The sequence below is a fragment of the Panicum virgatum genome, chromosome 4N (genome assembly GCF_016808335.1).
Source record: "Panicum virgatum strain AP13 chromosome 4N, P.virgatum_v5, whole genome shotgun sequence".
Lineage (NCBI taxonomy): Eukaryota > Viridiplantae > Streptophyta > Magnoliopsida > Poales > Poaceae > Panicum > Panicum virgatum.
The window spans coordinates 10916027-10982854 of record NC_053148.1 but is presented as its reverse complement, the minus strand read 5'-3'; the positions used below and the strand labels follow the sequence as shown (position 1 = coordinate 10982854).

Sequence of the window (66828 nt, the reverse complement as noted above, 5' to 3'; positions counted from 1 at the left end):
GTCGCGGCCAAGCTGACCCGGGCCGCCTCCGCCCGAGCTGCGGCCGGGGATCGACCTCGCGGGGTCCCCTCTCCCTTTCCCCTCACTCCGGAGCCACCCCCGAGCCCCTGGCCGCCGGAATCGGCGCCGCCGACGCCCGATTCCCCCTCCCCTGTTCTATCCGGGAGGGAGGAGGAAGAAGGGGGCATAATAGCACAAACCCCCTCCCCTCTATTCTATTTAGTCAAGAACCCTTCCACCCTTTGGGGTTTTGCAAATAAAGCCCTGTCCTTTATTAGATTTACAAACAAATCCTCCGTTGTATAAACTTAATTATAAATAGGACCCTACCTTTTTCCCGAATAACCCAAACCTTTCCAGAAATTACAACCAAGCCCCTTCCATTCCAAAAACAATTCGAAAATGAGCCCTCGGACCCCTAATTAACCCGTTAACTTATCAGTTTATGTGCCAAAACAACTCCGATCGACCCGAAACTTTGCCACGCCTTTTCTAATATAGTTTTGGGCCGTACAATTAAGAAACCCCCCAAAAATATCACTCATATCTCCATATCTTAATTATTTCCGAATCGAGCTCAACGATAAAGCTTTTATTTCTTTTTCTTGATTGTGTGTTTGTTTGTATGCGTCGTAGGCTGTGGTGTGAACAAAGGAGAGCCCGTCGACAAGCAATTCTGGGAGCAAGCGAACGAGGACCAGTTCCGTGACCCCGAGCCCGAAGGACAGGACCTCCCCAAAGGCTTCGAAGACGGCAAGTTCAATCCCATCCTTTGATGCATGCTTTTGTCCTAGTTTTTATAAACACAACCCATTGGCCTGTTTTACAAAATTGCATATGATTTGCCTGCTAAAAACACGGTTGGATAGCCACCCCTTGATTTGTTATAACCATCCCTTGACCACCTAGATTAATGTCTGATTTTGCTTGGACATTAATCGCTGCTAGAACGCTGTGCTTAGGATCTTATACACAATACAACTTGTTTTAAAAAGAAAAGGTGTGCGTGTGTGGGAAGGGATAAAATTGGAAATTTTCGAAAGATGATTCTAGACGGGATGGATGGCATTTCTGTGTGATTTGCCGTTTGTTGTGCTCATGCCTGTGTGGCAAGGTAAGGAAGGGAGATATCCATCTTGTCACCACTAAGGACCGAGTTGATGTGTCATCTCACCTAACTCCACTATCGTGCAAACCACTCGACCGTTGTATGGGCAACGGCTTAGCATAAACCCCACTAGTTAGTCTGATAGCCATCAGGAGAGCTGAGAGCAACGGGTGATCAAGGAGAAGGGATTAGCTCTGTGTGACTTATGCCCCGATTACAACCTCTGTGATAGGTCAATGACCCCTTGGTGCATCCCGTGATGGCTAGTCAGGTCTAGCTAAGGTGGGTAATGGCTTTGTTGGGATCTGCACCGACACTAAGGTGATCGAGTTGCGGTACCCCGCTTGTGGGTAAAGTTGCACACCTCTGTAGAGTTAAGAATCTATTTGAATAGACGTGCCCACGGTACTGGGCGAGTTACGGTGTGGTCACATAGCTAGTGTTTACTTTGGGATGGGTTGGCGTGAGTTGTTTTGGAAATGAGTCCGGCAGTGTGCCGTGTGCTACGGCGGATAAGGAGTCCGGTAGCAGCTTAAAACTTGGATCCTGTGTGGATCAATCCCTCGTGTTACTCGGTACAAGAAAATTGGTTTTGGAAAATGTTTTCTTTCAAATGAACCCCTGCATAAAAATATCGCTTTCCGCAAATCAAACCCTAGCCTTATCCTTGATTTACCCTGTGCATTATATTCTGTTTATACCCGCTCCGTGGGTGTGGTTGGACTTGCTGAGTACGTTTGTACTCACCCCATTCTTTATTTTTACAGAGGAAGATCCAGACTTTGTACCCGACGACGTTGAGTAGGGGCACCGTCCTGCACCCAGCCTTGCCTGTGGATTTGGGTCACCCGCAGGAGTTACCGCATGGCGCAAGACTCTGATGACCTTCTTTTTATATTCAATATCATTGCATGTGTGTGGATTGTAATCCTTGCGATAGTGGCGCTTCTCTGCTCACTACCGCGTAGAGTTGTACGGTAATGAACCATCTGATGTAATAAATGTGTCATCAGCCTCCTGGGACTGATGTTTGTAACACATTTAAGTCTTCTCTTATGAGGGGACGCTTCAGTACATCACCGTACAAACCTCCGAGGAGGTGGACACTCGAGGCAGACGATAACAAGGAGTAAAAAGGCTACGGTAATACATCAGAGCACGACCCACATGTGATCCAGCTCGGGCTCAGAGTACTGTGCCAGTGAAAGCATCTCGAACAGGGCCAACACCACAGGCAGAGTTCGGTGCAGAACGTAACCCCTACTCAACGTCCTCGGGAACGAAGTCTGGATCTTCCTCTGTAAAAATTAAGTGAGGGGTGAGTACAAACGTACTCAGTAAGTCCAACCACACCCACGGAGGGGGTATAAACAGAATATAATGCACAGGGAAAATCAAGGATAAGGCTAGGGTTTAATTTGCGGAAAGCTAATTTTTATGCATGGATTTATTTGTAAGAATAGGATTTTCAAAGCAAATTTTCTTGTACCGAGTAACACGTAGTGTTGATCCACACAGGATCCAAGTTTTAAGTTGCTACCGGACTCCTCATCCGCCGTAGCACACGGCACAGCTGCCGGACACTTAGGCAAGATAGTGGAGTTAGGCAAGATGACACACCAACTCGGTATTTAATTGTAACAAGATGGACATCTCCCTTCCTTGCTCAACCACACAGGTACGAGCACACCATTTGGCAATTCACACAGAAGTGCCATCCATCCCGTCTAAACTTATCTTTCAAAAATTCCACATTTTTCCTTTCCACACACACTCACACATTTTCTTTTTATAAAATAAGTTGTATCGTGTTTAAGGTCCTAAGCGTTCTAGCAGCGATTAACATCCAAACAGATCACATTCAAACATTAATCTAGGTGGTCAAGGAATGGTTATAACAAATCAAGGGATGGCTATCCAACCATGTTTTCAGCAGTCAAAACATATGCAGTTTTGTAAAACAGGCCAATAGGTTGTGTTTATAAAACTAGGACCAAATATGCATCAAAGGGTGAGATTGAACTTGCCGTTCTCAAGACCTTCCGGGAAGTCCTGGTCGAGGTATTGTCCTTCGGGTTCGAGGTCGCGGAACTGGTCCTCGTTCACTTGCTCGCAGTACTGCTCATCGACGGGTTCTCCCTCGTTCACACCGTGATCTACGACGCACACAAGCAAGCACACAATCAAGAAAAAAGAAATAAAGGTTTTATCATTGAGGTCGAATCGGAAACAATTAAGATATGGAGATAGGAGTAATATTTTTGGGCGGTTTCCTAATGGCATGGCCAAAACTATGTTAGGAATGGCGTGGTAAAGTTTCAGGTCGATCGGAGATTGTTTGGTGCATGAAATGATAGGTTACAGAGAGATTTAGGGGTTAAACCGGGGTTCAGGGGCCTATTTGCAAATAGTTTTAAGGGTGGAAGGACTTGATTGTAATTCTAGAAAATATCCGGACTATTCTGAAAAGATCAGGGGTTTATTTAGAATTATGTTCATATGGTGGAATGGCTTATTTTGGAATATAATAAAGGAGAGGGTTTATTTTACAAAATGGCTAGAGAGTGGGAGGGCTCTTAATGGAATAGAAAGAAAGGCAGGGGGTATGGGCAAAAGTTCCCTCCTTCCACCTTCCCCCGCCGAGAAACAGGGGAGAGGGGGCTGTGCGACGCCAGCGGCGCCTGGGCCGGCGGCTCGGGGCGAGATGGCGGCCATGGAGTGGGGGAAAGAGAGAGGGAGGCTCGTGGGGTCGATCCCCGGCCGCAGCTCGGGCGGAGGTGGTCCAAGGCGGCCTGGCCACGACGGGCGGCGGCGGCCCTGGGCCGACGTCCCGGAGGTGCGGCGGCGGTCAAGGAGAGAGGGAAAAGCACTAGGGGACCCAGGGGATTCGATTCACCCGCTCACCTTGGGCAATGGCGGCCTGTGGACGGCTCTCCACGGCGGCGGGCGCAGCTCGGTGGCAATGGTGGTGGTGGCGGCGCTGGGAGCTCGGGGAGGGGCTGTGCGGTGGTGGAGGCGGCTGTGGAGCTCGGAGGCGAGGTGTAGGGTCCCTTTATAGGCGCTGAAGGCCGTGGAGGGGGTGGCTGTGGAGCTCGGGCGGCGTTAATGGCGGTGGGGACCGACGCGGCGTCGTGGAGCGGCGGCGCGGGCGGCGAGGTTGGCACAGGTCGACAAGACGTCTCGGGCAGGCGCGAGTAGGGCTGGCGGCGCTGTGCTTGTCGTGGAGCTCGGCGTCGAGCAGCGCGGCTCGAGCGGCAAGGCGGGGCGCTGTGCGGCCGGTGGGATTCGCGGTGCGCGAGCAGTGCTGCTCGGGCGGCGAGGCGGCGGCGCTGTGCGGTCGACGGGCGGCACGGCGAGCGGTGCGGCCGCGTGGAATGTGTGTTGCGCACCGGCTCGCGCGCGTGCAGCGCGTGGGGGTGGCGGGCCAAGTCGGCAGCGGCGGGCGGCGCGGCGAGCGGCGCGGACACATGATGCGCGTGCGCACACGTTGGCGGGGCGCGCGTCGAGGCGGCGAGGGGGCTCGGCGTGCGCAGCGGCGACGGGCCAGGCAAGCAGAGGCGCTGGGCGTGCGCAGCGGCGACGGGAGCGGGGGAGCAGCCTGTGGCGGGCTGAATGGCGCTTGGGAGAGCGCGGCAGAGGAGAAGGAGGAGGAAAGGGGAGGGAGGGAAAAAGGAAAAAGAAAAAAGAAAAAGAAAAAATGGAGAAGAAGGGGAAGAGAGAGAGAGAAAGAGACGGCGGAAATCGCGGCGGCGACCGCGGTTGGACGCGCATGCGCGCCGGTCGGGCGTGACGCGCGGGACGAGGAGGAACAGGGAGACGGGACAGCGATTGGATGTCGGGACTGATTTTTCAGGAGATTGAGAGATCGGGCATAGAACGATTTTGAATGGACTGAGCTCAACGATGAAAAGAGATTTTGAAATTATTTTTAGCGCGTGATTTGAGTTGGTAAATTTTTGGGCTGTCACAATCTGCTATGACACTGTCTACAAAAAAAATGCAAAAAGTACTATTGTTGATGGTGAGAGAAAATATATACGGTACATTGTCGCATGTAGAGCCAGACCAAATTCATGAGGTCAAAGCTTGTGGTTTTTTCTGGTTGCAAAGATTAGCCTTATTCATAATGATATACTGTTTTTTTTTCTTGTTGCAAAAGCTATGAAATCCCTAAAAAAGTACCATGAGTATCTTACTTTGATAAAAGAATACGTTGATAGCTCCGAATTAGCAATGTGCTGAATCAATTAAGCAACGCGCATTTGGGTGGGTTATGCAACATAATTAAGTAGGGGTACGGGCATTTGCAACAAATTATTGTGGAGGCAACTAAAAAATGACATGGAGTTTTTTTTATTTTGCAAATTGTCCTTAATCCAGATCTGCTGAACTTCGGAATCCACCGGTGAAAAAAGCTTCAAGGCATGTTTGGGCTTGCAACTTTGCTATAGTTGTTTAACACGTGGCTAATAAAAATGATGCACAACTTAGTCATATCAAAGAAAATCATGCCATAACCTCACATTAAAAACAGCATTACTAGCGTCCGGACATCCGATCAAAATTTTTTCATCAGACGGTATGTCGCAACATTGATAAATAACAATTGCAACATTAGAAAAAATAGATACAAATAATTCTGACACCCAATTCAAAGATGGAAATTCCCACCACAATATTGACACCATGTTTCATGCAACTTCTACTACGAAATATAAAGAAACAATAATTGCAACATTGGTGCTTGTCTCGTGCAATATGTATCGAGCATCCTACCGATGAACAAAAACATCAGAGAAATGATATATAGCATTACCGTATAAAAAATAGAGGAATTTCAGGATAGACACATAAATGAAAGTTGGAAAGCTTTATTATTTGTAAGAAGTTAGGCCTCATGTTATAGTTCATCCGAAATTTATATGGATTCTACCCAATTTTGTAAATTATAGAGAACCCGACAAGTAATAGAAACTCGGAAGTCTAAGTGAACCGGGCCTTTTTTTTCTTGTAGCTAAAGAGGCTCGACTATTCAGTTTTGGCCCTGTGGGTTTGGGTCCACACTTTAGAAGACACATAAATAACATATAGGCATGACAGTGCCATGCCGCGAAGCTGATTCTACAGTCAACCGCGAGTTTCTAAACTCACGGTCGACTCCTCCTTCCCCGTCTCTTTTTTTTCCCCACCACTCGCTGCTCCTCCTCTTCCTTTTTTCTTCTCTTCACTTCTCCTCGCCGCGTGCCCGCCGCCTGGGCTCGGCTGTCCCCGCCGCACGCCGCCTGGGCCCGGCCGCCCCCGCCGCGCCCTCCCCAACCTCCGCGCGCCGCCCCTCCTGCCTCCCTCCGGCGGCACGGCGGCCGGCTCTGCAGCGGCGCCGGATCCGTGCCGGAGCGGTGCTCCCGGGCGGGGCCGCGGTGGCGGAGCGTGCGGAGCGGCGCGCGGCGGTTGAAGCAACAGCAGATCTGCGGCGGCGGCAGCTAGGGAGCGGCCGGCGACGCTGAATCTGCGGCGGTAGCGGGGGAGCGGCGTGCGGCGACTGGCGACGGCGGATCCGGCGGCGCGCGGCGGATCCGCCGTCGCCATCACTAGTTTTTTTCTTTTTTTTAATTTTTTCTGATACAAGTTTTTTACCTGAGTTTTTTAATTTTTTTCTTTTTTAAAATTTTTTCTGTTGAAATTTTTTCCATCTTAAATTTTTTCCTCAAATTTTTCTCTCTAAAATTTTTCTCGTCAATTTTTTTTCTCAATTTTTTTTTCTTGAAATCAGAAAACGACAAAAAACTTACTAAAATAGGAAAAAAACCAACAGTCGGGAAATCGACCGCACGGAGGATGCAGTTGACCATAAACTAGCGACACCCCACGCCAAGCGCTGTCTAGTAGATTTGCATTGCTACTGTTGGGCTGAACTTTCACGGGCTGTGCGACAGTCCCATACAGTTTCTACCACTCGAAAAACACCTCTAAAGATGATATGGTGGCCCAGCCCATTGCTAGGCCTGCGTGAGAACGAATTGGGCTGGGTTGGGCCAGGCTAATAGGCCATCAAGTATCCCCCCCCCCCGATTTTTTTTCATTTTTATATTTTAAAAAAAATTAAAATTTCAAAAATATATGGCGGTTTCGAAAAATTTCAAAACTATACCCCTGTCGCCCCCTGCCTGGACGACAGGGGCCTGTCGCCCCCTGGCTGGGCGACAGGACCTAAATGTAAAAAAAATTACATTTAGGTCCTGGTACCCGGGACGCATTAAACAGTGAACTTGTAAAATCGATATAAAATCGTAGAAAAATCGGAAAAATACAAACTCAACTGTTCTGGATTCTATGAAACAAGATCTACAACTTTTGTTATATAAAGTTTTTCATTTGATCAATTTATCTTGCTCTATTTTAAATACTAATTTAATGCAATTTTATTTAAATCTCAAGATCCATCCTTTAGATGCAGGTCACCTTTGGCTAGAGTGTTGCATATGGTGAGCATAGGCTTGCACAAAATTGGTAGATCCAGAAAACATTTCTAAAATAAGTTTTTAAATTAAATCTTGCAATATGTCTAGTTTAAATGAGTTATTTATCCATGCTGCTATACTGAGTTTTAGAAGCCATAACTTTTACAGTACCATTATTTTATTTCCTAAGAGCTATAAAAAAATTTGGTAAATTTTAGATAAGCACAACTAGACCAAATGAATTATGACTAAGGTAAATGCACTAAATCAAGAAAAATAGTTCTTGTACCTAGAAAAATTTGAAATAATTCATTTGGTCTAGTTGTGCTTATCTAAAATTTACCAAACTTTTTTTTAGCTCTTAGGAAATAAAATAATGGTACTGTAAAAATTATGACTTCTAAAACTCAGTATAGCAGCATGGATAAATAACTCATTTAAACTAGACATATTGCAAGATTTAATTTAAAAACTTATTCTAGAAATATTTTCTGGGCCTACTAATTTTGTACAAGCCTATGCTTACCATATGCAACACTCTGGCCAAAGATGACATGCATCCAAAGGATAGATCTTGAGATTTAAATAAAAGTGCATTAAACTAGTATTTAAAATAGAGCAAGATACATTGATCAAATGAAAAACTTTATATAACAAAAGTTGTAGATCTTGTTTCATAGAATCCAGAACAGTTGAGTTTGTATTTTTTCAATTTTTCTACGATTTTATATCTATTTTACAAGTTTGTTGTTTAATGCATCCCGGGCGCCAGGACCTTTATGTAATTTTTTTTTACATTTAGGTCCTGTCGCCCAGCAAGAGGACGACAGGCCCCCTGTCGCCCAGGCAAGGGGCGACAGGGGTATAGTTTTGAAATTTTTCGAAACCGCCATATATTTTTGAAATTTTAATTTTTTTTAAATACAAAAATGAAAAAATCCCCCCCCCGCAACAATCTAGAGAATCTGATCTGGATGAACAAAACCCAAAACTACAGTTCAAAGGGTAATTGTTAAATACGTAGTTAGGAGGCCGTTTATTTTTTTTTCTCGAAAACACGTAGTAGAGTTGTAATGTAATGTAATTAGCATCACCCGAATATATATATAACAAGAAGAAAAAATAAGTACACGACCTTACCCATTCGGTGATGCTAATTACATTTTACATAATGGCTTGCTATATGCTATTAAGGTCTGGCTGTCTGCCCTGCCATACACCACAATTTAGCCTCATTTCTAATCTCTTGCACAACAATTCTGAAATCAGACGAGTCACCCTCAAATACACAAACCATTTCTATGCTTCCTTGTCCACTATGCCACCAACACAACCAACAGTGCCCTGGTGGCTATCACTACTGTTTAGGTAATTAGGTGTTGCTGCAAAGCTTGACACCACCACAAGGTGAATCCAGCTGATTTCAGTTGATTTCGACTGATTCAGTAGTATTATGTGAGAGAGAATAAGCTGAAAGAGTAAGTGTTGGAACGATGGGCACTTCTCGTGAACGCCACGACGAATGATTGCAATGGAGAATGAGAACGAGACACTTGTTCGTGAACACGCGTGAAGTAAGTGTTGCACATTCTCTTCTGGTCACATGGTGGGCAGTGCTCAAGGTGGTTAAAAACCGTGACGATCCAACAACGAATAAGTGAGCAAGTGAGGCTAACCGTGTAAAAAAAACTGCAGCGAGATGGAGCTCATATCCTCCAAATATTTCGTCTCGCTTGACACTCCCCAGAGATCGAATCGCACAAGAAACACGGGCTGCAAATGGACGACGCGTTGTCCCACACGGCCGGACCCATTCTACGCTCATCTCGATCTCACCAACCCTCCAAACTCAAGCATCAACAAAAAGAAGTGCCAGATCACATGATTTTTTTTATCCCGATTGGATTGGATTCTATAATCCATGTGTCTATGTACCATGTAACAAGTAGTAAATTACAAAAGTATATCTACTGATCTACACAAGAATTAACCCCCATGACAAACAAATTTCTACTCTACCATCCAAATCAGACGAAGGTAAAAAGTAAAAAGAGCAGAGTAGAACGGTCAACGCCGACCGAAAATCTGCCCGCTCACTACAACGCTACCGCGAGCCCGGCGGCCACGGCTACGACGGCCACCAGCGCGCTCCACGGCCGGGAGCGCACGCCGGCGGCGCTGTCCATCTCCCGGCTGCTCGTGGCCGGCGGCGCGACGCCCTTGAAGTTGGGGTTGCCCCCGTACAGGCTCTGGATGCCCACGACGTCGTCCGAGGCGAGGTCCACCTTCCTGGTGCGCGACGTGATGGTCGGGAACATGATGGCGCCGGGCTCCGACGAGTGGCCCAGCCCGAGGAGGTGCCCGATCTCGTGCACGGCCACGGACTCGAGGTCCACGGCCACGGCCGACGACGCCCGCGACACGTCGCCGGTGGCCACCCACGACTCGGCGGCGTCCAGGTGGAACCGCCCGTCCGTCGGGGAGAAGGCGTGCGCCAGCGTGCCCAGCGGCCCGTCGAACGCCTCGCCGTCGCCGTGGTCCCCCGCGTAGAACCCAATGGTGATGTCGGCGTCCTCCGCCGACGCGGTCTCCGTGAAGTTGAGCGTCGTGGCCGCCGACCACCGCGCGAAGGCGCGCGCGAACACCCCGCTCAGCGTCGCCCGGTCGATGGGCGTCGCGGCGGTCTGCGCGATGGCGTACCGGAGGCTCCTCCTGGAGCGCGGCCACCTCGGGGCTCCTGGGAAGTAGGTGTAGAGGTTCCGGCCGTGGGCGTGCGACGACGAGGCGCCCATGGTGGAGGTGCCGTTGATGACGTCCGCGACGCCGCACCGCGGCGCCATCATCTGGGCCACCGTCGGCGCGTCCATCGCGCCGGTGATGTTGAGGCCGAAGTTGCGCTGGTACACCCTGACAGCCTCCTCCAGGTCGGCGTCGAACATGTCGTTGAACCCCGGCGACTCGGGGAGGTAGCCGAAGTGGGAGAGGTAGCCCTTGAGCTTGGCGAGGCCCTGCTGCTCCTCGCCGAAGTGGCAGCCGGTGAGGTTCTTGAAGGCCGACCACGGGTTGGGGAGCTTGGACGTGATGGCCGCGAAGCCGGATGGCAGGTCCGCCGCCGACGAGACTGGTGCCACGACGAGCGCGGCCACCACCATGGCGGCGAGCAGGACGAGAGGGGAGGTGGCGCTGGCCATTGTCGTCGTCGTCGTCGTCTTCCGGGGAGAAAGGAATTGGAAGCACGAGTGAGAATGGATGAGGCGGCACAGCTCGCCGACGTTTAATTTGAAGGGTAGCAGGACCAACGACGACTACTGGGTCAGCCGGCAAGGGACGGCTAGGACAAGAGAGCCCGTCCTAGTAGCTTTGATCAGAGTTTGGTTTGGTCAAGCTGGGGAACAAGTCCCGTGTTTGTTGTGTGTTGGTGACTTGTTCCTGAGAAGGTCGATGTGAAGAAGCTTCACACTTCTTGCTCCTCTTCGGTTAGAATAGTATAGCGTCGGCTTTGGCAAGTTGGTACTCGGTACAGGGCTACAGGCAGGCAGGCAGGCAAAGAGGGATGTTTGGGAGAGAGCAATAATAGTACCCATGTGCTGACGTGCCAATGCGCACGAGCTGCCGCAATTAGCGTTTGATAATGTTATCAGCAGGTGACAGAGATAAATTCTTTCGAGTGGGCCCTTGTCAAACTAGAAACAAACCAGAAAGGGTCATTGAAATATGGACAGGGGGACGTATAAATGATGGCATAGATCAAGTAGGAGCTGTAGCAGTTGATGACTACGATGCCGTGGCTATGCCCAACAATACCATTAGGGCTTGTTTAGATCATTTTGCATTTTGCATTTTTGCATTTTTAGAAGGGAATCTTCAACATTTAAAATATTAAATGTAGACTAATCACAAAACTAATTATAGATCTCGTCAATAAACTACGAGACGAATCTAATGAGCCTAATTAATCCATCATCAGAGCATGTTTACTGTAACATTACTGTAGCACTTTGTGTCTAATCACGTCCTATTAGGCTCATTAGATTCGTCTCGCGATTTACAATTCATTTGTGTAATGCGATTTATTTTTCGACTACATTTAGTACACCATGCAAGTGATTTACAAAAGTTTTGCATTTTGCGTTTTGGAATCTAAACAGGCCCTTAGTATACCACAACACGTATCCTAAATGTCTCATTTGTTAGCTACTTATTCAAGAATTACCCAATTCTGTTTCTTAGAGCAGAATTACAAACTGTCGACGAGAAACATGTCGTGAAAGGAATTGAGTTTGCTGCAATTGGCACCTCAATATATTGCGCTACTTGAAAATTTCCAGTTCTGACATTTTTATGAAAACCAATAAACTTTTCAGTCTTGTACGATTGATCTCAGTTGCTGAATCGTGTTAGAAGCTACTCTACCCCCTCCGTTTAAAATATATGACTATTAGGACACGCTAATTAGTCGTCCTAAACGGCAGAGGGAGAATATGATGCCAAGGTACCACAATTACACTGCCATGCTTCTAACAAAGATATCTTCAAGTTGATGACCTCTGAAATAGATCAGCTTTGTTTTTCAGATTTTAGCAATTGCTTGGTCTACAATCTGCACCAACAATAACACGCTTCTCATAATGGCATTTTGGAAGGAGTACCTGGATGCAACCAATGGAACGTTTCAACTTCAGCGATTAGAAAATTTCCAACACAAGATGCTTTTCTTGATGGGCACATGGGAAATACTCCTACCAGGAAGGCGCGGGTATTTTTTTGGCGTAGCTCGTTCTTTAAAGTATATAACAGCTGTCCGCTGACCATGAGGTCCCATTGATTCAACTGAAAAGAAACAGAGGCCATGTTACCAGGAATTCTATGCTTATTACAACCTGAAAGGCTCGATGCACAAAATATAGCAGCAAAATAATTATATTCATGATAATTAGAAAGGAATCGGGTCAACAATTGTTTGCTGAAATCGCAATAAGTATTAAAAATATGCAAAACAGAAATTCATAGAAAGTTTACTAAGGGAGGGCCACCATTTAGTAAGACAAGGAACAAGCTCTCACTTCTTCAGTTCAGGTTAAGACAGATAAATTTTTATATGCAGAGTACAAAATAATTAGTGCAATGCCTTCTATAAGCATCAAAGCAGGAGAGGAATATTGTACCATTACACAATTCGAGCATGGAAGCACCCAATTTCTGTACAGCACTTTTAGCATTTTTTATTTCTTCCTGTCAAGAAAAATGTGAAATTAGATTAAACAAAAGCATGCAACTGGAGCAAGTCAGCTATACATACTCATAGAAACTATGTTCTTATGTTCCATGGAACATACACTGGTATCAGACAGCAAGTAAACTAGGCAAATCCAAGACTTACATGGGGATCATGCCCTTTTGCAGCTATGAACAAACCACCAACACGAACCAATGGAAGGCAGTATTCCGCTGCAAAAGGGAAATCTAGATAAATTTTCCATAACAGGTCTTGTAACAGGAATTCAAATATCACATACCCAGAACTTTCAGTTCTGCGACGGCTCTTGCAGCTGCTATATCATATGCTTCTCTGTAATCAAGACTTTGGCCAACATTCTGTCCTATAAAGCCATGCAAGTAAAATGGTCATAAATAGCATGGATAGAAATTTCTATACACTTGGTAATGTAGATCCTAGAAAGCAACTCAAGCTTACAATGGCTAGTTTCAGTATTTATCAGAAATCAAATCTGTTAAAAGATTCTCTCTCTTCACTCAGAAATATGCAGAAATGCGTCTCCTCTCAAGGTGACCTTGGTAAATCAGCGTCACAGAGTTAGAAAACTAACTAGAGTAGAGAAACAAAAGGCAACTATTTCCTTGAAACGATAACAATTCTGCCTATACAGCAATCCCTGGAGCTTAAAGCCAACCTACCTCCGCCCGGTCACACACCACATCCACATTTGACAACCCCATGGCCTCAATGGCGTGCTCCAGAAACGTGCACCGCTTCTTCATCGACTCCAGTAGTGTAAATCGCCAGCCTGAAACCAACAGAACAGGTCCACATTGCAGCAGCCAGAGAAACACAGGGCACACGGTTTTCTCAGCGCCACCACTTATTATCCGCTAAGAGAGCGAGGCGCTTACTTGGCCTTGCAACGGCGAGGATAAGGCCCGGCAGCCCGGCCCCGGAACCGACGTCGACAAGGCTGACGCCGTCGGTGTCGCGGCCGCCGGAGGTGGAGCGGGCGCGGTACGCACGCTCCAGCGGGGGCAGCACGGCGAGGGAGTCCTCCACGTGGCGCGTCATGACCTCGGCCTCGTCAGTGACGGCGGTGAGGTTCATCCTCTGGACAGATTCGAGAGCGTGAGAGACGGCACAAGGCACGGGGCCGCGCCTCGTTTCGTGCCTAGGGATTCGGCCAGTAGCAGCGGAGCTCGGGGGGCTCGGGACCGACCTGGTTCCAGTCGAGGAGAGCTTCCACGTAGACGGTGACCTGGCGCTGCTGCCGTGCCGAGAGGGAGGAGATGCTGGTGGCGGCGGCGGCGGCAGGGGCGGGGGCGACGGTTGCGGTGGTGCGGAGGTTGAGGAGGGGGTGTCGGCGCCGGCTCAGGAGGATACTAGGGAGGAAGAAGCCTCGCCCGGCGGCGGTGCTGCAGCAGCAGAGCGACATCTCTCGCGCGCTTGCGCGGCGGCGGCGGCGCGGCGGCGGCGACTAGAGCGCCTCAGGTGCGGTGCGGGGCTTTGGATGGGGTTCGAGCCGTGGTTTACGTGTTTTTGCTGGGAAAACGTATTCCTGAGAGACGTATCCCGTCGCTCGGTAGCACGACCCAGCTGACAGCCGGGCCCACTTGGAAGCGACCCACGCAAGTCGTCGACCGAGCCGGCCGGGCCTCCGGTCGCAAACCGCGACGCCGACCAACCACCCAACCCAACTGATCCAAAAGACAGGTACTCGCCGCCAACCGGGCCAGCGCCCCTTCGCCTCCCCGCCCTCAGATCCGCCGCCCCGCAGGCGCTGCAGCACACTGCACACCCCGCCCGCGCCGGCAACGACCACGACCACCGGCGCGGCGCGCGGCGAGCCCACACCCACCCCCGCCCGCCCGATGCCGGGCCTCATCGCCTACTCGGGCGCCGGGCTGGGCTTCCTGGCCCTGGCCGCGCTCGAGTCCCTGCCCCTCCGCGCCCCGCCGCCGCTCCGGCTCCTCCCGCGCCGCCTCGCCACGCCGCTGCACCTCCGGCACCTCGTCGCCGCTGCGCTCTCCGCGCTCTGCCTCCTCTCGGCGCTCGTCTCCGAGCACCACCTCTCCCTCCCCACGCTCGCCGCCTCCGCGCTGTTCCTCCTCTACTCCCTCGCGCCATTCGCGCCGCTCGCCGCCCCGCTGCCCCTCCCGCTCCTCGACCTCCTCCTCGCCGCTGCCTTCGCGCAGGAGCTGCTGCTCTTCGCGCACCGCCGCCCGTCCACCGCCGGCGGGATCGAGAACCGGTACTTCGACCTGCTCCTCGTCCCCATCGCGCTCTGCCTCGCCGCCACGCTGCTCGCCGCGCACCGCCCCGGGGAGGCCGCGCCGCGGCTCGCCTGCGCGGCGGGGCTGGCGCTGCAGGGCACGTGGATGCTGCAGATGGGGTTCTCCTTCTTCACCAGCGCCATCGCGCAGGGCTGCGCGCTCCACGCGGCCAGCCGCGCTGACTACACCATCAAGTGCCGCACCCACGAGGACTACCACCGCGCGCGGTCCGTTGCCACGCTGCAGTTCAACGGACACCTTGCGCTCCTCGTGATCGCTGGCGCGGCCACTTACGCGGCCGTCCTATCCAGGGCGAACCGGCCGCCGAGTGGGTACAGGATTCTGGGCAAGGAGGTGCAGATGGAGGGTATGCCGATCATGTCGCAGTTCACACTAGATTCGGATGAGGAGAAGGAAGATGAAGGGATTACCACCACAGCGGCACCAGTGGCGAATGGGGTGGAGTCCCATGACGAGATCCCGCTGCATGCTCCTGGTTCCAAGTGATGGTGCTGGAATTGGGGTGCTTTTGCTGTAGATTGTTGCAGTGGAGGAGGACATCGACAGAGCTGCAGAACGATGTGCCATAATGTTTGTGTGTTTCTGTACCTCATTTCAATAGAGTCTTCACTTTTTGATGCTTGGTTAATGGTTGTTCACTGTCTATGTGGAAGGATATCTTGCTTAGTTTGATCTTCATACAATAGAGTTAACATCTGTACAATATTGTAATTTGTTGGGTTCAGATAGATCTTTGAGAAATAAAGTTAACCCATGTTCCACTTTGAGAGCAATGTGCTTTCTCAACCTACTAGTCTAAATCGTTGGCACTTATCCTTTTGTTTGTTTAGTGCGTTTTTTTTTATTTTGTTAAGTTCTGCAGCATAATGATATATGTTCTGAGTTGCATCAATCTAATGAACATACCAATGCATTCCTTTTATTAAGCCATATGAGATGCACTGAGAATTTTGAAGCAAGTTGGCTGGTATAATAAGCATTGGAATTGGCCGGATCCTTTCCACTCCTTTTTCAGCCTCTTCTTCCACTATTGCACATCTCACTTAGAAAGCTCAAATTCCAACACATGGCTTTTCTTCACAAGAAATGGAGATCCTTAGTCTAAGAATCTGATATTGCAATTTGCTGAAACCCCTCAGAGACGTAACTGCCACTGCCCAAACTTGGCACAAACATTTGCTCAAATCTGGTGCGCAGGCAGCAGCTGCCTGTGAATACTGGTGATCTGGTATGAGTGTTGGGATCATGACCATGATGGCACCTGTTGGTATTCTCGGCACATGCAATATACACAATGTGTCAGGTGACATTGCTGACCTTAACATAGGCTTAAGGAAAACTCTGACAAGGTGGAACATATCCCTGTGGATGAAGGGGACATTGGGCTGTTAAACATTTGTGTACAGGACATTGTTATGCCTAGCATTTAGGGTGATGCGAACTGCATTTGCATTCTTGTCTGAATTCTGGCCTTGTGGGTTGTGCCTTCCAAAAAAAAAATCTATTGATATTCAGATTCAGAGGGGTTCATCATGTCAATTTGTCTGGCTTCTGAAGCTGGATGAGAGATTGCAAAAGTATTTTAAGTTATATTTGCTGCCAATGTTTGGCAAAGTTATCCTTTCTTGTTGGGTGATTTCTGTTTTTCGTGTAGGACCGCTTCATAGTTCAGCTACGAATGCATGTTGAGGATTGCCTGCAGAACTGCCTGGAATGCATGATCCATGTTTTGAATTACATGATATTCTCTCTATCATTGATATATGACGCCATCAGGATAAGGTAGTTAAAACATGTTGCAACTCATCTTTGAGTCTAATATATCTGCTTTTTTTAAGTTAAGCTACTATGGAGATTTTGACCAAGAACAAGGCTGCAGCTCGGGCAGCACAGGACGCAGGTCCGCCACTGGATGCCATGCTTGTTAAATACGTACATGAATTCTCTCCATCGTTGATTTGACATCCATAACTTTGTTCGTTGCACTACTAGTTTGAATAATGTATTATATGCTTCTTTTTCATTTGTCTGGTAAACAAACTGCATGAGCATGGGATTATGGGAGCATGATGCTTATGGTTCCATTGTTTTGCTTAGACGTCTACAGGATTTTATGGCTCCTATGTCCCACCGTATTTGAGGTACAAAGATATATCTCATCATCATTGCTGAATCATACAAGAAAGGATTCAAGTATAACAATTTCAGAGAAGACCAAAGTTTCAGATATAGATCCATTAACAGACAATGGAACCATGTACGTTAAGCCAATTATAATACTCGTCTTAATAACTAGATACATCTTTGTTTAGTAAGTGTCCTTCAACCTTCTAAAATTGATGAAGTTTAAGAAAGTTTCACAGGAATGAAACGTGAAAATTAGTCTCGAACTGAGTTACTTTAGTTCTGTGAACAGAATGGTAGACTATGATGGCAATAGTGGAAAAGTGTCCGAGTACTGAGCAGTCAAAATAAAATCAGGTTCTGTCAGGAAAGCTCTCTTATGCAGAAATATCTATACACATATGCAGGTGTGTACAGTATCCTGATATGGATTTTCTTTTAATTTTGGGAGACGAGGACTTGCCACTGTATCATGCACCAAGAAAGAAGAATCATTTGATTGGCCACATCAATTTGATAATTTACTTGCAGTCAGCCCAAACCGCAGTGAAACAAAGTGTTATTTCAATCCAGTAAGCAAAGATCATGGCTTACAGATAATTTTCTGTATGTGGATAGATTACTGCAGAAGAAAAACAAAGGGAATGATTTGAAGTAGGATCACAATTGATGAAAATATTGGATTCATCTGGATCACTATCGTTTAGTCTTTGATTTAACACAAGCAATTTACGAATTTCAACCGGCTACCAATAGGCTATGGCCATTGGCCAATTTGTACCACCAGTCATGTGGCTTATCTGCTGCAAGTTGTCTAGCATGGTTGTCCTACGACTACATAATGATTCATGGTCAGAGGGGAAAAAAAAGAGGGGAGGGGTAGGCAGAAAGGAGGCCCTTCTATAGCACTGTGTTGTCTGCGTCATTTCTGTTGCTTTCATGGGGAGAATTTACATGCTAAGAGCCAAGCTGGATCAACTGTGTCTTTTTTGAAAAACCAGAAGTCAACAAAGTTAGTGTCTCACATTTGGAAGGCAGTTCTGCTGAAAGATCAATTCTCAAGTCTCAAGTGTCAAGGTAGGTTATTCTTACATGGCTGATTGTTGGTTTCCATTGTTGGTCTTTGGCTTCAGTTGTTGTTTACTGTTATGTCATGTATATATATGCATTTCTGCCATTTGAACTTATAATACCTTTCTTAGTTTGGTAGACTTTGTGTCTCTAAGGATCAAATCTTATGTTAACTTTCATGATGTAAAAGTTAACATAGGAGCTGAGTTTATCATCCTGTGCATCAGTTATGTGCATGCACAAGTGTGTGAACAAGTTGACAACATTTTTAATCTTTTATTCACTGTTTATGGCTAAGCCCAAGATCTTGAAATCATCATGTAGTTCTGCTATCTTATAAATGAGCAACCGCTATTCTTCTGAGTTTGTCTATTTGTGCTGATCAGTAGATCTACACCTGCACCTTTCATATTTGGTAATGCTGATCATGCCGGCGGGTAAATTTAATTTCATACCTCTCTTCTCCTTTCATGAGCTCTGTTTTGTTTATGAAGTCAGAATTCATTATTTTAAGAGAGTGAGAATGCACAGCTTCTTTATCTTATAATACAGTACGCTTTTAACAGTGCCTATCTTCTCGATGTTGCTGTTGCATTATGTCTTTCGGTCCTTGATGATAAGTAATGGATAATGCAACATGTTTAGTGTCTGTCTGCTTCCTGTGTTGTGACATATCGATTGGCCATCTCAAGTGGGGTCCTCCCGAGCTAGTGTTTCTATTCTTTTCACAGACAGGATTTTTTTTAAAAAATCTTTGCTTCTTGAGAGAACAGTTTTTACTAGACTGAAGACCTTAAAGCATCTGAAATCTGTTTTTGAGGAATTTAAAGTATCTAATCTTGTTTATCAGATATGCACGTTTGGGAATTGTTTTGATTTGCAGGGCAGAACCACTGCAATTTAAAGTATTATCACTGCAGCAAAATCAAACTGTTGAATCTTTCTGAAACGAGCTGCTTATGGAGATCAGATCAAATTACACCCAAGTGATCATAGCAAGCTCACTTTTGGTGGAAGAATATGCATGCTGGAAAGGGGGAGGAAGAAGCCAAGAAAGAAAAGGAAGCTAATGTATTCCCAACACAGCAAGGCAAATCTGCATCATGTGTGTATCTGCATTTCTTGACAGATCTTAAAACAGTTTCTCTGCTAGAAACAATGAGGGCACGAGATCACCTTTACCTGTTAGAAGGTTGCCCTGAATTATCCAGTGAAAGCTAGTTGGTATAGGCGCATAATTCTCTCTTTGAATGCATCCATGTTGACGCAGACATTTTACCAAGAGTCTTGTCCCCAAAATCTAAAGCACTCTAGACTGTCTTTTCCCCTACTCAAGTGCCTGTCAGCTGGATCTTTCTGCACTGCGACCTCATCTTTCAGGTCACTTACTATAAAGATAACCCAATGTCTTACTAATGTTTATCACAACCTTCTTTCTATGCTTCCATATGCAGGTTCCAAGTTTGCAAGGGTTCCATGAGTTCTAGTAGGCAAAAAACCCAAGCCCATGATGTGTCCGAGACGGAACAAACCATTTCATTCTCATCGCAGTCGAGTCACCCTTCCTTGCAGCACTCCCCAAACCCAAACCTGAGCCCATGCCTCTACCAGTGCATTGCCACTCTCAAAGGTAACTCATCCTATGTCTCCAGCCTCGCCGTCGATGGCGACTCGCTCTACATAGCCTCGTCAGATGGGCACCTCAGGCTGTGGCCGCTGGACATGGCCATGGACGCGCAACGAGCCGAGCAGTCGAGCTCTACGGTTGCAGTCACCAACAGTGCCACAAAGTGTGTCATCGCCACCGGCAACGGCCTCGTCAGCTCGCACCAGGACGGCAAGATCAGGGTGTGGCATCCCGGCCGGAGGAACGGGAGCTGCGGCCGCCTCGCCCTGCGCGCCGTCCTGCCGACCGCCGCCGACCGCCTGCGCACGTTCCTGCTCCCCGGCAGCTACGTGGAGGTCCGGCGGCACCGGAAGCGCACCTGGGTGCACCACGTCGACGCGGTCACCGCGCTCGCGCTGTCCCCGGACGGCGCGGAGATGTACTCCGTGTCGTGGGACCGGAGCCTCAAGGTGTGGCGGCTGCCGAGCCTCCGCTGCGCCCAGTCCGTCGCGGCGGCGCACGGCGACGCCATCAACGCCGTGGCCGTGGCGGCCGACGGGCGCGTGTTCACCGGCTCGGCCGACGGGACGGTCAAGGCGTGGCGGCGCTGCCCGGGGCAGAGGAAGCTCACGCTGGTCGGCACCATGGAGCACCACAAGGCGGCGGTGAACGCGCTGGCGCTCGGTGTGGGCGGGACGGTGCTGTACTCCGGCGCGTGCAACCGGTCCGTCGTGGTGTGGGAGTGCCGCGCGGGCGGTGGCATGGCGGCCCCCGTCGCCACGCTCAGGGGCCACACGAAGGCCGTGCTGTGCCTGGCCGCCGCCGGGGACGTGGTGTGCAGTGGCTCGGCGGACAGGACGGTGAGGGTGTGGAGGAGGGGAGCGGCAGAGGCGGGCTCAACCTACACCTGTCTGGCCGTGCTCGACGGCCATGCCGGAGCGGTGAAGAGCTTGGCGTTGGTGAGGAAATCGGGATGTGATCACGACGACGGCCCGTGCGACGGGTGCTGCTCTGCAGCTCATGTTTGCAGCGGATCGCTGGACTGTGACGTGAAGATTTGGAGAGTGACCGTTTCTTGTTTACGAGTGCCGTAGAGGTGTACCCGGGTGTGTACATGAATACTCTTCGAGCTGACCGATTCGGTATTTTTTTTAGAACGTGCTGTGATGCTGTCACGCAAACGCAAAGCATGGCAGGGTGTCGCTAGTTTACGGTCAACCGCACGGAGGAGCTCCTTGCGGTCGATTTCCCGACCGTTGGTTTTTTTCCTATTTTAGTAAGTTTTTTATCGTTTTCTGAATTCAAGAAATATTTTTAAGAAAAAAATTGTGAGAAAAAAAATTGACGAGAAAAAATTTAGAGAGAAAAATTTGAGGAAAAAATTCAAGATGGAAAAAATTTCAACAGAAAAAATTTTACATAAAAAAATTAAAAAAAAAGAAAAAAATTTAAAAACTCAGGTAAAAAACTTGTATCAGAAAAAATATATAAAAAGAAAAAAACTAGTGATGGCGACGGCGGATCCGCCGCGCGCCGCCGGAGCGGCGCGGATCCGCCGTCGCCGGTCGCCGCACGCCGCTCCCCCGCTACCGTCGCCGCAGATCCAGCGTCGCCGGCCGCTCCCAGCTGCCGCCACCGCGGATCTGCCCTCGCTTCAACCGCCGCGCGCCGCTCCGCACGCTCCGCCACCGCGGCCCCCGCCCGGGAGCACCGCTCCGGCTCCGCTTCCCCCGCCGCGTGCCGCTCGCACGCTCCGCCACCGCGGCCCCGCCCGGGAGCACCGCTCCGGCGCGGATCCGGCGCCGCTGCAGAGCCGGCCGCCGGAGGGAGGCAGGAGGGGCGGCGCGCGGAGGTTGGGGAGGGCGCGGCGGGGCGGCCGGGCCCAGGCGGCGTGCGGCGGGGACGGCCGAGCCCAGGCGGCGGGCGCGCGGGGAGGAGAAGTGAAGAGAAGAAAAAAAGAAGAGGAGAAGTAGCAGCGAGTAGTGGGGAAAAAAAAGAGACGGGGAAAGAGGAGTCGGATCACTTGGAGTCGACCGTGAGTTTAGAAACTCACGGTTGACTCTAGAATCAGCTTCGCGCTTGGCGTGAAAACGCAGCCACCAATTTCGCTTGCTGGTCGACCGTGAGAATCGACTATGTACGGTCGATTTCCCCGACAGCGTCGCATTTCCATTTCTAGAATGAATTGACCAGCCACGTTTCCATTTTTGGAATGGAGTAATGGACTGACCCCACCTCCACCTCCACCTCCGGAAAAATTGTTCAAGAGAAATTTTGGAGACAGAAAAATTTTGACGAGAAGAAACTTGAAGAGAAAACTTTTACATCCAAAACAAAAAAACTAGGGTAAAAGTATTTTGCATCCAAAACAGAAAAAGCTCGATAAAATTTTTTTAGAGATCTTTTTCAAATAAAAATATTTTGGAGAGAAAAAAAAAATTTAATAAAAAATATTTAGAAGAGAAAGTTTTAAGAAAAAAATGAACAAAATTGGGAAAAAAAACTTTTGCATCCAAAAATAAAAAATTGGGGAAAAATTGTGAAAATTTTTGCATCAAAAAATAAAAATAAAAAACAATGCTGCTACCTCGGGGCTAGGGGGATCGCCACCGCCGTCGCCGGAGGCGAACGCCCGGGGGAGGACGCCACCGCAGCCGGCGAGAGCCCGCGGTGCAGGCTACCCCGCCGCACGCAGAGCTTCGCTCCGAGGAAGTCCACTGCCGCGCACTCGCCCCTGATGGGGAAGCCGGCTGACCTCCCCGCCGCCGGGCCATCGCGCCTCCCCCGCAGTCGGGCTGCCACACCGCACCTATGGTCCGCCGAGCTACCGAGTCAGATCCAGAGAAAAAAAGGGAACGAGAGAGGAAGAGGAAGGAGACTGAATGGAAGGGGGTCTCTCGGGAGGAAGCCGCTAGAAAAAAATAGGATGGGAGGAGTCACGTGGGCGCGGGACCCGCCATGTTGGGGTCGATCGTGATTTGGCTTCGGTCCAGTCACCCATAGAATCAGCATTTTGGCCTATGCATGCTGCTTTGTGCTTTGTATTTTTATATTTCATTTTGTTCTTTTTATCTCATGGTTGTGTGCCTGAGATTTAACATTTTTATTAAAATGATCGAGCATTTTGAAAATGCTAACTCAACGTATTAGAAAACTAATTCAATATGTTTTTGAAAAATGTTGAAATAGTATATTATAGATGTTGAATGGCATATAAAAAAATGTTGAAACTAGTTATTAAAATGTTGAAATGTTAAAGTGAAAATTTTAAAACAACATATTGGATGCCATTTCCTGCATTAATTCCAAAGAACATTTATGGTTCAAACAGATTTTAGATTGGACACGTGGTTTAAGAGAAAAAGGCTGAATGAAATTTGAAACTTATTTTTTTACAGGTTTACACTCAAATATTCACAGTAGTTAGACGGCGTACAAGTATAGCGTTTTTTTGCACAGTAGCATACTATTAGCAGAATAGGGAGTGAAATCCGTTCCTTCGTACTATTTCTTTTACGCGTTTATCCTAATAAAACCTTTTCCGAGCGGGACGTGGCACGTTCACCTACAGAGTGTGAACCTCGCACCTTTCAGAATGATCATTTTTGTCCGTCCACCTTCCTGGTTACGCACGTGAATTTGTGCGTCGAGGGTTGAACTTTCCGGACGGGAAAATCCGGAAAACCAGACTTTTTTTCCGTTTCCGGACCGGTACGAAAACAGTTTTTCGGTCCGGAATTTGATATATTTCGATTCTAAATTCAAAATTATAAAAGTCAAACTTTGATAAAAAAACGAAATTTCGGAACAGTGAAACGGAATTGTAATCCCTCCGTCGACTGACCGCCACGGCGCCATGTGCTTTCGGCTGCCTGCCCCCACCCCGCTGATTCGACTCGCCAAGTAAAACGCCGCCGTCCATTGCCGGCCGGCGGCCACCGACCACCGTCCCCGCTGGCGTCGTCGGCCGGGAATCGGATCCTTTCGTCGTTTCCATGCACAACGAGCTAAAAAAAAGTGCCCAACGGGAGGAGAGTCTTCCGGCACCATCCATGAGCATTGACCACGAGACCCCGTTCCGTTCTTCTCTTCCCGTCCCGTCGCCATCTGCTCCCGTGTACCGAAAGCTGCGCCTGCGCCCCCTCCCGAGGTCCCTGACACGCGGGCCGCCGTCACCGCCGGGCCCCACGCGTCGGCGCCTCCGCGGACGGAAGCTTCTTCGGGGTTCCTCCGCCGCTGCGTGGTCAGCGCGTCCGATCCACCCCGTCACCGCCAGCTCCGAAGCCGCGGGGGTCGCCAGGCACGCTTCTAGAACGCGCCGTCGCGTACGCATCATGCGTGACGGTGAGGCCACACGCCCGCGGTGACCGCGGCCCGCCCGCCGCCTCTGGATTTCCTCCCCCGAGCTGTCGACGGCGACGCGCGCTTATAAAATCGCCCCCCGGAGCCGGAGCCGGAGACCGCGAGAGCGGAAACCCACCGCCCGTTCCTGGGTTCCCGAGGCAGCAGAGTTTCTTGGCTGGGCGGCGGCGGCAGGCATGCAGCGGAGCAGCTCGTTCGGGGCGTCGTGGGCGGACCAGTGGGACACCGGCGCCGACCCGAGCCCGAGGGCGCCGCGCGGCTGCGGCGGTGCGGGGAAGGCCGGTGGCGCCGGTGCGGGCGTGGGGGAGAAGACCAAGGCGGCCGCGGCGGCCGGGCTCAGGAAGGTGAAGGAGGGCACGGCGCACGGGTTCCAGTGGATCAAGGACAAGTGCCAGAAGAAGAGCGCCGGCGGCGGCGGCAAGAAGCAGCAGGGATCAGAGGTCGCGGGGTACTGACGAGACGACCTGCGGCCGATGGACCCGCCATGGCTCGCCTCTGTTGATCCCTGCATGATCGTCACAGCTTTCCCCAGAGAAGGCATGTTGGAAACAGAAAAGATTCGATTGGTAGGCTGCTGCATGCCGCTTGTTGTGTATAGGTGTGTGCGTGCATAGTTTGGTTGTGCTTTCGTCGCGGTGAATTTTGATTGTTGCTGGTCGTGTTTCTGTTTTAGCTTTATCCATGTAGATAAAGGGGTTTTTATGTGTTTGATTGTTGCCCTCGCCCCCGCCTTGTGCTTACTGCTGGTTGTGTAATTCGAGGGCTTCATTTCCTGCTCTGATTTGGGTAAAGGCTTTCAAGCTCCAACCATGACGACTTTGTTCAGTTTAAGACGACAAATAAACTGAATCGCGTTTCAACCATGACGGCTTTCAAGTTTCAACCATGACGGCTTTCAAGTTTCAACCATGAAGACTTTGTTCAGTTTAGGGACCTGCCAAATTCATCTCAAATTAAATCACACAAATAACATAAAAAAAGAACCTAAAACATTTCCCATTAGATTTTGCTGCTTTAAGAGCATCTCCAACCAAGACCTCATATGCTCTCTCATTCTACTTTTGAGGGTCCAAAGCAAAAAAACGGCTCCAACGAAACTCTCATCCGACCCCCGACGGATGAGAGAGCCCTCATTTCCCCCGACGTCCTCCCAGATATAGGAAAGAGAAAGGAGCTCTCTCATCCGGCAACTTCCGCAACAGCTCCGCCTCCCGCGCCGGCGCGGAGCTCTCCCGCCAGGTACGAGTTCTCCCCCTTCCTCGTGTGCCCCCATCTTGCTGCTTTGGCGCCGTAGCATCAGGCCATGGATGTAGATTTTAGGGAGAGGGACAGAGGGGGCGGACCTCCGCCGGCGCCACTGGGGGCCATTCCCGCGCTGGACGAGAGGGCCAAGAGCTCGTATGTGCACGGCACGCGCAGATCTGCACGTCCGTGTTGCCCCACGCGCAGATCTGCTCGCCCTCGGTGAAATCGAGATGGGGGAGGGCCGTGCGCGGTTTCCTGATTGCCGTGCTTCTTGATTGGGTTCGTTGCCGGCCGGTTCCGCGAGATGCGGCATGGGTGCGCTGCGAACGGAATTCAAGCGCCGCCTACTCTCTCCCCCACGCTGTTATTGCTTGCTTTTTTCTTTAGAAAAGACGGGACAGAGAGTGTGGAGGGTCTGGGTGGCGCGGGGCGTGGCTGCCGAATTCCTTTTGACGGCCGGCCTGCCTAATTCTTCTATTTGCCCCTTGCGCCATTGCTTGAGGCCTGAGCTGCTGCTCCCTCTGGCCTCTGCCGCCATAACTTGGATGCAGGCTGCGCTGCCCTGGACTCCGCTGAGAGCATGGAGAGGCGACCATGCAGCTGGATTCTAGTGTTTTTGAGCTTCTCCATAATTATGCATTTGGATTCTAGTGCTGGGCTGGGACCCAAATTAATTAATCGGACCAGCATGCAGCTATCCATCCAACCGATTGGGCATTATTAAATTTAGATGGATGTGCTCTTGTAATTTGATTCGTACATGATGTGTTTGCAATGCTGAAAAGGATGGTCTTCCAACTTGATTAATGCATCATGTGTTTGCAATGCAGGAAGGGACATGGATTTCTTCTCGAACCTGTTGGACCAAAATGGAGTGGGCAGCAGTGCTGATCTAGAGTGGGATGGAACCCAATTTCCAAGTCCACAAGAGGACCAGATGGTGGTGGAGGAAGCAGTTGTTGAGGTGGAAGCTAGTCCTGTGTTGAAAGGTAACAAGAAGAGAACCAGAAATTTTAGTGTTCAAGAGGACAATTTGTTAGTGGCAGCATGGCTAGAAATTAGCATGGATGCAGTTCAAGGCATTGACCAGCCTCGTGCCACCTATTGGGAAAGAATTCATGACTACTATCATTTGCACAAGGAATTTGATAGTGACCGCAACTGCAATTCTCTCACTCACCGTTGGGGTATTATCCTAGAGATGGTCAACAAATTCTGTGGATGGTATGGTCAAGTTCAAAGAAGGGCCCAAAGCGGAACGACAGAGCAAGATAAGGTATAAATTTGTTTAGAATCTTTCGATTGGCTGAAAATAAATATGGGCTCTGTATAATTTCTAACACATGTACCACTTGTGTAGGTACTGCAAGCTTGTGATGTATTCAAAAAAGAGGAAGAGAAATCATTCACTTTGCTGCATTGTTGGAATATCTTGAAGCATGAACAGAAATGGCATGAGGCATGTGCTAATAAGAAACAAAAGACATCCTCCAATTCAAGTCCTAGAACCTCTACTCCTGCAGCCAATGCGAGTGGTGTTGCTGCTCAAGAGGAGGGTGCCAGTCAGTCTACAGATGCTACCAATGCAAGGCCAGATGGTAGAAAGAAGGAGAAAGAGCGGCAACGCAAAGGTAAAAATCCCATGTCTCCTGGAGAAAATCTTTACATGGATGCAATGGAGAATTTGTGGGTTAAGAAGAAAGAGGTTGAAGAGCTGAAAGAGTTGAAAAAAAAGGAGCGCAATGATGACAGAATTGCAATAGAGATGAAAAGGCTTCAAGTTAAAATGGATGCAGAGAAGGAAAGGTGTGATCTGCAGCGAGAAGAGCTAGAACTAAGGAAAAGGATAGAAGAAAAAAAAATGGAAGTAGAGAAGGAAAGGAGTGATTTGCAGCGAAAAGAGCTAGAACTAAAAAAAAGGATAGAAGATGATAAAATAATGAAAATGGACCTTACTGGTATGAGTGACCGACAGCGCCTCTACTATGAAAAAATGCAGGATTTGATCATTGCTCAACGCTTTGGTGGTGGTGGCTCCAATTGAGATTGTCATGCAATATGTCAGACTGCAAGATGATATGGACTATCTAGTTGAAGTAGTGTTATTCCTGTCATGTATGAACTATTAGTCTATCTTATGCTGGTCGTGTATGGACTATCTAGACTATGTCATGTATGAACTATTAGTCTATCTTATGCTGGTCGTGTATGGACTATCTAGACTATGTCATGTATGAACTATTAGTCTATCTTATGCTGGTCGTGTATGGACTATCTAGACTAAGTAGTGTTATTTCTGTCATGTGTGGACTATCATGCGAGAGTACCAAAATTGAGTACATAAACTGAGTACATATCATAAGATAGTACCAAATACACGAGTTACATACATAAGGGAGATATAGTTACATACATAAGGGAGATACAACCATATGTAATAAATAATTAATACATGTCTCCATGACGTTGCCAGAGGTGTTCGATTAGATCTTCTCGAAGTTGAGAGTGAGTTTGCACATTTCGTATAGCATGATGAGCTTGCATGAACTCATGGAATTCATGTGTGCGATTACGTTCTTCACTCAGTGAAGGTCTAACAAGCTGCCCAACACCATCATAGCAGAAGTCTTCATTTCCATCTCGCTCATCTTCAACGATCATGTTATGCATTATGATACAAGCTGTCATGATCTCTCTAAGGGTTTCTTTATCCCAAAAACGAGCTGGTCCACGAACAATAGCAAAACGAGATTGTAGAACTCCAAAAGCCCGTTCTACGTCCTTTCTAACGGCTTCTTGTGCTTGACAAAAATATTTCTTCTTATTCCCAAGTGGAGACTTCATGCTCTTCACAAATGTTGCCCATTTAGGATAGATGCCATCTGCAAGATAATAACCCATTGTATAACTATGACAATTGATTGTATAGTTAACTTGTGGGGCTTCACCCTCAGCTAGCTTTGCAAAAAGATGTGAACGGTGAAGAACATTGATATCATTGTGGGACCCTGGCAAACCAAAGAAAGCATGCCAAATCCATAAATCTTGAGAAGCAACGGCTTCGAGAATGATGGTGGGCTTATGAACATGACCTGTATATTGCCCTTGCCATGCTGTTGGGCAATTTTTCCACTCCCAATGCATGCAATCTATGCTCCCAAGCATTCCGGGAAAGCCTCTACTCTCACCGATTGCAAGTAATCTAGCTGTGTCATGCTCGTTTGGAGATCTCAAGTACTCATCTCCGAAGACCTCGATAATAGATCTAACAAACCTTCTAAGACTCTCTACGACAGTGCTTTCACCAATGCGAATATATTGATCCATAAAATCTGCAGGTACTCCATAACTTATCATCATGTATGCTGCACAAATCTTCTGCAAACATGATAACCCAAGGCATCCATTCCCCTCTCTTTTTTGAACAAAATAGTCATCATGTTGCTCTACAGCTTGCACTATGCGCATAAAGAGATAACGACCCATTCTAAACCTGAGGAAAGAAATACGAATAAGAAAACACAAGAAAAGAATAAACTGAGAATTTCGAAACCAAATTGGAGGATTGAATGCAAACCTGCGGCGAAAGAAATTCGGACCATAGGTCGGATTCTCTGAAAAATAGTCATTGTACAACCTCCATGCGCCGCCTACTCTGTCGCGATGAATATACTCTCGACCAACCACAGAACCGCCCCATCTTGGAACATTTCTAGCTTTGTATTGTGTGTGTGCTATGTGTAATGCTGAAAGGATGAGTTCGTCATCGTCATCTGACGACGACGAGGAGGAGTCCAAGCGAGACAAAGAACTCATTTCAGTAGGGGAGGGAAGAATGACTTGGTGTGGGAACCAGAAGGGTGGACATGCATATATATAGCGAGCTGAAAAATATAGCCGTTGGAATTATGACCGTTGTAAATATGACCGTTGCAAAAAAAATCCGTTTCAAATATAACCATTCGAAATATGACCGTTGCAAAATAGCCGTTGTAAATATGACCGTTGCAAAAAAAATCCGTTTCAAATATAACCATTCGAAATATGACCGTTGCAACAAATCCGACCGCTGAAAATATAACTGTTGCAAAATACTATTTCCTGCAAAATATGATCAAAAAATGTTTATGTAAAACTATACTCATGGTAGTTGGTCCATGTCAATAAAATATGAGAGAGTTGAAAGTAAGGGGGCAAATATGAGGGGTTTGTTGGAGTACATTTTGAAGTAGGAGAGAAACTGGATGAGAGGTCCTCATATGGGAGAAATAGGGGGCCAAAAATAAGAGTTTGGTTGGAGATGCTCTAAGCGTTGCAACCACTACCACGTGATTCACACGTGTCATGCGTATATTCTGTATGAGCGTGTACTTCTTTAAAATGAGAAAAAAGAGTATGTATTCAGCATATTTTCTCTCTGACAGATTATAAGTAGACTCTGCCTATGTACAGGTGTTTCACCTTTCACACAACAGAACACACCTGAAGTTCCGAACTACACAGCTCACTCTCAAGTCTGAAAACAGAGCACACCTGATTACCTGAACTATCCCTGAAACCACCGCGAAAGAAACATCAAGATCGAACAGCAAATCGCTCTAGTACCCACTCCACCAGATCCTACTTCCCTGATGCATTTTTGCTGCTGTAGAACTTGCACAAGTGCGTGAAGATCACAAAGCTGATGAAGCACAGCAGAGCCAGGAACCAGTAGTAGTTGTCGAGGTGCGCCTCCCGGGGGTCGTCGGAGAACCACCCCTTGGAGTTGCCGGGCCTCGCCGTGGCCATCTCGAGCACGGTGATCAGGAAGGCGCCGAGGAATCCCCCGACGCCGAAGACGCTGAGGTAGAGCCCGATGCTGATCGTCTTCATGGACGACGGCACCTGCGTGTAGAAGAACTCCTGCATCCCCACCACCGTGAACACGTCCGAGACGCCCAGCAGGACGTACTGCGGCAGCAGCCAGAAGATCTTGAGCCGGTAGGCTCCCCCGGACGCCGCGGACACGCGGAGCCGCCACGACTCGACGAGCGCGGCGATGGCCATGGCGACGACGGAGAGGACCATGCCGACGCCGATCCGCTGGAGCACGGTGATGCCGTCGCTGCCCCGGGTGACGGCGTTGATCAGCGGGATGATCACCCGGTCGTACATGGGCACGAGCAGGATGATGGAGACGGTGATCGAGCTCTGGAGCATCGCCGGCGGGATCACGAAGGCGCCGCGCCCGACCGTGTGGTCCATCAGCATGCCCTGCTTCGTGAAGAACGTCATCGGCTGCTGGAAGATCACCGCGAAGATGAGCAGGATGGCCCAGATCGGCAGCAGGCCGAGGATGACCTTGCCCATGCTGGGCGCGGCCTCGTCCACGCCCTCCTTATTTGCATCACCCGGTTCAGCTTTCAGTGGCTTCTCTTGCAACCTACAACATTCCAGAAGTCGCATTGCACTATTACTAACTAGTTCCATACTGCTGCTGCGAGAAAAAGTTGGCTGATTTCGAGTGATTCAATAATATTCTGTGAGAGATAATAACTGGAATAAGCCGAAATCAGACAAACCGAAATAAGAGATTCCTACGGTCACATACTCTAGCTCAGACATGGTGCCGCCATTGTCGTCCATGGACGGCAGGCTGATCTTTCGACCTGCGAGAATGGACTTGAGGACCTTGCAGAAGCCACTCGGAGACGACGGCTTGCCGCTGGCGCCCTTGGGCTGCGTCTGCCTGTAGAGAGGTGTGCAGCAGAAGAAGGCCGCGACGGACAGGGCCATGACCCCGCTGGGGATGGCGAAGCCGAGCACCCAGCCGAAGTTGTCCTGGACGTAGGACATGGTGGAGTTCCCCAGCAGGCTGCCGCTGCAGATGCCGAAGTACCACCACTGGAAGAACATGCTCTTCACCTTGCCCTTCTCCTCCGCCGTCAGGCCCGGCTCGGCGTCGTCGTCGCCGATGCCGAGCTGGTCGGCGCCGAAGGCTTGCAGCGTGGGTTGGTACCCACCTTGCCCGACGGCCATCAGGTAGAGCGGGATGAACAGCGTGGGGCGCGGCATCTGTGGGCGTAGCAGTGCCCATACGGTGAGGGACACCATCCCCTGCAAGGAGCAGCATCAGTCATAAAAAGCAGCTAGTAATCTACTATTAGTACTTAAGCTATTTTTTTGAACGGAAAAAGGTACTTAGTTCGTGATAATGTTTTTAATTTGCAAGGTAAGCACAACAATGACAGTGTTGACTTATACTGAATTTGTTTTCCCAGCCATTTGAAGTCATGAAACAGTGAAATGGCTGGTCCTTTTTTGGTAATGTCACTCTGTTGCCACCTAACTGTTCTTTGTAGCACTCTGTCTCTCTCTGTCCTGAATCATTAGAAACTACAACAAATATCTGTACTATTTGCAAAATTGCAATAGCACCTGTCTCTGAAGTGATTTTAGATGTAGTACCAACAAAATCAATATCATCATGTCATTCAGCTCCTACATTCTTTAATGAAAGAAACCCACTTAGTTGACAACAATGTTAATATTGTCATGTACTACTGATTTTGGTTTCTTGAAGTGCGCTGGCCATTTTTAAGTGATGAGATAGTGATATGCCTGCTGTTTATTGGGAATGTTATTTTGTTGCCACTGAACTGTTCTTTGTTTGCACTGTGTTGTCTCTGTCCTGCATCATCTGAAACTACACCAAGCTCATGTGTTCTCTGCAATAGCTTAAATTTTTTTACGTGTGTACATTTCGCTTTGTCCTCCAGAGCATGTATGTTGCCTTGCCTGACTACAATTACAAGGCTTATTAGGATCTCTTTAGATTAAAGAATTTGCTCATACTAGTTCAAGAATGACAAGGTTCAGAAATAGAGTTTAGCTGACCTTCTACATTAATCCCGGAAGTTGCTGATTGGTACTAGAATAAGCCAACTAATGTCGTTAGATTCCAAACAACAAACAGCACTTGAACACACCAAGAACCGGAGTCTCTGAGGCTTCGCCGGCCGGCATCAAAGATGGCAGTGGCAGAGGAGAGAGATTGGCAGGAAACGGCCGGCGGACTCACCAGGACGTAGAGCAAGGAGGAGGCGGCGAGGGTAGAGTAGCGGTCCCAGTATGAGTCGGTCAGGATGGAGCTGAGGAGCGGCAGCATGAAGCTGACCCCGGTCCAGGTGACGACGCTCTTGGCCGCCGCCGCCGCCGTGCTCATCCCCACCACGCCGGTGAGGTACGTCACCAGGTTCGACCCCATCCCCTTGTTCGCGAACCTCTCCACGCCGGCCATCACTGCCACACCACAATCCTCATCATCACCAATTGCATTGCTTCAAGAGCCTGCGGGAAAAAAGGAGAGCTCGCATTACCTATGACAAGGACGCATGGCCGGCTCAGCGCCACCTTCGCCGCCGCCACCGACCCCTTCTCCGACTCCGACATGGCCGTCGCGCGCGCCGCCGCGGCGAGAGACAAGGCTCAATCGCTGACAGACAGCACGTCTGACACTGACGCCCGCTCACCTTCTGCTGCGGGTCACGTACTTATAGCAGCTCCGGCCGACCGGCTCCGGCGAGCCAATGCAAGCCGACGGGCGGGGCGACGACGGCCGCAGACACGCCACCACTATTACACATCGCGCACTACTCGGAGTCGGAGCGATTAAACCAACGCGGAAAGCTATGAATGGGACGACGACGGTCTCCTCCGGGGCTACGTTTCTGCGGCCGAAGTGGAATCCACCGCTGCCAGCACAAGTGTCCGGCCGGAGCCTGGCCTCTCCTTCTCGCTTTTCCTCGGGAAAACAAAAGAAAGGGGTTCCGTTGCGCAGGAGGATGGAGATGGCCTCCCCTTACGTGGCGATGGTGGCTTCTCCACAAGACGGGCAAAGGAGGAGCGACCCCCTTCTGTGCGAAACCCACACCATTGGCAGAAAAAGCTTAGAAATTGACCCCTTTTTTTCAGGATCTGTGGGCTGGTGTGCAAACATAAATGTTGTTTACATATTCATTCAGGGATTTCTTGTGAAAACATAAATGTTCCAACTTTGGAGTGCTCGACTTATGGTTAGTTGTCTGATTGAGCGATGCTGTCGACGTCTGGGGATCCCCAACATGGCCTTGGTTTCTTCAGCTGCTCCGTTGCATTCGTGCGATTGCGCCCAGGAATCAGAATCCACTAGCCAGCAGCTCAGCATCATCTAGCGAAGTTTACGTGTGCAGGTTCAGAATCATCGATGGGTTTTCCCAAGAAGGCACACTGGCCTGAAATGGTATTCTGAAACTGGCACTTCCTGGTCGAAAACATTAGAACTTATTATGATGATATCCGGTGACAAGCGGTCGCTTTTTCCACAAACTAAGAGCATTATGTTGATTGACGTCTCCTGGACCATTCCAAACTGTTTCCCAATTGTGCATCTGCGGCGGACGGGCCTTTGGCCCAGTGGCAAGCTCCCCGTCGTGGGAGGCAGCCGGCGGGGGTTCGAACCCCCGCACCTGGCTGGGATTTTCCCGGTTTCCTTTCAGGAGGAGCCTCACGCGCTTATGGACCACAATGGGATGACGTGCCCGTCACTTTGCACTCAGCAGACGTGTGTGTATATATGCTGTAGTTTCTAGTTAGATAGGGAGTGTGTGTGGTGTGAGTTCAGATACTACAGCTTATGTACCTAGGGATTTTCCCGGTTTTCTTTCAGGAGGAGCCTCACGCAGCCTCACGCGCTTATGGACCACAATGGGATGACGTGCCCGTCACTTTGCACTCAGCAGACGTGTGTGTATATATGTTGTAGTTTCTAGTTAGATAGGGAGTGTGTGTGGTGTGTGGTGTGAGTTCAGATACTACAGCTTATGTACCTAGGATGAGGCTTTCAAAAAATTGTGCATCTGCGGGACAAAACGGGCAATGGCGTCCTGCTTTGAAGAACCTTTTGCAGTTAGCTCTTTCTTAAAAGAAACCTCAAATCTTAACAACTAACAACACTGTCTTGTGAGTATGGCATGGACAAATTTAGTGTCTCCATGAAAAATATGATGTGTGAATTTCGATCGAAATTTAACAAAGACCCAATGATAACCAGTGGGAGCCTGTTTACACCATCTAATCGGCTAATTTTCAAACTTCTCCATGAGCTTCATTCTATTGCCTTAAGATAAGAAATGCGATATCGTATTTGAGAAAGCTTGCATTATTGTTGTTCCATCATATTTAGTTGTGATCTTCACTGTATTTGAGAAATTAAATTGATGCTTCGTGTAATAAAAAAAGTAAGTTCATTAGATTGACTAGGTCTCTAAGATGACACTTTGGCTATAAACATCTATGCAGATATCATCTTGAATCAAAATAGCTATATATCTTATGAAAGTGTTTTTCATAATGAATCCAATAATGCCAATCTTGTGTTGTTCATCTATATTCTATATAAATTTAGATGTTGATGGTTGATTTTTTTATTGGTGGTTGCACCTTATTGCCCATTCGTTTTTGTTTTCAATATGGTCCACGTTCTAATGTAACAATTCATTTTTCTATCTATCTAATATTTTAAAAAATAATGTAGCCCTCCTATATATTCTCAAAAAAAGTAGTTTAAAGTTTTGACTTAGTGTAAACCTGTGGTGTTTCATAGACCAGATTGATAATATATTTGGTCCACTCCACATTTGTTGTAGGTGTCGAGCCTTCGACTATGAAATCGGTGAAGTTAGTGTAAACCTAGATGTTTCATAGACCGGATTGATAATATGTTTGGTCCACTCCGAAGTTGCTATAGGCACTGACTATGAAACCGGCGAAGTTGGTGGACATCCCTCTCTATTTTTTACCATATCTTTCAACATATAATCATGATGTTGAAACACTAGGCGCCCTAAAACACATCTTCTGCCATCCGAACCTCTGTGATCCTCCCTTGAAGCCTCGTTGGAGCCAATAAGCCATCAACCACCACAGATGCAGAAAGCTAAAGCAATAGGAATTGTGATCAACTCTCCATCTTACTACTATTAATTGGAAGCTCCTTTTAAGCCTCCATGTAAAGCCACTTAGGATCATATGTGAACACTCGAAAAACAAATAGAGAAATCCTACAAATTCTCACAAAAATTAGAAACATCCGACCATCAATCTGACAACTCTAATCATAATAGTCATTGTATCTGTTATCTTTCCTAATAAATTAACCACCTCTGATATTACAAAAATAGACTAAAATAACCCTCTAAATATGTACCAAAATTACCTACATCTGCCATTATAAAAAAATCTAAAGTAACCCTTAGTCTTTGTGTAAATTACCCACATATGCCATTATAAAATAATGCAAATAATTTCCTAAATTTTTATATAAAGTATCTAATTATGTTATTATTAAAAGTTAAAGTAACCCCTAAATCTGAATCTATATTATATAATTATAATAAAATATTAAAGTGCACATATATAAAATTATAAATTACTATTTCTATCATTATTAATATATTATTTATATTATTGTTTATGTAAAAATACTACGCATGGTATGTGTCACCATGTATTCATGTACGTTGGAAGAGATAAGAATGCCAATTCACAGTGTGATGCAAAATAAAATATATTGCAACTAGATAATGATAAATATGTATTTTTAGAGCATGTGTTAGAATATTTAATAGATGAAAGAGGGTGTGAGATAGATAATCATAATTATCAGCTATAAGCCTTATTTTTATATTAATTCTAATTAGTCCATGGAGCACGGGGTTGATAAGCTAGTCTCCCCTAATTTGATAATTCCCAAGTGAATGATGTGCTGCTAAATTGAGAATTTCCCCTTACAGATATTTGTTTTTCTATTTAAATTTATCTATTTGCACTTCAAGCTTTGAAATTTTGATATAATATCTGAAATTTGAATAGTGGAGATGGGTGATCGTGAAAATGTGGTACTAAGAAGTGCTAGAAATGTATCGCTAGATCTTTACTAGAAGTCCAACTTTTGCTATATGAACATCATGTCGCCACTCCCCATACGTAAAGGAAGAAATACCAACATGTGTCGAGTAAAGTATTTCTATTTTTTGTGGAAGATTCGTGGAAAAACTTTCAAGTGCACCATAGCAGAAACCTGATTAGGTCCGGATCAGGTGCCAATGTACATATGCTTTGCGGGCTTACTTTAGTCGATTGAGATCACGATAAGTGAAAGGACAAAGCATGCAGGGACAGCATCGCACACACTTTCCTAGACGATCTCCAGGTGCTGCCCGACGTGGAGCTCACTTCACTGAGATCGATCTTCTTTCTGGTTCCCCTCTTTTTCTGTCCTGGAATGCATATGTGGTTGGTGGAGAATTGTATTTCACCCCCACACCTCGTGGCACACCAATATGTGGAGGTTGTCATTTGATAATGTACATCTTTTTGTCATTTCTGATTTGTCAGTATGTAAAAGAATTCTTCGTTCCAAAAAGATATGCCAATAATGCACACCAAAAAGAATCAAGATATCTAGTTTTGGACATATTATATAAAGGATTGTTTTACTAGAATAGGTAAAGAACCACTTTTCCTTGTAAACTAGGTTGACAGGAATCGCATGGTGTTTATGTGAGACAGATTGCTGATGCATAATTTTGAGTTACATCATGTGACATGTTCCACTAAAACATTTGTTTAATTTAGTCAGCTTTCTCACGGTATCCACAAATGCATAAGTTTCCAGAAGTGCTAATGTGGGATGAGAAAAATGAAGGAGAAAGAACCCATGGAGCTCCACATCCCTTTTATGGAAGTTGTATGCGTTCTCCACATATGCCTTTTCACCGTTTCGCACCCCAATCTCCAAACTCCAGTACTCCACCAAGAGTTGTCATGGTACGTAGCCAACGATAACATCTCTATCCTTAAGTTTTGGTTAAGAGAAAGCTTGGTTTCTTTTCATGCTTATTATATCATGTAGGAATTTGCGCTCATTCAAATGATAGCCAAAACTTAGTTAAGTAGTGAGCCGCCCATGTCTTTCGACGGCATCTATCTTTAAGGAAATGCTCGACGGAGTAGAACCTATTGTTACTGCTCTGACAATTCTGTGCTAATTAGGGGTGTAATTTGGTGACCCTTAGGTCCACCTCTAACCTTCTTTAGTTCAAATATTTGTACTACTTCCCCAACACTTTAGGATCTTATTTTAAAAAATAGTACAAATATTTAAACTAAATAGGATTGGAGGTGCACTCAAAGGTCACCAATTTGCACCTCAGTGTCAATCTTCGTCTAGGTGTAGGTAACTAGACTATTAAAAAAATATGGCTACCCAATTCAATAGGACTAGTTTTAGCCCAAGCAAGTCTCAATTCTATATACTGACAGGCGAGCATTTTATGGATTTTGTCCGGTTGTGGAGAGGCAAAAAAAAAAGGAAAAAAAAAGGCATCCAACTGAACTGCATAGAAGCTCAAAGATAGCGGAGAGTGCATGATAGCCTCAACGTATCAAGCTCAATTTATAGGAGTTATGCTGACAAATTTCAAGAATCTCATTAGGAAGATCCAGTCAAAATGCAACTTTTGCGCTCGGCTAATCTTACACAATTTGTGTATTGACTTCTGGCCGATAACAAGAAGCTCGTGGATGTGCAAAACTTGAGCATCTGCCCCTATTAAGATAGGCGCTGAAAATAGGCATCCACGTTATCAATGCAGATATACTAAGAGTAAAATTAATAATACAGCTAGCTGCAGTTAGGATCTTTGCAGCCTACTCTCTCCGTCCCAAAAATAAGTGTAGTTTTAGCAATAAAATTTTGTCCGACAAAGAGTGTAGTTTTAGCTTGTAATGAGATCCATCTAATTAAAACAATACCAGGTACCAAGAAAGTATTGTATAGAAAAACACATAGAGCCAATCAAATATTTTGCAGATATTACTTTTCTAGTTCCAATGCATAAGCATTCATTGAGGATCCAGAAAACCAAATAAATAACATAGTTTTCAATCATATAAGCCCTTGAAAGTCCATCACATTAGTACATATAATTTTTTACAAGGCAGTGAAACATTATATTTTATTTAAGGTTATCCTAATGATTTTTAATTTTTTATTACAACATTGTTATATATTTTGTGAGCTATACATATATTGCAAAGTATTTTTTATTATTCGTACTATATACTATAATTTTAATACTAAAAATTAGTTCAACGGATCTTTATCTTCTTGCTTGCCGAAGAACCGTTAAAATTATAGAGCTGGCCATGGCTCTAAGCCACATTTGGAATAAGCTAGCTACTTAGGCGGCCAATAAGGATCTCCTTTGAAACAGTTGGATTCAAAGTAATTCTACACATCCATGGTGAACAAACTTTGCCAATTCAAGTTGTGCTGAAGACTACATTTAGTGTGCTAGGAGATTTGAAAAAGAAAATCTGAAACACAAGGACTTTCGAGCACAAGTGCATAAACTGACGCTATGCAAAAGATCAAGGATGACGCTTCAATGTGGACAGTGGCAGGAGCAAAGCAACTTGGATCTCTTCCGTGGATCATTTATCTTTTAGTGCATTTATACATTTATTGTTGTTATGCCTTCGATTTGCAATTGTTCATGGGCCGGCTCGATTGTGGGATGAAGACACACTCCATAACATTATGATGGTTTGCATCATAATGCATAACATGATTGTAGAAGACGAGCGAGATGAGCATAGAGGACAATATGATTACAACTTCAACGATATGAGACAATATGTTCGCAACTATGATGACATGGGAGAAAAGGGCGGCCTGGTGCAAGTGGTAGTGCTTGCCGCCTGTGAACCGAGAGGTCACAGGTTCGAGTGGTGGCCTCTACACATTGCACGATGTGTGGGAAAGACCTCCCGCTAATAATCTCCCCCAGACCCCGCACAGTGCGGGAGCCTACGGCATTGGGTACGTCCTTTTTTTTATGATGACATGGGAGAAAGGGTTTCAGTTTACCATAATGATGCACCTGAACTTGTTGCCTTCATCCAGAATTAAAAAAAAAAACAAGAACAAGGAAACCCATAGCCAACTTAAGGCAGACGTTATCAAGCACTTGTGGTAGAACCATCCAGATTTGTACTCCATTGAATAAATATTCGAGACCATGATACATCATCTATTTTTGCATTTTCTGTGAGCTGCGATTATATGTGTGCCCTTTTTTGTTTGCATTTTCTGTGAGCTGTGAACTATTATTGTTGAACTTCTATTATTGTTGAGCATATACAGGCCAAGAGTCATGAACTGACTGAAGCATATAGAATCATATACAAGCACTTCAGAATAAAACATAACTCTGAGCGATGAATACAGCTCGTAACCACGTAGGTCCAACTGATTATTCACGAATGACTACTATCATCGACAGTATAATCTAAGCTGGAGTTTAATGAATTAATACAGTACTACGCAGCAGGTTGTATCAAACACCAGTTGAATCAAAGATTCAAATAAAAGCTGGTAAAACAGAGACCTCAATGCAGGTAGCACCTCCCAAATCAAGCAGATACAAGCCAACTCAAGCATACACAAGCCAGTGCATCCAGACGATAAAAATATATAGCAAACACGAGTCTTGTTCCAGTGCACATTACCCAGAAATTACTTAATAGTACCACACCAGATAACTCAAACAGTACTATGACCGACAAAGCTAGACAAAGGTTCATGAACTGACTGACTGACTGGACAGAAGCTACATATTCAAACGCCTAGCAAGAATCTTATTCTTACGATCTTCATAATACTGCTGTTGTTTGTATGTCATTTTGCTCAAATCCAAAGCAATAATTTTGTCCTCTTCCAGCTCTCTCTCGAACTCAAACTTTTCCCTATCCAATTTGATCCTTTCTTCCTGCAGAGCAAAGGCTTTGTTGCACCTCTCTTCTTTCTTCAAGCCTTTCTCAAGGTCAGCTTCTTTCTTCTTTGCCATTAGATAGTCCACTGCTTCGACGATCGAACGTTGCCATAGCTTCTGTTTCTTCTTCTTTCCGTCAGGTCTTCCTGCTGGTTCACCAACATCACCAGCAGTTGCTGGGGCAGCAGGGGCATCTGCTGGGACAACTGATGCAGGAGCTGAAATTGCCATTGTCTTTTGTTTCTTATTGCTTGTTTTTTTGGCAGTTGCAATTTCCTTACGCCTCTCCATCCACTTGGGCTTATCCTTTAGGATATTCCAGCAATGCATCAAGTTAAACTTCCTATCCTTCTCGGCCTTGAAAAGTGCACATGCATTTGCAATCTGCAGATTTCAAACCAAAATTAACATGAAAGTGAAAAACTGAGACAAATGGTCATAGCACTCAAATATTCTGTATACCTTGTCATCTACTTTAGAACCGCTTTGGTGTCTTTGGTTCCTATCCTCAATCCTGGACAAACATCCACAAAATATGTTCACATCATGTTGTGTACCAGACCAACGATTCATCAAAGAAACTTCTGTACGAGTTGACTCGAATGTCTTGTTTCCATGGAAATATTCATAAATTCTTCTCCAATATGTGCCCTGTGATTGATCTACTCCTTGTACAGGATTCATGTCCACATTTAGCCAAGCTGACACAAGAAGTATGTCCTCCACAGAACTGAATTTTTTTGTTCTACCCTGCGAACTCTTGGTTGCTGCAGGAATTTGATGGATGGTTGGATCATTAGTAGGAGCAGCATCTTGAGAATCTTCAGCCTCATTCACTAGGAGGTTAGTGTAATCCATAGCACCTGTGACAGAACAAACAATATATCATTATATATCATGTCAACGAACAATACTCACATACAAATTTTGGTGCAATAACATGGATGTTAACTGAGCTGACAGAAAATGCACTTCTCAGGCCACGTGTCCATGAAAAGAAAAGGCATTGGGATTAGACATCCCCGTTTTAAATGTCTTGGTCTTTTTTTGAGCAAGTATGGATGTATATCATACAAAGTCATGTCGAATTTCAACCAATTTCTAGTGAGCACTAGTAATAAGAAAAAAAAAAACGCTCATGTTTGTCCCCTAGAGCTGAGAATCAAATAACAACTACACAAGCACACTGACTAAGAAGCATCAGTGCAAGAAAGGAAATTAAGTAGTAGCAGTGGTGTTACAAACTTACAACGTGATTAGGAACCGTCGAACTGAAACAATACAGCAGTGGCAGTGGTGTTACAAACTTGCAACTTGATTAGGAACCATCGAACTGAAACATGAGGAGCTAACTAACTTGATTTGCGCTGTTATGTTTGATGGCAAAATCTGCAGTTTCCCCCGCAGTCTGACTGATGGTAGGAGTACTACAGTAATTTACAAGACAATTGCAAAGGCAGCAGCAACCTGAATTGAACTCAAACGGAACAAAGCCACAAGGTAAGAATTCTACATGCTTGGTAAGAATTCCTCACAGTATCACTAATGAACAAACAAACTGCATCCATTCCACAAGGATGGATTGAGCATCTAAAAACCGAGAGCGTGTATCTAAGCCTGTTGTTCCACAAACACCGTAGACAACTTAATCCAAAAGCGAGTAGTTGATTTCGGAGCAATATAAATTTCAGAGAACCACCACTGTCTAAGCACATTTCACAAAACTATGTATTCTTGTGCAAGATTGACTCACAGTTTTGACGAACAACTTCAGATGAATATATAGCAACTCAAATTAAGACTATGCATAGAAGTGCAACGAGGATATCACCACTGCAGGGCTGCGTACCGTCCAATTGCTCACCATTCAACGGGAACGAGGCGTCCTAAACATGGCGTCAGCTTCACCATTCATAAACACATCGAAAGGATATGTAATGGCATATTTCGAACAATTGTGAAATTGTAATGGCACTGGCATGGTTTCTTGAGAAGTAATGACGCGGTTCAAATACAGTAGAGTTATAATGGCACATATCCAATTAACCCTAAAAAAGACATCCAATTGAATTGCATAGAAGCTTAAAGATAGCGGATAGTGCATGAATCATGATAGCCTCAACGTATCAAGCTCAATTCATAGGAGTTCTGCCCACAAATTTCAAGAATATCATTTGGAAGATCCCGTCAAAGTAAATGCAATTTTTGTGCTCGGCTAATAATCTTACAAAATTGTGTATGGACTTCTGACAAACTACAAGAAGCTCCTTGTTGGTGGGTGAATACCGCGAGCAGGATTCGTGGAAACTCCGTTTACAGATTCGGTTAGGGACTAAATACGTTGATCTCCTATATAGCATGAGAGGTGAGCACATAGACTGTACCCAGGTTCAGGTCTTCCGAAGGAAGCCCTAAGTCCTGCTTGTTTGCATATTTTATGGTTGTGTATCAACTAGAGAATACATGGAGCGGAGTCTACTCTCTTGGACAGTACCAGAAAAACGACCTTTCGCCCGTGCATATATCATCCACGGATATATGATCAAACGTGAAAAATTTTGACTCCCAAAAATGTTGGAATGTCTTATATCAGAACGGAGGGAGTATAGTATTAAAGTCCACCAGAAAATTTAGTTTAATCCAACATATAACCCAAAAGCATATATAATGAGAACCGAACAACAAACTATACGTTGTAACTAAACCGATCAAATATGATGAGAATGTGAATACGATAAAATCTGTATGGCAGAAAATCCATTGTAGGAAAAAAAATCAGTCAGTATTTACAAAGTATAAGATTTTCAACCGTAGCAATGGACGAGTGTATTTGCTAGTTTAATATAAATATCAGCTCTACTGTTTTTTCTGAAAAAAGAAAAACGTATAGACAAGCAGCAGAAGATAGCTAACAGACATCCCACTGGATCTGTAGTTTGCAATTGCAGCGAATCCCGGGGAGAGAAAAAGGCCCACGCGCGACGCACGTGACCCCCGCCCGCGGCTTCCTTCCTTTCCTGCCACTCCACCTGACCACCTCCACTCCTGTCTGCAGAGCTCAGCCTGCACAAAAAAAAAAGTTAACCTGGCAATCACAGTCGCGGCTTAAACTAATCCCACGGCGATCGCGGGATCCGACGAGCCACTACGCTCCGCCTGCTCGGCTCGATTTCCCACCGAACCCGCCCGGCTCGTCGAGATCCAAATCCAGCGCCGGAATGCCCGAGGCGGCGCCCCCGCCGCTGCCGCTGCTGGCGGCCGCGAGCTCCTCGGCGGCCGCCCCGCTGCAGCGGGCGAGGCGGCGGCAGCAGCAGCACCACCGGAGGGGGTGGCGGCGCCCGCGCGGGCTGCTGGCCTGGGGCGCCCTCGTGGCCTTCTTCTTCGTCATGAACTGGTGGATGTTCTCCCGCCTCCAGGACCCCGCCGCGCGCCCGCACTTCCGGCTGCGTCGGCTCCCGCCCCGCGCGGACGCCGCCGCCCGCAACGGCTCGTCCCTCTCGACTCTGGTAATCCCATGGTTGGCCTCTTTTAGTGGCTGATGAGTGCCCCGTAGCTTTCATCCGGTTAGGTTGATGCGGGGAGTGATTTAGAGCGAGGGATCGGTTGATGACAAACTTAACCAAGACTGTATTTGAGCCGTTTCTTACTTCCACCTCGCAGCCTAGCTTGGTGAGGGAGTACTTTTAGGACGGAGGGGGGGGGGGGGGGGTGGGGCAAGAATATTCTAATGCTGCATTTTTGTGTAGCCATCAAAACGTAGTGTTGTATTGTTCAATTGCAGTTTCGAATTGCTGCATGTAATGCTATCAGTACACAGTAAGTTTCCACTTACATTACTAATAAGGTCTCCAGGGCATAATATTGTCTTGCACCCAAAGTGTTACTGTTTTATGGTAATGTAATTCTAGGATGTCATGAATTCTAGGATGTCATGAATTTAGAATTCCAGGCAAATTCTATAGGACAACAATTCGTCCGGCGATGTTATACGGTGCTGAATGTTGGCCTACAAAAAGGCGACATGTCCAGCAACTGAGTGTAGCAGAGATGCGGATGTTGTGGTGGTTTTGCGGGCACACAAGGAGGGATAGAGTCCGGAACGAAGTTATTCGGGATAAGGTCGGGGTGGCACCAATTGAGGAGAAACTTACCCAGCATCGGCTGAGATGGTTTGGACATGTCCAACGAAGGCCTCCTGAGGCGCCGGTGTGTAATGAGGTTCTTGAGCGGGTCGATAATGTAAAGAGGGGTAGAGGTAGACCTAAACTGACGTGGAATGAGTCGGTTAAGAGAGATCTTAAGGATTGGAATATCTCTAAAGAGATAGCTTTGGATAGGAGCGCTTGGAGACTAGCTATCAATGTGCCTGAACCTTGAACTTATTTCTTTCGGGTTTCATCTCTAGCCTACCCCAACTTGCTTGGGAAAAAAGGCTATGTTGTTGTTGTTGTTGTTGTTGTTGTTGTAAAGAATTTAGAATTCATCCTGATATGTGTTGCTATACTCAGTTCATTGTTGCCAATGCATGATTTTTTTATTACTGAAATGTTTTAAGGAAGAGGTGGCTGGTGCTGCTAAGGGGAAGGGGCCACACAGGGTTATGCTTACCCGGCTGCTTGCTTTGGCAGCCCATGCTTTGGCAGAGGTAACATCTACAAATGCAAAGCTACATGTTCATTGCATATTTAAAATTGGGCATATATTGCACATAAATCCGCATTGACATATGTCGTTGGTCATATATTACCTAGGCAGAGACCAGGCCTGAACCTAACGATTTGTGGGAAGAGCCGATAAATGCTACCATGTGGCGACCATGTTCTGACCAAAGGGATTGGGAAGCATTGGGTGATTATCAGTTTTTCTTACTGGATGTTGTCAATTTGCATTTATCTTGATAGTAGCATCGCTTTATTTTCATGTTTCCTGTATTTTTTTTATTCAGTGGTTTCTTTCTTTAACATCCATTCTTTGTAACTGAAGAGGGGACCAATGGTTACATCATGATCAGCGCGAATGGTGGCATAAACCAGCAAAGGGTTGCGGTGAGTACTGCAGTAACCCTAAGTAGATGTGTAGCCTAAAATGTATACATTCAATCTTGTTCCTCACAGCTTCTGGCATAATTTCTTTTAATCTTATAGAGATTATTTGTTGCAGTTGTTGCACATAAGAAATGACTTTTTGCCTTTTCTTTTTGTTAGAATTAAGAATGCAGGGTGGCAATAATCAATATCACAGTGTCTTATTTTATAGGTTTCACAATTGAATAGAACTTGCCTTTCTAATTTAGTTGTGACCTACTCATCCACTATACCAGTAATATTCTCTTTCAATTTACTGTATACTCAATAGAAAGTTAGCCCTACTATACTAATGCAACCTGACCAAGGATCACAAGAAATCTTTGGTTCATGAATCCTAGTCCAAGATTTTTTCTTAATATTGGGTTCAAATGAATTGAATGACTACAAAGAGCACGTAACAGGTTTTCAGGGAGTAGTTCATTTTTTTTGTAGCTATGCCATTGACTTCAATCATTTTTTTTCTTCGGTTCAACAGATTTGCAATGCTGTTACAATCTCCCGGCTGCTCAATGCAACCCTTGTCATCCCAAAATTCTTGTACAGCAATGTTTGGCTGGACAAAAGGTATACTTTATTATTTTTAATAACAACTGTCTTATTTCTTGTGTTTCAGATATCTTGTTTTGATAACTGAATCTTATGTTCTCCATAAATGACAAATTAAATTTGATATCTTAGTCAGTTTGGCGATATATATCAGGAGGATTATTTTATCAATTATTTGAAATCTGATATTCGGATTGTAAAGGATCTTCCAGTAGAGCTGCAATCACTAGACTTGGAGGTGATTGGTAGTCTTGTAAGTAATTGGTCTCTGTTTTGCGTAAAGTTACAGAAAGTACATTGTAGGAAGATTTTCTTATAGTTCATTATTGTCTAACTTCTATTCTTCTGTAGGTTAATGATACAGATGTCATGAAAGAGGCAAAGCCCAGTTTGTATGTGAAAAAAATACTGCCAATTTTACTGAGGAACAGAGTTGTTCACTTTATAGGATTTGGCAATCGCTTATCTTTTGACCCAATACCTTCTGACCTTCAGGTATTACTCCCATCAGTCACACAAAGTTCATTTTGAACATTGATAATTTGATATGGTCTCTGTACCATCATGTGGGCTGCTAATTTGTTATTTGTCGTATATCTATAGAACCTAATAAAACTGTCGGTTGTATCAGAATGAAAGTAATACTTGAAACAAATCTACTATGTAATAACATCTTCTTATGGCCTATTTATTTATTCATGTAGATAGTGTTTCTCAATAATAAAAATTCAACTGCACCTGTTCCCGTTGACTGAAGTGGTCATATTGTGCTGACTGCTGCCATTTAACTGAATAGTTTCCTTGCGTGTACAAGTTCATTAATTTTTCTTGATTGTTTCACACTATGATGCATTTACACTTTTACGGGACAGGAAATGGTTATTTTGGTGTCAGCATTATGGAGTTGCGTAGTAATGTGGTGTAACTTAAGATGGTGAACTGTCTAGATATGAATTACTGGCAGCTCATAGAATTGCAGATGAATATTGCTTACTGTAAGATTGGGTTATAATGCGTGGGATGTGTTGCATTGAGCCTCTAGGGCGAATATATTGGAGTACATGGCTTGGAGGGCAAGTAGCCTCTCCTAGAGATAAGGAAGATTATCCCGGGAAATCAATCCTACACTAACCATATCCGGAGTTGCCTAATATAATTAACACTTACCTTGATACTGTTTCCGTTCCTTCCATTAGGAAAATATCAAGTGCATGCTCTAACTGTATATGTACTGTCCCGTAGAGACTGCGATGCAGATGTAACTTCCATGCTCTTCGCTTTGTGCCCAAAATTCAAGAAATGGGTGCACTTCTTGTAGAGAGGTTACATGGCCATAGGTCCCATTTGTCACCTTTGAAGGATAATCTTTTAGGCCAGTTTGCTGTCGAATCTGCCCCCAGTGCAAACAAGAGTGATGCATCCAAATACCTGGCTGTTCATCTCAGGTTTGAGATTGATATGGTTGCATACTCATTGTGTTACTTTGGTGGTGGCAAAGATGAGGAAGATGAATTAGAAGCTTATCGCCAAATTCATTTTCCTGTTCTGACAGAACTGAAGAAGACGACTAAGTATGTATGCAGTTCTACATATGTTAAACCAAAATACCATCCTAATATTGATCTGTTACTGCATTTTTTCATCAACAAGCATTTCTGACAGTACCATACCATATCAGGTTGCCCTCTGCTGCTTTCCTACGGTCTGAAGGAAAATGTCCCCTTGCACCCGAAGAGGCTGTGCTTATGCTAGCTGCTATTGGTTTCAAGCGCAGCACAAATATTTACATTGCAGGTGCTGAAATTTATGGAGGGAGGCATAGGATGGCTGCTATAAGTCGTCTTTATCCCGCTTTATTAACTAAAGAAACCCTTCTTTCTCCATCTGAGCTTGAACCATTTAAGAATTTCTCATCTCAGGTAAATTTCCGCAAGATATTCTGTTTGATCTCTTCTTGTATGATGTAGGTAGAAAAGTGTTGTAGACAATGTTAGCATGCAATAAGTATATAGAAAGTAAGCATCCATATAGAAAATGCAGGTACCGTGTTCCTACTCGTCTGTAGACTGCTGAATAGATTCTATCCTAAAATGATTGTCACATATATAGAGGTTAACATATGCAGCGCGCCAGGGAAATGCTAATTTTATACTCAACTCTCAGTATAAAGGTAATTCATGCGTGCAGGAAGCCAGTAACTGATAGGGTGACATAAATGATAAGAAAATGGTTATAGAATTTTGCAATTTACATTATTATCCTGTGAATTAGGGCTATACTTTATTGAATAATCTGTTTTGTGCTCCTCCCATTTGCAGTTGGCAGCTCTGGATTTCATTGCATGTGCAGCTGCTGATGCATTTGCTATGACTGACCCAGGAAGTCAGTTTTCTTCACTTGTTCAAGGCTACCGCATGTACTATGGTGGTGGGAACCTTCCCACAATAAGACCAAATAAACGGCGGCTAGCTAGCATACTTGTGAAGAATGGCACGATCGAGTGGCAAGAATTTCAAACAAGAGTAAGAAAACTAATACAGCAAACTAAGCAAGTTCATGAGAGGCCTGTTGCAAGAAGCATATTTAGACATCCACGATGTCCAGAGTGCATGTGCAGAACAGAGCAATGAGACTTTTTGATATTTTCTTGTGCCTATACTCATACTTTTTCAGAGGAAGACTATGCCAATGAGATCACCAAAGCTAGTTCTTTTGTGCTTCGGCTGACACCTGGGCATATCTCTTGCTACTGAACTGCTATTGAAATCACATTGAAACGAGAAAATACAGTTATTGAGCTCTTACAATTACAGTAGAGAAGCAGTATAGCTGACCAGCTTCATCCATTCTCTTACCGACACAATCTGTGATCTAACTACTACTGAACATTATGTTGGATTTGGATTATTTGTCAGTGTCCTGTGTGATGGAAGTGGACCAGGGACTCAATTTTGCATCTGCATCAGTGCTGCCATATTTCTCATGGGGCGTAGTTGAACTATTGTGTGAATGGAGATGTACCATTTCATCTGACCAAAGGAATATTATGTTGAGCAAGCCGAGCAACAGATTTCTGGTCTTAACAGTGCCTTAATTGTACTTGGAGTATCATTCGACAAGTCAGCTTGCTAGAATTGTGTGAACAGAATATGCTATGTCCATTGTGATTAGTTATCATTTGATGGGTCAGGTGTCATCTCCAGTTTTGGTTTCCCTTTTTTTACCATTCTTTTGTTCATAGAGTAGCGTTGTTGTACCGTAAGAGGCGTATATAGCAATGTTGTAAGATTATGTCAAATTGCCAAAGATCTCATTATCAGTGAGAGGAATGCTCCTTTTTGTGCAAACTCAATCTGTGCTAATCCAAGGGCAATCATGTATATTCGTGTTTGTTACAGTGCTTCTACGGGGACTATTTTCTTTGCTTTCCTTATTATTTTTTTTCGTTTTCAATGCCCACAGAAGTGAGAATTGATTTCAATCTGATGTTCAGCGTCATGTACAATAGTGTTTGATCTCTGGTATTGTTACAAGAGTAAAGTCCATCACCGGAGATCAAACGCTATTGTACATGACTATAAGTTTAGGGACCGGGATGACAGCCAAACAAGTTTGAGGACCTAAACGATCGATTTACGAGTTTAGGGACTGGGATGACACAGTCGAACAAGTTTAGGGACCGGTGACGCACTTTACTCTTGGTACAAATACTATTGGAAGGCATTTTGTACAGAGTCATTTCAGTTGATATTTACAGTTCTGGTCTGAATAAGAGCCTGATCAAGGTGTCTAATTTTATTTGTTCCATGGCTACTGCCACAGATCAACCTCGCAGATTTCCTGATGCATATGAGAAGTAGCACCTTTATTAATTTATCCTATCAGAACTTTGTATAAAAGAGCTTATCCTCATATCTGGGCAGAGCAGCTATAGCTGACTGATGAGGCAGATGGACTTGTTGACCAAGGTGAAGAAACTGGGTTATGATATCTCAGAAGGGTAAGCAATGTTTAGCTGATACGACTTGCTGCCCAAGACACTATATGGTTTAAAACTTCTCTTCATGTTGTTCCTTTTCTTATTTCTGAGTTTAGATTCAGGACTTAGTTTTTGTTTTATAATGGAATATGAACGAACAGTATGGATATTGTTCCTTTGCTTTCTGTTTTCTGTTCCTTGAGGGAGCGGACTTGAACCGCCTAAGTTGTCTGACTTTTCAATGGTCTTTTTGTCATGTGACACTAGCTGAAGTCCCATTTATTTGTCTCCTTTTTTTTAAAAAAACTATTATTTGTCTCCCTTTCTGTTTCTCTTCGTTTATCAACATTACTGATCAAAAGTCTGGTTTAAACTGAAATCTTAGCGTATACATGAGTTTCTAATGCCTTTGCACAAATTGCTTATGAAATTAAAATGGGAATAATTTTAATTATGGATGGAGAAATTAAAGATCTCCAGTGCCCTACTTCAAAAGAATTTCCTTTTTATTCTTTGGATTTTCAAATAAATCTTGTCTTGTATCAAGTACCAACACTTGTTTCCTTTTGGGCTAACCAATATAAGCTTTGTAGTAGTGCAATTATACTTAACCCCGAGTAACTTTTTGTGAATTCGGGGTACTCCAAAAAAAAAGGAAAATCACTGAGAAGAAAACAAGAAAATAAAAATGAAAGAAAAAGTAGCTGCCGGAAATTGTAGCCCCGCTACACTCCATACGGCAGCACCGCCGCAACGGCCGCGTCAACTACAAAAGCACCCACACGCTGACACGCCCGCCCCCCAACTCCCCAAAGCGAGGACCGAGGAAGCGTCAAAATCCCAAACCCAAATCCAAACCTTGCCGCACACCACCTGATCGATCAAATTGCGCCGCGCCGGCCCGAACCGGACCACCGCGCCGCCGCCCATGAGCTTCCTCGCCGGCCGCATGGCCGCGGCCAAGGAGGGGGCGTACTTCCTCCACGAGTCAAAGACAGCCGTGGGCCGCCTCGCTGAGAAGCTCCCCGCATCCGCTTCAGCGCCCGGCGGGACGTCGGCGCCGCCCTCCCCCGACGTGCTCCCGGAGATCCTCCGCCACTCCGTGCCCATCAAGGGGACGCCGCCCCCGGCCCAACCCACCCTCTCCGCGTCCTCCCGCTGGGCGATCCCACCGGGCAGCGCCGAGGCCGCGGGCGTCCACCCCGACGCGCTCAACCCGCTCCGTTCCTACGTCTCGCTGCCGCAGGCCACCTTCGGCCCCAAAAGGTATTAGCCTCTCTCTGTCTCCCTCCCATTGTCTTGTGTACAAATATGTAGTTCACACTTCACAGTTGAGAGTTGACCAGCACAGCAGTTCCCAGTTTTGTGCCAGAGTGCGCACTGGTTAATTTTTGTACCCTATCGTTCATTCCTCATGCTTCGATTTGAAGGTATCCGCAAGTAATTCTGCAAGTGTGCAGTTGTGAGTATGCAAGATGCATGTTTTGACCAGAGCAAGTAATTCTAGCAGGCGTAGAGTGAAAAACAAAATCGCATACCAATCTACATGTACACTATAGTGGCACTCGGTTACATTAGTTGATGATGGATTCCCTGTCATATGAAAATGATTCTCAGGTCCATTCATGTTAACCGATGCATTCATCAGTACCATTATTTTGTACGGACCAATTCAGTTGATGGAATGCTCTTTTGTTTGCAGCGTTCTACCTCTACCTGCCTCTAAATTTATATGTGAGGACATGCAAAGTGTTTGAATTACGCATAAACACTGATTAAGGGTCTCTAGTCTCTAGGATGCATACTCACAGAAATGTGCAATGAACCATGTATTAAAAAAAAGTTGAAGTTTGCATGCTATCTGTTAGGCATAGTGAACTGTATTTAGTACCACGTGTTTCAACATTTAGGATCTGTAAAGAAAAATATTTTCTCGTCTCTGGCATGCTATATTTAAGTCTTCCTTGTTGGTTTAAAATAGCTAACTGAGCATTTTTTTTATGCTCTGATGTACTTGAGTTAATGTTGTGTCTGTTAAATGGAACCTAATAATGTGCTGTCACTTTTTTTTTTCTTTTTGCTGTGGTTTTGTTTGCAGATGGCAACTTCCAACCGAGCAACCTAACTACTTGGCGTCAACAGCCAATGAGAGGCGACGGGATAGGAATCCACCTCCCATGGACCCTGAGAAGTTGAAGGCCGTACTTGCTGGATACTCGCAGAGTACATTTGCTTGCCACAAATTTTGAAATCTAGTGTTCTTGAGATCCTTTGTTCTCATTTTGGATTGTTACAGTTGGGAAGGCATTTCTAGCTGCGACTATTTTGGTGTTCGGAGGAGGAACAGCTGTGCTGTTATACACAGCAAATAAGCTACAGTTGCATTCAGTAAGTCATGGAAGAATGGAACTTGAATATGTCCAAGTAAAATGTAGGACATATAACAAAAAGAAAGTACACCCTACCATGATTTAAACAATATAATGCAATTCCATCTTATTTGTCTTGTTTAAACTCGATGACTTCTTTTAAGACTTTTGCAGTTGTTTTTCCTTGTCAAAATTCCTTGGTTTTTAGTTAGTTTATTGGTATTTGCTCTCTTCATGTCTTGATATGCTTCTCAATTGTCTCTTAACTGGTTATGCTACAAACTTTTGCTACTTGGTTAATAGTCGTCGTGTTGTACAGTAATGGGAAAATAAGTCCTAGGATTTTTTTCTCTCCTTTTTCCCCCCTTCTTTCTAAGTCCTAGGATTCTTGACTGATCAAAGATTTCATATGCAAAGTCCAAAGTATATCTGCAATTTCTTAGTTTTTAATCCTATAAGTAATATCTGTAGTGCCACTGCAAAGACCAATAGGGACATAGGGTGTAGCAGCCAGACCATCGATGGTGCCATGTCATGCTTCATTTGGCACTCCCCCATGGCAAGTGGAGTTCAGTTTCCTAAATAAGGTTTAAGCAATCTGGGAATGGCAATGTTTTGTGCCACCAAATGGTGGACGAGGTGCCTAGCAAACAGATTCGCGTTTTGGAAATAAATTAGGAGTTTACTGGTGAAATAAGTTGTGGATACCTGCGTGTTCGAGAAAAAAAATAAGTTGTATATGTTTCTTTGATGAAACATTTGGAAGTTAGCCTTGGCCCTTGGGTTTTTTTTTTTTTTTTTGACATGGAAACGCATTCCATAATATTAAGGAGCTCCAGCCAAGTCGGCGGAGACAAGATTACAGATAAAGTCCGGTGCGTGATCTAGCCATAAACTAGAATCAACGTCACCTGAATTAGCCCCATGAGCAGCTAGACAGTCAGCAACAAGGTTACAGCTTCTATGGCATTTTGACACATTGCAGTTTACAAACTCAGAAAACATCCTACATTTAATTTCCCTGAATAACACACCCAAAGCGGAGAGGTCGTATTCTTGTGAAGTCAGCGCCGCCTTCAGGATATCAGCATCAGTTTCGATCAGCACATTTTGCATTCCAAGGAAAGCAGCTATCTCCAAGCCTTTCATACAAGCGATACTCTCGGCATGAAGAGCAGAGGATAAGCCAGTCAAAGCACCCGCCCCTGCTGCCAAGAAGACATCGTCATGGTCCCTAATGATGCATCCCCAGCCGCCCAATCCAGACCCCGGCAAATATGAGCCATCACAATTTATTTTGTAAAAGCCTGCCGGGGGAGGCTGCCATTTCAAATTCAAAGGCGGACCTCTAGCAGGTGTTGTTTTCCGAAGCTTCTGCATGCTCATCAGATGATAGGCCACAGAGTTACACACCTCTTCAGTAGAGCTACATCCTTCCCCTTGGTTTGCCTTATTGCGAGCTGACCACCAGCACCATAGTAGCAACACAACCTTGATCTTGATTTCTTCATTGAGAGCTAGGATGGATTCAACGACCTCCAAAGCCGAAGCTTTGCTTTGCAGGAGTATTCTTATATCCTCTAGACACATACTCCTCCATACGTGCTTCACGTTTTTACATTTGAAAAAGAGGTGGCCACAATCTTCATCAAATCGGGAACACATGGGGCACAATGTATCAATTTTCACACCTCTTCTTGCTATATTTGCTCTGACAGGGTGACTGTTATGAGCTAATCTCCATAAGAACATTTTGATTTTGTTAGTTACATTCACATTCCATATAGACTTCCAAAAATTATCCCCATGCCTGCTAGTTGAGGAGGATGCATCAGCATTATTGTGATAATCTCGCCGCCTTACTGCCAAAGCATATGCAGATTTCACAGAGAATTTTCCTTTTGGATCCCCATACCATGCTACAGTATCCTCCATTCCTTCCTGGATTGGGATAGTTAGGATGTAACCTGCATCTTCTTGTAAGAAGGTGTCACGGACCAAACGGTTATCCCAGCTTCCTGTGATGGGATCAATCAGATCAGCCACCTTGAGTAAAAGTGAGCCATTTCTTGGAGTGATGACCCTTCTCGTTTCCCCCCTAGGAATCCATGGGTCAGCCCATATATTCACTTGACTTCCATCCCCGATTCTCCAAATTATTCCCTCCCTCAATAAATGTAGGCCTTTCAGCACACTGCGCCAAGTGTACGAAATGCCACTTTTTACTCTAGCTTCCAACACATTTGATGAGGGGAAGTATTTAGCTTTTAGGACCCGTGCACAGAGAGTCAGCTTGAGTTAGTAGACGCCACCCTTGTCTAGCCAGCATAGCCATATTAAAAGCATATAGATCTCTGAACCCCAGTCCTCCAATTGACTTTGACCTTGTTAATTTTTGCCACCCAATCCAGTGAATCTTGTTCAATTTGTCTTGGTTGCTCCACCAATACTTCCCAATCATAGAACTCAGTTCATCACATAGGCCTTTTGTGAGATCAAAGCAAGACATTGCGTATGTTGGAATCGCTTGTGCCACAGCCTTGATTAGGATTTCTTTTCCTGCCTTGGATAGAAGCTTCTCCTGCCACCCCTGAATCTTTGCCCATACCTTTTGTTTGATATATTCAAAGGCAGATTCTAACTCCTCTCGTACTTTTGCAAATTCCACCTTCCCTCCTTGGGCCTCCTGATTGTCCACAGTTCTAACCGTACCTTTCCCACTGGAAATGCCTCCAGAGTCCTCTTGAATTTTGTGGTCCTCCCCTTCCATATTCCTTGCTGGACCAAAGGAGAGCTTATGTGGTACTCCCCCTTTCCTGCTAGCATCTGCAATCTTCAAAGGGCTAGTTGACTCCTCCCCTTTCTCAATATCAGAAAGCCCCTTTGCATTGCCAGAATCAGATTTGATCGCATTCCTCCAGCTTTGTTTACTTCCACTACCTTGGCTCTTCTCCCATTTGCTTCCACCTGATCCACTCCCATCACTCGCCTTCCCTCTGCTTTCCTCCAGGAACCGCCGCCGAGACGGCACTACTCTGAGATCCCCACTGTAGGGTTTCTTCTTTTCTCTCCAGCTCCCAGTGTCACAAGATTTATCTGTGTGCCCAAGGAGTCCACAGAGGTAACAAAAATTTGGTAAAAATTCATACACCACAGGACACCAGAGTTTATCCCCCTTCGCATTCAGCTCCATTGTCACGCCCCTCTGTAGTGGCTTACGAATATCCAGGAGGATTTTAACCCTTAAAAAATGACCGATGGCCAGCTCGTCCTCCTCAGCATCCACCTCCAGAAAGGTCCCTAAATTCTCCCCAATAGCGACTCCAGTGGCTTTGTTCATCAGACCTATAGGGAGTTTCATCACTCTCACCCAGCATGGAGTTATATAGAAATCTAGATCCTCCAGACTGCTGTTGCGCTCAAACTCCCTCACCAAGAACAGATCACCACCAAAATCCCAGGGACCCTCCTCCAGCGCCCTTCTCTTCCCACCCGGTTGCAAGAAGGTAATGAGAAACAAATTGTTACCAAGCTCCTTGCAATTTATTCCCTTGATTGGACACCAGATTTTCCCCAAAGTTTGAATTATCCCCTCTGCTCTTCCAGGCTTTTCAGCAAACAACTTGCCCACCACTTGCGCCTTCCCACCCCCTTCTTCCAGATTCAGCCAGATTCCCTTCACTCCTCTCTTCTCCGCTTCTGAAAGGCGCAGACCACTCAGCCTGACGTCCAGATCCTCTTCCTCCCTCACTTCTCGAAGCTCCATGCTTCCCCAACCTTCCTCACTGGCACCCCACTCCACGCCTGCTTGAGGAAATGTAGTGGCTAGCCGGACAAGAACAGGACTGGTAGAAGGGGCAGAGCTAAGAATGTGGATTAGACGTGAAGGACTGGATGGATTTTTGGCTTGGATTGGCTTGTACCCACTCGAGCCCCTGGATTTTCCAAGTACTCGAGACCTACTCTGAGTCGCTTGGGGTTCCAGAAGGAACGAGATGACCAGAGACCTGAGCTTTTGCTTAATGAGTTGGGGCTATTGATCAAAGACATTGAAAATTTGAAATAGTCGGTTCCACATGGATCTTGCAATAGCAGATCAAGTTCTTTTGCTGTTATGATGATGTGAACTAGCTAAATTTGAATTTATTAATTTCTTTTCTGGCACATACAAAACGCAATACATACTAAACTGTTGAGTATCTGACATGAACACAACAACAAGTTCCACATGGATCTTGCAATAGCAGATCAAGTTCTTTTGCTGTTATGATGATGTGAACTAGCTAAATTTGAATTTATTAATTTCTTTTCTGGCACATACAAAACGCAATACATACTAAACTGTTGAGTATCTGACATGAACACAACAACAACATAGCCTTTTGTCCCAAGCAAGTTGGGGTAGGCATATGAATCCAATCACTAATACAAGAAGCAATGCAGAAGATGTGCTGGAACTGAAGCATAAAAATCTATGGTAAATAGCCCCTCTGAAACAATGTTAGTTTCTCCTTTCAGGTAGATGATGTTAAAACTAAAGGAAAGGATGCATTGCAGCCTCGAGCCGATATGATTAAGGAACAAATAGCTCCATTAAGAAGCTGGGTAAGAAAATTTGGTCACTATTCTTGTACTTCTGGTTAGATATTTACTAAATATATTTCCCTGCAGTACATTTATACTTCAGTCTTAAATCAAGTCTGGTTTGTGGTGTCGATTCCTGTGAGTTTTGAGACAACTATTTGATGTACCTTACCATGTTCTGTAACTACAGGCTGAAGACATGTCCCGAAAATGGCATTTTGAAAGTGATAAAGAAGCTAAGGAGAAGTCGGTCATCATTAGGGAGCTTTCAAGAGCACTGGGGTCTAGGGCTCCCCCTAGTTGATCAACAGTGATAGGCAGTTGTTGAAACCACCATTATTAAGTTATCCACTTGTACCTGATGTGTATAGGGAAATATTACATATTGATACATACTGAAAAAAAAACCGTGCCGCTTCTGATCTGTGTGAGGCCTACACCTATATCTATATGTTGTTATATGTGGAGCCTTGTTCAGCGACAACATTGATGTTATGATGTGGTTTTTATTTTGGATAAATATGTTCTGATGTGGTTATTGGAAACTGCACAATATGCCTGATCTCTAAATGTCCGTTTGGGCTTTTGAATGGACGGGGTTGGGATTCAAGTCCATATATTGAATTGATCCTTGAAGTCCTGAGTTTTGCTTCCTTACCCAATGACCCAAACATACTCTGAAATGATCAAAAGAGGTACATGGCTTTGGGCGGAGCTGGGAGTATGGGAACTGTGGTTACATAAGCTATGAAGTTTGAATCACCGTCGGAGCACACGGGCAGTTCTAAACTGCCTGTTTTGTGACCTAATATTCTGAAGTTTGATTATGTATCTAATTTAATACTTGTATGTAACACCATGTGGATCACATCTAAGATATGTACTCGTTCTGTCTATAGGTAAGACGTTCTGTCTATAGGTAAGACGTAGCTTAACGTTCGAATTAGAGAGACCATGTTTCATACCTAAAACTCAAAATCCACTTCAGATTCAAAACTCATCTAATTTTGCTGCTCTCCTGAAACCACTAGTAGCAGCGCTCTTCCCAAATGGGAAAGTTATCAGTGGAAATCTTAGACTCCCGGTTGTAACTGATGTATGTTTCGTTGAATTTGCTTGTTTTTCCGCCAATGCACACACATTTCAGACTTCATCATTTGCTGTTGGCGTTAACCTGTTTGCACATACTATCTTGAAAATCCTTGTGCCGTGCAATAGCGGGCTTTATGTTACACAGATTTGTAGCTACGGCTCGTGGTTGAAGGCACCATCCAGGCCTGCATGATGAGATGCTAAATGCTTCATTTCACTTTGTGGGGCTCGCAGCGATATGCTGGGCCTTATGGAGAACAAGAAATAACATTTGTTTTGACAAAAAAGTGGTCAGATCTCCTACAGAGATCATTTGCTTAGCTTCCTCTATCTTTTTGGGCAGAACTGTGCTGAAGTGCTCAGAGCGGCGGCTCTCAACTTCCATCCGCGTGAAGCACAAGCTGAGGACACCGGCATGGTCCTGCCACGCTGAAAAAGAAGAAAACGAGACTCAATCAGGAGTCGCTTTTGGTTTCCAGTCCTGATAGACTGGCCGTTTTACTGGGTTCTAGTCTTAAGACTCTGATCGTGTTATTTGTTTCCTGCTATTGGCAGCTTAGCTGGCCGCGAATCTCTGCGGTCTTGGTCGTTTAAACCTGGCACTCTTTCTTTTTCCGTTTGAACCTTTGATACTCTGTAATTTCATTACTTTCCAGAGTAATGAAATTCAGGCCTGGCCCACGTTGGAAAAAAAAGCTCATCTTCAACTGGCATCAAATTGAAAGCTCAATGACATCACCGCAGAATCAGCGCTCTCCAACTTCCAACCGAACTTTTGCAGAACGGGGGAGTGTGTAATACCATTATATATCTAGACATAACAGGCAAGCACAAATGCAATACAGAATGAACATCGTGAAGGCAACTCAACAACTTGGCATATCCAAATCAGCAAGGTAGCATAAGAGTGAACATTTTTTTAAAAAAAAAGCAATCGCGCACTACATCGACATAATGTGTCAGCAACCAGCTACAAAATTGTATCACGTCTGCAACGCAAATGCAAGTAACCTGCAACAGATTTTTTTCTGAATGCCCATATGTGAGTAGCTAATATTACATTGATGGCACAAAAATTTCTGCTGAATGATTTTCTCAAAACATGGCATCATAATCATCCAAAGCATCATTGTACTCCATGACCTTCCTCTTGATCTTTGATGAATCCACCCAGGTGATGAAATCCTCCATGTTTCTGGTCACAAGAAAGGCTGGATCCGTAACTGTCTCTGGACCTACACGCACATGCCCCTGCTCAATGTATGTCACTGCCTCTTTGAGGTGCTCTGCAAACTTGAGGTTCACCATTACTGTTGCCAGTCTCCGCCTACAATAATTTGGCACAAATTTAAGGTAAGTGGAAGGCAGTATACCATGTTGTTTCTCATTCAGTATAATATTGTTATCTAAGTGGTTAGCTAAAACTGCATGACATACTCTAGAACATATAGGCCTTAATCAAGCACAAAAAAATTAATTGAACTGCAATTGGATGGCTGATCAAAACACAACTTTCAGAAAGGCCCGCACTGATTGAAAGGAAGAAGATTGCCACATGTGAAAGAGATACCTGCAGAAGGCGCTAGCTGAAAGATTCTCGCATTTTAACAGGCTCTTTTTTGTTGGAATAACACCCATATTATATCTGAAATTTTAGAAAATCCATCAGGTTACATAAATAAGGAGACGGGTAAAAGTACAACAGACAACATCTGAAAAATTACAAATACTAAATCGGACAAACATTACAAGATTTGGTCAAAATGAAATAGGTTGAGATAGCAGCGACAAACACACTCAACAGAAAAGGTATCATAGCGAGTTTCATGGTACCCTTACCTAGTAGTGAGCTAGTCTGGAAGTCTACAATTGTTTCTAAGAAAAGATATCAATTGCTATGCTCAAGGGAAAAGCACCAGTACGCCCACAAAAAAAGGAGGGAGGGAGGGGGGGGGGGGGGGGGGGGGGGGGGGAGTCACTAGTACAGATGTTAGCATGTGCCTATTATGACCAGTGCAGATGCAAGAAATCGAGTCCAATCACAGGAACAGATAAATAGTGGCCATCCCCATGCTCTGAAAAGCTCATAATCTCAGAGAGGGTTATCCAACCAAGCTTTGCTATACTTACACTACAGAAAATTCAATATTGATACACTGATAGCTTGATACATTGACAATGTGTTGGTTTAATCTTCATATATCTGAAGTAGTGAATGAAAGGTTAGTCTAGTCCCACATTAGCATCCTGCCCTTCGTGGGCTTACTGCATACAGGTGAAAATCCTTGCAATTCTACAAGAAATCTACAACCCAAATGCAGAAGCAAGTCACATGGTTTGTCCTATAAGGATGCAATCTTAACAGTCCAGCTCAAAATTCACAAAAGCATGGATATATTATCTCACAACCAAGTGGAGAGAAGTGGACTGGCAGTAACTTACAGCTTATCAAGCAGCATGTCTGTCATTTCGATTCTGAAAGGGTCTCTTGGGTCCATCTGCTTTATGATGTTAACGAGCTTCTGCACCATTAAGCATATGCCATTGTATCTGCCAGCCCAAAAATCACAAAAATTCAGTTAATCCTATATCGAATGCTTCCTCTTCCATTGAAGAACAAGATAATGCAATCCTCCAACTGATTCGGTGCCAACAGGAAAAGCAGGGTGGAGGTGGTAGTGCTTGCCGCCTGTTGCACGATGTGTGGGAAAGACCTCCTGCTAATAATCTCCCCCAGACCCCGCACAGTGCGGGAGCCTACAGCACTGGGTACGTCCTTTTTTTTAGGTGGGGGTGGGGATGGACCAAAAGCTTACTTCTTGTAGTCGTCCCTCTCGACGAGGTGGTAGCGCTGGGTCACAAGCGCCTCCCGGTGGCCGCCCTCCCTCTTGTACTGCAAGAAATTTGTCCTCTTGAGGAGCTTCTGCTCGTGGAACTTGAGCTTCCTCATCTTTCAATTGAAGAAAGCCGGGTTACACCGCCGGCCCAGCGAAACAATTCCCCTGGAACAAAAGGAGTTTCTGGAAGCAGGGGCGGACCGATAATTTTTGCAAACGAAATCGAAGTTAGTAGGTACTAATATTGTAACTGGATTCAGATCGAATACAAATAGTTTTGTTAGGGTTTGTGGTGCTCCGTCTCGCACAGCAGAAGAAAAGAGAAGGGGCAGGCATACCTGGAGGATGCGCTCGTCGCCGGCAAAGGGCTGGGCGAAGACAGGACAGATGGCGCCGCCGCTCACCCAGTCGTCGCCGCCAGTGAAGGAAGAGAAAGGGAGGAGAGGGTTCGAGAGAAGGGAAAGGAGAGTTCTGAGGCCCTGAGCCGTGAGCCCTGAGCGGGAGGGCTGTCAATGAACCGAGCTCGAGCGAGCTTGCCACCTCAAGCTGCAGCGTCCCGAGCCGAGGCCGATCTGAGCTGAGATGTTCTTAATTTGTATTGGGTAAAGTGTATTTTTGGCCATCGAACTATTGCCCGAGTTTGGTTTTGGCCATCAAACTCCAAAATCGGGTATCCTTAACCACTCAACTCTCAAAACCGTTTATTTTTAGCCATCGGACGGTTTTGGTGAGTGGTTTTGCTGATGTGGACACCACGTGGCGGTGGGGCCCACATGTCAGCTTAATTTTTCTCTCTCTCTTGTTTCTCTCTTTCTTCCCCGCTCTCTCTCCCCGGTGGCGCCGCCCTCCCTGGCTCCCTGCCCGTCCCCACCTCTCTCTCCAAGGCCATCGCGCGCGGAGCAGAAGCCCGCGGGCGGGGGAGCTCCGCGCCGCCGCGGCCTTGGGCGGGCGAGCGCCGCCGCGGCCCGTGGGCAGGGGAGCTCTGCTGGCGGGCCTCCTCCCCAACTCAACTGCAGGGGTGGCGGGGCGCGGCCGCGGCCCCGGCGGTCTGGCGAGAGCACAGCGAACGCGCCCCGGCAGCCGCGCGGTTGAACGGAGGCACGGAGGGAGTAGGCGGAGCACGGCGCGCGCGGGGGCCCGCGGGACGGCGGCGAGTGCGCGGCTCGGCGTCGAGCGAGTGGCGCGGCTGCGGCGAGCGCGCGCGATGCCGCGAGACGGCCGTTCGTCGGGCCATCCTCCCCCGCCGGGCCGCCCCTCCTGCTGCGGCGGATCAGGAGCTCGAGCTCCGCCGCGCCTCCCTTGGCGGTCGAGCTCCGTGGAGACTCGGCGGCGACAGCGAGCTCCGCCGGCCTCCCTCCTTCCTCCTCTGTCCTCGTCCCCTCGGGGTGCCGCCGCCGGATCACCTCGCCGCGCCGCAGCTCCCTCCTCGGCGTCGCGCCACAGCTCTGCTCCCTCTGCCGGCAGGCGGAGCTTGACGTGGCATCAGGAGGCGCCGCGGCCCCTCGCGCGGAGCTCGGTTGCGGCCCCCTGGCGGCGCGGCGGGCGGATCTCGGCGCGGACCCAGGCGACGCTGTGGACGGAGACCGGGCGGAGCAGGGCGTCATCGTAAGTGCCCATCTCCCCGCCGCCGCCGTACGGCTCGCCGCCGGCGGGAACACGCCGGGCGAGCTCCGCCATGAGCTAGAGCTGCCGGTCGGGTGAGCTGGAGAGGCGTGCGCGGGAAGGGCGGCGGCCGACGCAGGGTCAGCAGAGTTGGATAGGAGAGAGGAGAGGTAGAGGGAGAGAGAAAGAGGAGAGAGGAGGGAGAGGAGGGGCTGACAGGTGGGTCCCACCGCCACGTGGCGTCCAACTCAGTAAAACCACCCAGCAAAACAGCTCGATGGCCAAACATGAACGGTTTTGAGAGTTAGATGGCTGCGGATGTCCGGTTTTAGAGTTGCATTGCCAAATCCGGACGCAGTCGATAGTTGGATGGTCAAAAATGGACTTTACTCATTTGTATTCACACCATATCCATAGCACCAATAGAATAGATAAGAAAAATATGTTTAAGCGATCAATGAATAAATGAAAAGAGAAGCTGAACATCTAGTCTTATTATTATTTTATATTTTTTAGCTCGTGCGACACACACAGCAGCTTGCTAGGTAACAGAACTTTCGCTAGCTAATGGAATGCTCTGGCCTCCAGCTATATTACTTTAGCTTTGGATGGTTGAAAATTTAGTAGAGATAATGAAGATGCATGCACATACCATGCAAATAGAAATACTCGAACTTCTTCGAATAGCTCGGATCGTTGGAGCTCATGAGCTCTAGGTTAGACCTATGCTCAACTTGATTCTTAGTATATGAATTGAGATTTTAGCAAATTAAATTTAAATAGCTTCGCGAGTCTTGAGCTTTTCCGATAGCTCTACTAAACGATAGGGGTGAACCGTGGATGTTCAACAAGTATAAATCAGCCAATCGTGACACATTTTATTTCTTTACCTTTCTTTCTTTTTTTCTTATAATACTATCTTTTCTTTTTAGTATAATAGATGAAATGATAAAATTAGTTGATCATATTTTTAATAATACTCTATTTGGCTACATAAAATATAGCTATTGATCCAAATCTTAAATAGGTACACACAATATGAAACTTTAGCAAATAAAGTGAGAAAATAACATTTCATATAAATACTAATCATCAAAATTTCTACAAGTGAAAAGTCACATATATATAACAAGCAAGCTAGGAAACCATCTATATTCTCCAACTCAACTTTAGACGGTGGCTTAACAAATGCAACTAAGAAAAATAATGATACGAGAGCATAGAGCAACCATTTGATTTAATACTTATAATAGATTTAATACTTATAATAGATGATGTTTCGATTGATGGTATCAAAAATATTGAAAATATTGACATCTTATGATCCACCATTTGAAACATCTTGTTGGTACTGATCATTTTTAGCATAGTGATTTGCAACAAAATGAATGTGTTCTTAAAATAGAGTATAAAAAGTTATATTATATTAACTTTTACTATACAATTTTATGACCTCTAACATATCAAATAATATCTCTACCTATTTCTAGAAAGAACAAACTATGTTCTTAGTTTGTTATTAATTTTGGTCATTAAATTTTTCACCAGATAAAGAATTGAAAGTAGACGGAGAGTTCACCTCTAGGTTGTAGTAACCTCCAACTTGAAATCGAGGTTGACTTATCTACTTTATAGACAAATAATTAGCAAGAAAGGAAGTGAAAGATCATGAGCAGGACCAAGTACACCGCGCCATAAACATGGAGGCGACATTCGCAAGGTAACCATGCATAGCAAGGTAACCACATAAGAAAACTAGTAAAAACATCGGCGAGTGAACAATTGGCGAGCAAAAAAAGGTTGGCTCGTTCACCAGACCATAGTATCTGGACAAGCATGCATGCTAATATGGTGGGCATTCTCCTCATTGCTAAGGTCAAAATCGTGACATCAGCATCGTGAAAGATGGCGGGAGATATTTTGAGGGAGGATGATGGGTAGCGTTGTATGTAAGTGTTAAAAAGTGATAGAGGTCAAAATTTTATTTGAAAGGATTTTGAACAATATGTTGTCATGTAAAATTAAATTATACCGTCATAACATTTAAGGAGATAACGCTATAAAATTTTTATAGTATCACCCAGGAATGGCAATGGGCACCTGAAACCCGAAATTTGATGAATTTTACTCCATTAGGTTATGGGTTTGGGTCAATCTTTAGATCCGTAGGTTTGTTAATGGGCAAAAAGTTCTACATGTTGGGTTTATGGGCATGGGTTATTCCTATAGTACAAAAATCCGTAAATCCATTACCACTTGAAGTACTAAACTTGTTTGTAATTTTATTCCCTCTAGTACTTTATACGATAAATTATGAACTTGTTGTTCATTCTATAGTTATGTAAAGAGTAAATTTCACCGGCGGTCCTCGAACTTGTTCTGTGTTCTCATCCCGGTCCCGGTACTCGCAAAACGAGCATGCATCACCCTAAACTTGTTCCGCGTCCTCATCCCGGTCCAAACAGCCCCCCGGCAGCAGTAGACCATCATCATCGGGCGTCCGCCAGCGGCAGACCACGGGCAGCAGCTCAAGTGGAGCGACTTCCTCGCCGACGATGGCACGGTCTGTGATGGCGAGGCTCTCGTAGGCGTTGGCGAGGCCCAGGATGCCGGCGAGGTAGCCGTACAGGGGCTTGTCGAAGAGCGCGGTGCGAAGAGCTCGCTGGCGAGGAAGACGTAGCTGGGCGCCACCTCGGCAAGCTGGCCGGCGCGCTTCATGGGCACCTCGGACCCGAACTGCGACACCTTCTCCTCCCCGAACGACACCGGGATGAGCGGCATCCACACGGGCCCCGGCGCGGCGCCGTTGACGCGGATGCCCTTCTCCACCAGCTGCAGTGCCAGCGCATGGGTGAAGGGCACGATGGCACCCTTGGTGGCCGCGTAGTCCAGCAGTGTCTTGTTCCCCTTGTATGCATTCACCGACGACGTGTTGATGATGCTGCCGCCCTCCGCCATGTGCCACAGCGCGTGCTTGGTCACCAGGAAGTAGGAGAAGATGTTGGTACGGAACATGCGGTCCAGGACCGCCTCCGTGACCTCCGTGAGCGACGGCCGCTCGCACTGCTCCGCGGCATTGTTCACCAGCACGTCGATGCGGCCGCCTTAGGCGCCGGCGACCATCTCCACCACGCGGCGGCAGTTCTCCTTGTAGCCCAGGTCGGGGGGCACCGCCATCAAGTCGCGGGCGCCCGTGTGGGACCGGATGCCGCGCAGCGCTTGCAGGGTCTCCTCGGCATCCCGGTCCTCGTGGCACTTCACGTAGGTGAAGGCCACTGTCACGCCCTCCAGCGCGAAGCACAGGCACACCGCGCGCCCAATGCCGGAGTCACCCCGGTCACCAGCGCCACCTTGCCCTTGAGCTTCTCCGCTGACTTTGTAGTTCTGGACGATGACCTCCAGGCTGGGGTCCATGGCATGCTCCTTCCTGGGCTGGGACCCCTGCTGCTGAGGCGGGAACTGCTGCTGCGAGCCTGCGACGCAATGGTCAGCAGCCGCCGGGCCGCCCCCACTCCGGCTGCGGCTCCGGGGCCCGACGAGGAGTAGGTGAAGGAGAATGCCAAGGGGAAGCTGTAGGCGGAGGACGAGGCGTACCTGAGGATCCAGTTGGAGGAGATCGTCGTCGTCCAGAACGAGGACGTCACGTGCCTCGCCACCGCGCACGGCAACAACTACCTCAGCGGTGCCAGCTCCCGCGCGTGCGCACCCGGCATGGCCGCGGCGGCGGGGCCTGAGTCTGCGTGGAGCTCGGCTGGGACGGCGGCGGCGGCAGCGGCCTGGGGCGCGCTGTCGACGACCATGGGCTGGATCGTTGGCTCCAACTAGAGGGTCACTGCCGCCCACCCGCACCTCCCGCTGCTCCACCTCCCCGCCGCCGCGCTCCCGCTGCCCGGGACCGGCGCGGGCGGGGACCCGCTCCTCCACCTGGGAACCTCGCTCTGGGCGCTCGCGTCCTGCCTCGACCTGTTCCCGCTCGCGCTCTCCTCGCTTGCCGCGCCGTCGCCGCCGCACCACCGAGGGCGCCACTATCACCGCACGGTCGGCCGCCACCAGCGCTGCTGGTCCCGATACCCAGAACGCCGCTGCCACCGGCCTCGTGGTGGTACTGGCCAAGAACCTGCTGCGCCTCGCACGTCACCATTGCGGACCGCGGCATGTCGTCGAGGAAGTCGCTCCACTTGAGCTGCTGCCCGGGGGGCTGTTTGGACCAGGATGAGAACACGGAACAAGTTTAGGGTGCTGAATGTGCGTTTTGCAAGTACCGGGACCGGGATGAGAACGCGGAACAAGTTTGAGGACCGCTGGTGAAATTTACTCTTATGTAAACTAAGCCTTATTGCTTAGATAAATGTATTACATCTTTTAGTTGTTTAAATTGAAGTATA

General features: G+C 46.4%; 11 protein-coding genes across 21 annotated transcripts; 6 read left to right on the top strand and 5 right to left on the bottom strand.

Moving 5' to 3' along the window:
• Positions 1-9348: 9348 nt before the first annotated feature.
• LOC120668529 (metalloendoproteinase 2-MMP-like) lies at positions 9349-11512 on the bottom strand. Its single transcript, XM_039948268.1, has one exon. It carries the CDS (start codon positions 10755-10757, stop codon positions 9663-9665), a length of 1095 nt encoding a protein of 364 aa, XP_039804202.1. The 5' UTR covers positions 10758-11512; the 3' UTR covers positions 9349-9662.
• Positions 11513-11831: 319 nt separating this feature from the next.
• On the bottom strand, positions 11832-14333 carry LOC120669842 (ribosomal RNA small subunit methyltransferase G-like). The gene is made up of 8 exons (XM_039949704.1): positions 14010-14333; positions 13699-13900; positions 13483-13592; positions 13083-13161; positions 12947-13014; positions 12732-12798; positions 12310-12396; positions 11832-12215 (listed from the first exon to the last, which is right to left on the bottom strand). The coding sequence occupies exons 1-8, from the start codon at positions 14223-14225 to the stop codon at positions 12190-12192; spliced, it is 855 nt and encodes a 284-aa protein (XP_039805638.1). The 5' UTR covers positions 14226-14333; the 3' UTR covers positions 11832-12189.
• A 145-nt stretch (positions 14334-14478) lies between these two features.
• On the top strand, positions 14479-15857 carry LOC120669841. Its single transcript, XM_039949703.1, has one exon. The coding sequence runs from the start codon at positions 14662-14664 to the stop codon at positions 15568-15570; it is 909 nt and encodes a 302-aa protein (XP_039805637.1). The 5' UTR covers positions 14479-14661; the 3' UTR covers positions 15571-15857.
• A 158-nt stretch (positions 15858-16015) lies between these two features.
• Positions 16016-21066, top strand: LOC120669840 (protein JINGUBANG-like). Of its 3 annotated transcripts, none has more exons than XM_039949701.1 (3): positions 16016-17341; positions 17616-19659; positions 19734-21066. In XM_039949701.1, the coding sequence occupies exons 2-3, from the start codon at positions 19538-19540 to the stop codon at positions 20977-20979; spliced, it is 1368 nt and encodes a 455-aa protein (XP_039805635.1). In that variant the 5' UTR covers positions 16016-17341; positions 17616-19537; the 3' UTR covers positions 20980-21066. The 3 variants fall into 3 exon arrangements, with proteins under 3 accessions (XP_039805635.1, XP_039805636.1, XP_039805634.1); XM_039949702.1 differs by having other exon boundaries at positions 16016-18285; positions 19163-19659; XM_039949700.1 differs by having other exon boundaries at positions 16016-19659.
• Positions 21067-24214: 3148 nt separating this feature from the next.
• On the top strand, positions 24215-25110 carry LOC120670788. The gene has a single exon (XM_039950935.1). It carries the CDS (start codon positions 24424-24426, stop codon positions 24700-24702), a length of 279 nt encoding a protein of 92 aa, XP_039806869.1. The 5' UTR covers positions 24215-24423; the 3' UTR covers positions 24703-25110.
• A 234-nt stretch (positions 25111-25344) lies between these two features.
• On the top strand, positions 25345-27688 carry LOC120670787 (glutathione S-transferase T3-like). The gene is made up of 3 exons (XM_039950934.1): positions 25345-25486; positions 26323-26768; positions 26853-27688. Exons 2-3 carry the CDS (start codon positions 26331-26333, stop codon positions 27534-27536), a joined length of 1122 nt encoding a protein of 373 aa, XP_039806868.1. The 5' UTR covers positions 25345-25486; positions 26323-26330; the 3' UTR covers positions 27537-27688.
• Positions 27689-29860: 2172 nt separating this feature from the next.
• On the bottom strand, positions 29861-33198 carry LOC120670273 (protein NRT1/ PTR FAMILY 5.8-like). Its single transcript, XM_039950359.1, has 4 exons — positions 32851-33198; positions 32553-32773; positions 31083-31588; positions 29861-30914 (listed from the first exon to the last, which is right to left on the bottom strand). The coding sequence occupies exons 1-4, from the start codon at positions 32921-32923 to the stop codon at positions 30113-30115; spliced, it is 1602 nt and encodes a 533-aa protein (XP_039806293.1). The 5' UTR covers positions 32924-33198; the 3' UTR covers positions 29861-30112.
• A 6820-nt stretch (positions 33199-40018) lies between these two features.
• On the bottom strand, positions 40019-42257 carry LOC120670900 (glutathione S-transferase T3-like). Of its 5 annotated transcripts, XM_039951083.1 has the most exons (4): positions 42179-42239; positions 41597-41814; positions 40810-41210; positions 40019-40731 (listed from the first exon to the last, which is right to left on the bottom strand). In XM_039951083.1, exons 3-4 carry the CDS (start codon positions 41203-41205, stop codon positions 40186-40188), a joined length of 942 nt encoding a protein of 313 aa, XP_039807017.1. In that variant the 5' UTR covers positions 41206-41210; positions 41597-41814; positions 42179-42239; the 3' UTR covers positions 40019-40185. The 5 variants fall into 5 exon arrangements, with proteins under 5 accessions (XP_039807017.1, XP_039807018.1, XP_039807020.1 ...); XM_039951084.1 differs by lacking the exon at positions 41597-41814 and having other exon boundaries at positions 42179-42257; XM_039951086.1 differs by lacking the exon at positions 41597-41814 and having other exon boundaries at positions 42212-42242.
• A 1168-nt stretch (positions 42258-43425) lies between these two features.
• On the top strand, positions 43426-49377 carry LOC120669914 (O-fucosyltransferase 15-like). 5 transcript variants are annotated; one of them, XM_039949813.1, is made up of 10 exons: positions 43426-43853; positions 44903-44992; positions 45099-45195; positions 45331-45392; positions 45910-45998; positions 46113-46233; positions 46332-46475; positions 47223-47551; positions 47659-47899; positions 48299-49377. In XM_039949813.1, exons 1-10 carry the CDS (start codon positions 43566-43568, stop codon positions 48608-48610), a joined length of 1773 nt encoding a protein of 590 aa, XP_039805747.1. In that variant the 5' UTR covers positions 43426-43565; the 3' UTR covers positions 48611-49377. The 5 variants fall into 5 exon arrangements, with proteins under 5 accessions (XP_039805747.1, XP_039805748.1, XP_039805749.1 ...); XM_039949814.1 differs by having other exon boundaries at positions 43836-43853; positions 44907-44992; XM_039949815.1 differs by having other exon boundaries at positions 43836-43853; positions 45103-45195.
• A 1380-nt stretch (positions 49378-50757) lies between these two features.
• Positions 50758-57465, top strand: LOC120670662. Its single transcript, XM_039950818.1, has 5 exons — positions 50758-51225; positions 52058-52182; positions 52256-52347; positions 56847-56933; positions 57103-57465. The coding sequence occupies exons 1-5, from the start codon at positions 50888-50890 to the stop codon at positions 57214-57216; spliced, it is 756 nt and encodes a 251-aa protein (XP_039806752.1). The 5' UTR covers positions 50758-50887; the 3' UTR covers positions 57217-57465.
• A 1394-nt stretch (positions 57466-58859) lies between these two features.
• Positions 58860-61410, bottom strand: LOC120670796 (U3 small nucleolar ribonucleoprotein protein IMP3-like). Its single transcript, XM_039950957.1, has 5 exons — positions 61180-61410; positions 60821-61024; positions 60447-60554; positions 59575-59649; positions 58860-59331 (listed from the first exon to the last, which is right to left on the bottom strand). Exons 2-5 carry the CDS (start codon positions 60952-60954, stop codon positions 59100-59102), a joined length of 549 nt encoding a protein of 182 aa, XP_039806891.1. The 5' UTR covers positions 60955-61024; positions 61180-61410; the 3' UTR covers positions 58860-59099.
• Between the last annotated feature and the right edge of the window lie 5418 nt (positions 61411-66828).

Coding starts and splice junctions, on each gene's coding strand:
- LOC120668529 (XM_039948268.1), bottom strand. CDS start 10,757: ATGGCCAGCGCCACCTCCCCTCTCGTCCTGCTCGCCGCCATGGTGGTG.
- LOC120669842 (XM_039949704.1), bottom strand. CDS start 14,225: ATGTCGCTCTGCTGCTGCAGCACCGCCGCCGGGCGAGGCTTCTTCCTC. Junction 13,593..13,698: donor CCTCGCCGTTGCAAGGCCAA/GTAAGCGCCTCG, acceptor TGTTGGTTTCAG/GCTGGCGATTTACACTACTG. Junction 12,216..12,309: donor AAAATACCCGCGCCTTCCTG/GTAGGAGTATTT, acceptor GGTTGCATCCAG/GTACTCCTTCCAAAATGCCA.
- LOC120669841 (XM_039949703.1), top strand. CDS start 14,662: ATGCCGGGCCTCATCGCCTACTCGGGCGCCGGGCTGGGCTTCCTGGCC.
- LOC120669840 (XM_039949701.1), top strand. CDS start 19,538: ATGTTGACGCAGACATTTTACCAAGAGTCTTGTCCCCAAAATCTAAAG. Junction 19,660..19,733: donor ACTGCGACCTCATCTTTCAG/GTCACTTACTAT, acceptor TTCCATATGCAG/GTTCCAAGTTTGCAAGGGTT.
- LOC120670788 (XM_039950935.1), top strand. CDS start 24,424: ATGCAGCGGAGCAGCTCGTTCGGGGCGTCGTGGGCGGACCAGTGGGAC.
- LOC120670787 (XM_039950934.1), top strand. CDS start 26,331: ATGGATTTCTTCTCGAACCTGTTGGACCAAAATGGAGTGGGCAGCAGT. Junction 26,769..26,852: donor GAACGACAGAGCAAGATAAG/GTATAAATTTGT, acceptor CCACTTGTGTAG/GTACTGCAAGCTTGTGATGT.
- LOC120670273 (XM_039950359.1), bottom strand. CDS start 32,923: ATGTCGGAGTCGGAGAAGGGGTCGGTGGCGGCGGCGAAGGTGGCGCTG. Junction 32,774..32,850: donor GCCATGCGTCCTTGTCATAG/GTAATGCGAGCT, acceptor GTGGTGTGGCAG/TGATGGCCGGCGTGGAGAGG. Junction 31,589..32,552: donor CCTCCTTGCTCTACGTCCTG/GTGAGTCCGCCG, acceptor TGCTCCTTGCAG/GGGATGGTGTCCCTCACCGT.
- LOC120670900 (XM_039951084.1), bottom strand. CDS start 41,205: ATGGATTACACTAACCTCCTAGTGAATGAGGCTGAAGATTCTCAAGAT. Junction 40,732..40,809: donor GTTCTAAAGTAGATGACAAG/GTATACAGAATA, acceptor TGAAATCTGCAG/ATTGCAAATGCATGTGCACT.
- LOC120669914 (XM_039949813.1), top strand. CDS start 43,566: ATGCCCGAGGCGGCGCCCCCGCCGCTGCCGCTGCTGGCGGCCGCGAGC. Junction 45,196..45,330: donor AAGGGATTGGGAAGCATTGG/GTGATTATCAGT, acceptor TTGTAACTGAAG/AGGGGACCAATGGTTACATC. Junction 46,234..46,331: donor TGGAGGTGATTGGTAGTCTT/GTAAGTAATTGG, acceptor ATTCTTCTGTAG/GTTAATGATACAGATGTCAT.
- LOC120670662 (XM_039950818.1), top strand. CDS start 50,888: ATGAGCTTCCTCGCCGGCCGCATGGCCGCGGCCAAGGAGGGGGCGTAC. Junction 52,183..52,255: donor ACTTGCTGGATACTCGCAGA/GTACATTTGCTT, acceptor GGATTGTTACAG/TTGGGAAGGCATTTCTAGCT. Junction 52,348..56,846: donor ATAAGCTACAGTTGCATTCA/GTAAGTCATGGA, acceptor TTCTCCTTTCAG/GTAGATGATGTTAAAACTAA.
- LOC120670796 (XM_039950957.1), bottom strand. CDS start 60,954: ATGAGGAAGCTCAAGTTCCACGAGCAGAAGCTCCTCAAGAGGACAAAT. Junction 60,555..60,820: donor GAGAGGGACGACTACAAGAA/GTAAGCTTTTGG, acceptor TTGGGCTGGCAG/ATACAATGGCATATGCTTAA. Junction 59,332..59,574: donor TCAGCTAGCGCCTTCTGCAG/GTATCTCTTTCA, acceptor AAATTATTGTAG/GCGGAGACTGGCAACAGTAA.